This window comes from Abrus precatorius, unplaced genomic scaffold (assembly GCF_003935025.1).
Source record: "Abrus precatorius isolate BTA unplaced genomic scaffold, Abrus_2018 Scaffold8, whole genome shotgun sequence".
In the NCBI taxonomy this organism is placed as follows: domain Eukaryota; kingdom Viridiplantae; phylum Streptophyta; class Magnoliopsida; order Fabales; family Fabaceae; genus Abrus; species Abrus precatorius.
In genome coordinates this window covers 34,969,769-35,041,642 of record NW_020874428.1, presented here as the reverse complement: position 1 = coordinate 35,041,642, position 71,874 = coordinate 34,969,769, and the positions used below count along the sequence as shown (strand labels likewise).

General features: G+C 30.0%; 8 protein-coding genes across 13 annotated transcripts in view; 5 read left to right on the top strand and 3 right to left on the bottom strand.

The window, feature by feature from the left end:
- LOC113847297 (axial regulator YABBY 5-like) overlaps positions 1-2,709 on the bottom strand; it is a 4,202-nt gene extending 1,493 nt beyond the window's left edge. Inside the window, exons 1-2 of the mRNA XM_027476304.1 lie at positions 2,287-2,709; positions 1,145-1,264 (exon numbers count right to left, since the gene is read on the bottom strand). Of these exons, the coding sequence (XP_027332105.1) occupies positions 1,145-1,264; positions 2,287-2,364 (198 nt within the window). The 5' untranslated portion in view covers positions 2,365-2,709. The remainder of the gene's footprint in view (positions 1-1,144; positions 1,265-2,286) is intronic.
- Positions 2,710-19,921: 17,212 nt separating this feature from the next.
- Positions 19,922-25,810, top strand: LOC113874954 (methyl-CpG-binding domain-containing protein 11-like). Of its 2 annotated transcripts, XM_027513289.1 has the most exons (3): positions 19,922-20,053; positions 20,246-20,359; positions 23,779-25,810. In XM_027513289.1, exons 2-3 carry the CDS (start codon positions 20,252-20,254, stop codon positions 24,586-24,588), a joined length of 918 nt encoding a protein of 305 aa, XP_027369090.1. In that variant the 5' UTR covers positions 19,922-20,053; positions 20,246-20,251; the 3' UTR covers positions 24,589-25,810. The 2 variants fall into 2 exon arrangements, with proteins under 2 accessions (XP_027369090.1, XP_027369091.1); XM_027513290.1 differs by lacking the exon at positions 19,922-20,053 and having other exon boundaries at positions 20,197-20,359; positions 23,779-24,996.
- Positions 21,794-27,919, bottom strand: LOC113874955 (thylakoid lumenal 16.5 kDa protein, chloroplastic-like). Of its 2 annotated transcripts, XR_003506119.1 has the most exons (5): positions 27,502-27,919; positions 26,275-26,414; positions 25,846-25,918; positions 24,638-25,610; positions 21,794-23,986 (listed from the first exon to the last, which is right to left on the bottom strand). XR_003506119.1 is itself a non-coding variant. In XM_027513291.1 (4 exons), the coding sequence occupies exons 1-4, from the start codon at positions 27,866-27,868 to the stop codon at positions 25,501-25,503; spliced, it is 690 nt and encodes a 229-aa protein (XP_027369092.1). In that variant the 5' UTR covers positions 27,869-27,919; the 3' UTR covers positions 21,794-25,500. The 2 variants fall into 2 exon arrangements, 1 of the variants encoding a protein (XP_027369092.1); XM_027513291.1 differs by having other exon boundaries at positions 21,794-25,610.
- A 6,917-nt stretch (positions 27,920-34,836) lies between these two features.
- LOC113847291 (glucan endo-1,3-beta-glucosidase 14-like) lies at positions 34,837-39,401 on the top strand. Its single transcript, XM_027476294.1, has 3 exons — positions 34,837-35,279; positions 35,874-36,901; positions 38,609-39,401. The coding sequence occupies exons 1-3, from the start codon at positions 35,231-35,233 to the stop codon at positions 38,690-38,692; spliced, it is 1,161 nt and encodes a 386-aa protein (XP_027332095.1). The 5' UTR covers positions 34,837-35,230; the 3' UTR covers positions 38,693-39,401.
- Positions 39,402-40,488: 1,087 nt separating this feature from the next.
- On the top strand, positions 40,489-41,227 carry LOC113848343 (cucumber peeling cupredoxin-like). Its single transcript, XM_027477807.1, has 2 exons — positions 40,489-40,669; positions 40,773-41,227. Exons 1-2 carry the CDS (start codon positions 40,489-40,491, stop codon positions 41,225-41,227), a joined length of 636 nt encoding a protein of 211 aa, XP_027333608.1.
- Positions 41,228-45,741: 4,514 nt separating this feature from the next.
- On the top strand, positions 45,742-47,319 carry LOC113846867 (blue copper protein-like). The gene is made up of 3 exons (XM_027475573.1): positions 45,742-46,121; positions 46,212-46,655; positions 46,741-47,319. The coding sequence occupies exons 1-3, from the start codon at positions 45,938-45,940 to the stop codon at positions 47,172-47,174; spliced, it is 1,062 nt and encodes a 353-aa protein (XP_027331374.1). The 5' UTR covers positions 45,742-45,937; the 3' UTR covers positions 47,175-47,319.
- Positions 47,320-55,957: 8,638 nt separating this feature from the next.
- On the bottom strand, positions 55,958-60,433 carry LOC113846707. 2 transcript variants are annotated; one of them, XM_027475268.1, is made up of 5 exons: positions 59,785-60,433; positions 59,573-59,687; positions 59,355-59,469; positions 58,291-59,178; positions 55,958-56,154 (listed from the first exon to the last, which is right to left on the bottom strand). In XM_027475268.1, the coding sequence occupies exons 1-5, from the start codon at positions 59,883-59,885 to the stop codon at positions 56,057-56,059; spliced, it is 1,317 nt and encodes a 438-aa protein (XP_027331069.1). In that variant the 5' UTR covers positions 59,886-60,433; the 3' UTR covers positions 55,958-56,056. The 2 variants fall into 2 exon arrangements, with proteins under 2 accessions (XP_027331069.1, XP_027331070.1); XM_027475269.1 differs by having other exon boundaries at positions 58,300-59,178.
- A 9,341-nt stretch (positions 60,434-69,774) lies between these two features.
- LOC113846428 (WD repeat-containing protein 11) overlaps positions 69,775-71,874 on the top strand; it is a 15,483-nt gene continuing 13,383 nt past the window's right edge. For all 3 annotated transcript variants that reach the window (XM_027474678.1, XM_027474677.1, XM_027474679.1), the window contains exon 1: positions 69,775-70,915. In XM_027474678.1, the coding sequence (XP_027330479.1) occupies positions 69,924-70,915 (992 nt within the window). In that variant the 5' untranslated portion in view covers positions 69,775-69,923. The remainder of the gene's footprint in view (positions 70,916-71,874) is intronic.

Genomic DNA, 71,874 nt, shown 5'->3' with positions numbered 1-71,874 from the left:
AATGGTAAACTTTTTTATAGGAAATGTTTTATGCATTGTTTAGAGGACATCTGAAGATGTCTTCATTATTTTGGACTTATTTTTAATATACACATGTAAAAAAAGGAAAAAAAAATATTTTTGCACAATAATATACACTATTAATTTTTATAATTTAAATAATAAAATTACTTTTTGTTTGTTTCGGAGAGTAGTTGAACAAAATGGGTATCTGCAGTAGCAAAGAGTTTACTGTATTTTAGATGAAGTGGCTTATTGTATATGTAGTTTGAAATGGAGTGTACTTAATTGACAAGAAAATGAAATCATTTGATAAAAATTACATGGAACAATATTATTTTACATGGAGAAGTGTGTAAACTTGGTTTGACCAATTAATCAAACAGAGCCGAAACGATGCATTCTCATAGAGAGAAACGAAAGCGCCTTTAAAATCACTGAGCAGTTAGACAGGAATGCAACTAATCAGATAAACGAAGTACAGAAAACCCAGATAGACAGTTGTTGAAATGAAGGGCTTACATAGATTTAGGGATCTACACCAAGATACCTTTTTTTTTTCAAATAAAATAATGATAATCTAATTAAGTAGGGGTGTTTGGCATGGAGAGGACAAGATCTTGAAAAGAAATCATTAAACCTAGCCAGGAACTAACTATCTTCTTGCTTATAATATATACATGTCAATCAAATCAACCCTGAAGGTAATATCATCAAAAAGCCTTAAAGATATATATTTTTTCAGTACATGTATATATAGATATGCTTTGCCTTGATGGGTTAGGACAGGTCCTGACGCCTCTACCAAAAGTGTAAAAAAGAAAGGCCAATAGGTTTTGCTTATGGCGGCTGCAGGTTGTTGCTAGATATCTATCTAGGGCTTTCAGTACTGCTCTCAGGTAGAAATAACAGACAAGCTTGCTTTGAAACACTCGTTTCAACACACAGAGATGCTTCGATTTTCTCATCAAGAATAACTCCCAGAAACCCTACCCTATGATCCAGAAATCAAAGAGGCTAGTTTTTTTATTGCTATATATGTGGGTATGTAGTATATTGTACTTTTGTTTAGTTAGCTGTATTTATCATAATTAAACCAAAAGAGAGAAAATTAGTTGGAATAGTATACTATACTGCATCTCACCTGAACATCTTGCCATGACAGTGACTGAAACGCGGCGGCCATGTTCACGGACCATAGATTGGTGCAGTGCCCACATCGAACGGTCACGATGTCAAACAAGCTACTGCATGGAACACTCACCTGCATATATATATATATATATATATACACTTGTTACTCATTCCGTTATTCACAGAGATTTGATTAGAAACCAAAAACTAAACAAGGGTTAAAAGTAGATCATATAATGATTTTATACTTGGGATGATTTGATCTCGTGAAAAGAGAAAGGACCAAAAAAATAAATAAAAATAAATTGAGAAGTGGGATTTTGAGGAAGAGGGTGCAGCTTGGTTTTATTTGAAAAAAAAAAAAAGGTTCGTCAAATTGAAAGCTGGTACAATCCAGCCTGGATCATTCGGGTTTCTTCTTTATCTGTTATAACCGGGATTCCTCAGTAGATTTACATTTTAGTTTTCCTATTATGCTAAAGAAGCCAACTTGAAACCTAGATGCGTAGTGCAGTGCTTGAGTTTTAGCATAAGGTAGAGGTAAATTAGGTCTTAGCTTAGAGATAGAAAATCAAAGGGTGGAGAGGACTTGTCCTATCAACAGTTTTGACATATAGTGCCTTTCTTTTGGCGTTTTCAAGAGGACACCACCATATTTACCAAAACAGCTAGCTAACACAGTTGACACAAATAGCCTCATCCACTCTTGCCCTTTCTTCTCTCTAACCCTTGCTATGACAAAGAAAGGGTAAAGACCATGTGTGTGTGTGACCTTGTTGAAGATATGACTTTTTCTTTGACTGCAAAAGAAAGAAAAAAGAGAAGTCCAGAGATGGAGACATGACTGTAACAAAAACTAGGAAGCCCAGAAAGAGAGAATTAAAATAACACACCCCACTGGTTCACCAAAGGGCACACACACACACCCCGTAGCTTCCTTTTCAGGATCTGAATAATTCTATCCTTGGATGTGTACAGGAGAAAGAAAACAAACAGGCAATAGAAACAGCCAAGCATGTATGTATGTGTGTGCGCGCGCGCAGTGCATTACATAGGTTGGTATTTGAAAACAAGATATGGAATTAGCTAGCATGCAAGAGCTGAAAAGTAGATCTCCACTAAATTGTAAAAGAGCTTTCAAATCAAAGATACCGCAAGAACAATATTGCAAAAGTTGCAGGGGATGTAGCAGAGTTGCTCAGGCGCAACATCGATGCTGCAACTCGACATGTCTGATCTCAAGCTGAAAGAGGGAGGTGAAATAAGAAGGAAAATAAAAGGAGGTCGAAGGAGAAAGATAGACGAAGATAATTGAATAGCTCTTCTCTCGCAATATGTTGGACAACAAAGTAGAAGGCAAAGAAAGCCCTTTTAATTATTCTCTCTCTCTCTCTTTTTCACAAAACCTCCTTCTTGCTAAGATACCGGGTTGTGTGTGTGTATATATATAATTATAGAGAACAGTAAAACTTGAGGGAAGGGGTTGTATAAATAGAAATTTAGAATATAGAGAGAGGAAGAAAGAAGTTGATGAGGGCTTGTTTGGAATCCGAAGGAACAGTAGATAAAGGGAAGTGATGGAGGAGAGGAGAGGAGAGGAGAGTAGGGTAAGGCAATGCGATAAAAAAAAAAGTAGTTTTAGTAGTGCCCACGGCAGTCAGGGAATGCTGGGACCGGCAAAGGAAAAGAAAGTGGTTTTTAGTTCATATTGGAAAACCAGATTCAAGTGGACAATAATTCTAGCAAAAATTAATTTTTTTACACCTCTTAGAATTTATATACCTTAAAAGGAAAGATATAGCAAGTAAAATATAATATAATATAAACAAGATCATAGTGAGATGTGGTAAAAAAAAAGGGATAAATAAAAAAATTGTAAAATAAGTGTGGACTAATTAGGAGTAAAAAAACATGTATTCTTAAATTTAATTACACCACTTTTTGCAAAATAAATAAAGATTACTTCATTCATAGGGTTCAGTGATTAGGCTTAATGAGTTTCTTGTTTAGGAATTCCTATATATGTCTTCTAGAATAATATTGCAGAAGTGATGAAACAAAAAATTTATAAATATATCAAATAGCTTGTCGGTATTGGTTTACAGAAGATAAAAAAACAGCAGCATAGTGAGTTACAAATAAATAGTTGTGTATATAATATAGATTTTACTGTCTCAGATTGTGAGGAAATGAGAAGAAGTCGAATATATAGTTACAGTATAAGATGATTTTCATTTAATATGGAATTATATAGAAACCACTGCATATGAAGTGAATTGAAGTATTAAAAGTTCAAAACACAGCAAAGGTTTTGGCCGCATTACCAAATCTGTACAATTGTATATAATAAGATATATATTAGTATCTTTATGATGGAATGAGAGTGACCACTCCCATCCCATCCTCAGACAAACCTGCAACTCTACAGCGGACGAGGGGGGCGAAATTTTAATATATAGTATAGTGGCATGACTTTCTTCCATAACTCCAGCGATCCATTTTAATATTAGTTGTTTATTTCTTCAAGAAAAAAGAAACTGAACTTTCTTCAAGTATATAAAATGCAGCTTCTGAATTTTTAATAGATACGTTGGGATACAAGAAAATACACAGATGACCATAGACAGTTAGTAGTTATTATATAATTAATGTATTTTTTTTAACAAAATTATACTAAACTAAAATAAATCTATGATAATAAAAAAATATTCAAACAGTGTGATTCCTCAAATTTTTTTCGTACGTACTTCAGAAGCCGTATAATTATATAGAGACACTAAATTAAAAATTTATCAGCTCAACAAGGAAGAAGATATAAAATATGTATAATGATAAAATTTCTGTGCGTATATTCTGTATGAATTGTTGTATGCATTCGCGAATACGTTGGTATTTCTTTCATCAAATATATTATAATTAATGTACTATCTAGTAAATGTTGCTGTCATTTTGGGTGGTAAAAAGTTAGCATGGGATGTCTTTCATTTTCTCCGATCGACTTTTTCTTGCAGCTTTTGTTTCCAAGGGCTAAGCAAATCAATCATAAAACCTCGAAATAGTTACATCAAATACGACAGTTGAAACCCTAAGAGCCACTAAAATTGCTTCATATAAACATCATGCTTTTTGCTTTTATTGCTTTTGTTTTAATTTTTTATCGTTTTTATTTAAAATAAAATAAACCGTGTGTGATTTAGACTTGAGACCTAGCTAAAACCGATCGTTCTGTATTAGAATGTTTTACATTGGTGAGATAACATGGGGTTTAAATTTCTGGCCATAGGCTGATCAAACTGATTAGAACCTAAGATGAGTTAATTAGCTAGAAAATAATTACATCGGTAAAATAATTACTTTGCAGACATAATTATTGTAAAAGACAAACGAGATGCATAAAAGAAGTCTTGGTAGATATAAAGATACTCAAGAAAATGATAAAATCCACAACATTATTAGGATCTCTTCTTTGTCGATTTAGCCATTTTAATAGGCAGTACTGTTCCATTGCCCATTTAGCTCCAGTCCCTTTCCATGTCTGGTGTAATAAATTCTACATAACTCGCTTTGCTTCATCACCCTTCTTTTGGTATTATTGATAGATGCTAGCCTATATCGCTATTTTTTTAACGTCTTTTCCCATTGACTGTTGTATCATCTTGTGTTAACATGTAGTTTTCATACTTGTTGAATCTTACAATGATATCTGTCAGCAAAAGCACCTATTCTTACATATTTCGAAGTTTGATCCAAATTTGAGCGACAATTAAATCCTTACATTCATATAACTTGGTGTGATGTTAGTTTCTGCCAAAAACAGAAAAAAGTTTTAATGGTTAATTAGTCCAGGTGTTGCGTGCACTGCATATTTATCTTTTTCTGGTGTTTAGCTTCTGATAATGCCATCATAATCTTAGTCCTTTGTGCGATTCCAAGAATTATTAAATTCGATCTTTGCCTGCGTTATGATGTCTTTCTTTTCTAAAATTTTGGTCAAAAGTCAGGGTGGTTGTTATAGGGTAAACAGCTTTATTGGGTTCAAAATTAAATGATATCCAAAAGCACATATGAATTAGACGTCCTTTTACCAAATGTTTGCTCTATCTCCTTATTATTCTGATTGTAAATCAACCTTATGCAAGGACGATTAATGCTTTGTTTGGAAAAATAATTTGTTTAATTAAGTATTTTTAATAAATTTTATCTCATATATATTAATAAATGTCCCATAATTAATAAACTAGATTGAAAAAGACAAACATTCTACATGTCTCTCAAAATACACGTAAGGGTACTAGTACACTTTCAGGTTTATAATTGCATTGAACGGCATGCTAGTAAAGTGTATTGATGGGATTGTTAAAGAGTTAAACAGTTAGGAAGCAATTAAGAAACACTGTGATAATTAGTTATCTTATCCAAGTACTGTGTGTGGTATAACATATTTGTTATTATTAATTTTATAAATTAATCTTTCGTTTCTCAAGATAATTTTACACTGTGATATAATTACTATTTGATTATTTTTTGTTAATCTTAATTATATCCCGATATTGTCATTTTCCATATTAATTTTACTGTACGTATTCTGTCTTTATTGTATGATTTTCTTTTCTTTTAGAAATTAATTCAACGTTTATTAAATACATAATATCTTCCTTTCTTTTCTTTTTTTAACTTTTGACGCAATTTTACTATATTTTTTCCGTTAACTTTTTTCTTCACCGTCACTGACACAAAAATATTGTTTTCTTTTTTATTTTACTTGTCTATTTTATTCTTTTAAAAAATAATATATTTTGTTTAATATTTCATATACATTTTCACATGAAGTAATCTTCGAACCTAACTCCAAATCAAAGATTAAAATAAATAATTTTACGCCAGTTCATTCACCTACTTAGTCCTTAGGAAAAAAAAATACAAATTATTACTATTACATAATTAACCAACCATTTCATGATCACCCATGTACTGTGCAGACACATGACTGTACTCAAAGATTTACAAATTAAACTTTTGGGTTTTGTTGTGATTAAAAAGATGATAATGATAACATCTTACAATATTTACATATAGATACGTTTTTCATGGAATATTCACATTTTGACGTGATTAATGTAATGCTTAAGCTAAATTAAAATTTATATTTAAATTGTAATTGAAATTAATTAGCATACGGTATACCTTGACTTTGGTTTAAACAAATTTTTTATTCTAAAAATTTCTAGCATGAAAAATGTAAAAATATTAATAATATTTTGATATTATAGCGGTAGTGAAAATGTACTAAAACGATTCAGGAGGGAAAGGTCATTTTATACTCGGAAGAGCCCATCGATGCGTTATGACAAGATACTGATGCATACCAAAATTATTTGTAAATCTTCATATCATCTTAAAGAGTATACGGTTTGATATGCTTGCGCAAGTAAATTCTAATTGGGTACATTTTTTAAAAGATAAAATGTATATTTAATTAGGTATATATATATATATATATATAAATAAAAAATAAATATATTTTTAATATATATTTAATTTATTGATATTTTTTATTTCTTCTCGAATCTCTATATGTATATAGTTTTCTCTTTTTAATTTCCAACACTCATTTTTTAAAAATTTCACTATTCCACTTTTAACAATATATATACCTGTATTAAGTGTCCCTTCAGATGATTTTAAGATAAATTACACTTTATTTGTTTATAATTTCAGGTTTTTGTAGCTTATTTTCGTATACTTTTTTCTATCGATAAATTTCCTAACCAAAACTAAAGTGATATAAAAAATGGTATCAAAGGGAGTTAATGTCATAAAAAAAGAATAAAAGTTAAAATAAAAAACGTAAAACTACATGAAGGTAAGTATTTTTTTTACCCATAATTTTACTATATAAAATAGAGTGTAGAAAAAATTACAATTTATCATAATTATTTGACTCAGTACACTTAATCTGTTGCATAAATTTTAAAGAATTATTGGTAATTAAATTAAAAATATGAAATAATTCAAGCTCATAAATTTTAATTAAGATTAAGTTCTCTTTAATTAAATTTATTTAATGTATTTAGTATACTTAGAATTAATGTAATGAGTAATAATATATTAAAAAATAAAGTTTTAAATTTCTAATTAGCGATAACTCCTTGTTTCACCGGTGTCTTACATAATTTTTGACTTGTTTTGTATTTATTTTTTCAATAAATGCATAAAAAATAGGCACTATAAAAATTAATAAGAAGAAAACAACATCAATATATATATATATATATATATATATATATATGTATAAAATTTCTACTATGGATATTTATTTTTACAAATTTCACATAAATTACTTGTTACTGTATTATTGCATGATTTGAATTTAGTGATATATTATTCAGTAAGTTTTCTATTGTTTTTTTGTTGTTAAACTTTATCCAGCGGAGGGGTACAGTATCTAACTAGTATTACAAAGTACAAATTGAATATTCATCATTATCTTAATAATTAACATATCACTAGAGCATGCGATAAAAACAAAACGAAAGAATAAATAATAATAATAATAACAATAATATTGTTATTATTATTGTTATTTAAATCAATATATGTTATTAGGATACAATGTAAGAGTTTTATGAATTACAACCAAAAAAAAATTATAGTTGCTGATTATCTTAGAGTGAATGTTTCATATCATGTTTTAACTTACAATGTAATCTTTAAATTATTGTTATTAACAAAGTTTAAGTATTTTTACTTTTATCATAAGCAAATCTATTGACAATTTTATATATTATACATTAAATATATATGGTAATTTTTTTAAGAATAACAATATCTATTAGATTTAAAATAAAAATTTATTCAACATTTATTTTCAAGCAATTAAAAGTGTTCAAAAATGTGTATCGACTATTTTCAAACTTATACGTCAAATGTACACCGAAAAATATAAATAAATTAGGTTGAAATGATTATATTTAATTAAAATATCAAATAGATATTTTTTATTTAATAATTCTAATTATTTATGTTATTTTAAAATAAATTTCTCTCTATGTATACAGTCAACTAATTTATCTTACGATCTCACTTGATTAATTTTGATAACCTACCACTTATATACGATTAATTTAAGCAACGTATCTATAATTCATTTCATAATCTACTCAACTTGTTTATATTTTTAGTAATATGTCGTGAATACTTATTTTTAAACATTTATACTTAAGTAAATATAAGAAATTCATGAATATATAGTTTAATCAAATGTTAAATTTCATTATTTTAAAGTTTTAATTTTTTCATTTATTTTAAATATTTTTATTTTAAAATTACAATTTATATGTTAATAAAAAATAATTAATAAATTATTAATATTCTCCATGTAACCAATATTTATTTTAATTTGAAGTAAATATATTATTAATGTATTTTTAAAATTATTTAAATGTGACTTTATGGTTTATTAAAAGTATATATAATTATTAATCATTAATTATTTGAATGAATTTTTTCTAGGGACAATGATTTTCTTTTAGGCTTAATTTTTTTTAGGTGGAAAAAATTGCTCCTTCAAGTTTTTTTCAAGAAAAATATTTTTTTTATTTTAAAATCATGTAAATTTATTTTCTGGTCAATTTTTTTCTTAATATATTTACAAAATTGAACTGAAAAAATTATCTTTTATTGAAAATTAGTGAATTAAAATATTAGATTTAGCCTAAAATTTAAAATATTAATTTATCATCAAACATATTATAAAATCCTTTAAATTTTAGCAACTGTTTAATAATCCTTTTACTTTTGAAATTTTAGTATTATTTTATAATTCAATTCAAACCTTTCAAAATTTTGAAGAAAAAATAAAAGTTTGAATTTTTGGTGGAAGAAAACTAGTGAAAGACTAAATTTATGCAATTTTTTTAAAAGAGAGTTATTTAGTTCCAAAAAATTTATGAAACTAGATATTTACATAACTTATGCTAGATCAACCAAAAGTGCGATTAAACTAGTTTTTTTTTTTATTATAATAGGGAACTTCTCTGATCTACTATACCCCGTATGTTGAGTAAATTGGCCCATAAAAATACATAATAAGTATGAGCCATTTTTTTTATTTATAAGTCAAGTTACACATAAATTGAGTCAAGGCCAAATTATCTCACCAGTTGAAAACCATTTTAATATAACTTAAATGATAAAAAAAAAATTATTAGTATAAATATTATATTTTTACATTATTTGTAATTAGTTAATAGTACGATATATTATTCCATTAATATAACAAATTTATAATAAAAATTTATTTTTATTTGATAAAAGTTAAACAAACAAAAGCAAACTCAATAATTAATAATTGACATGTGACATCTTTTTTTCTTTAGTATTTACAAACCTAAATCTTGAGTGAATGTCACGGGTATTTTTTTTGTAATAAATTGGTAGTAAGAGAATAACACTTCAATATTGGAACTAAGTGAATTTTGACTATTTAAAGTATATGATTATTAAAATTCGAAGACGGGGATTTATCTCTTTAACAATATTGTTATATAAAATAATTACCAAGCTAAATAAATATATTTTCTAAATTCATAGACAAAATTTTCTTGCTTAATAGTTAAAAAAAATAAAAATAAAAGCCTACAGGTCAATTTAACATTTCGTTTTTTGGAAAAAAAAAAAAAACTGGACAAACAGTCTTTTTAAAAAGGATAATTAACAATGGATAATTTTTATATTGAAAAGGTAAACCCTTTAAAAAATACGCAATTAGTATGTATTTTAAAAAAAATTACCAAATCAGCGTGAATTATAAATGTGGATTACGACTTTTGTATTTTTATTTTTCGCATATAGTTTTGAGCATAATCTTCAGTGATTTTTGCACCGCCACAACGTTTTTTACACTAATTATATAATGTTTAAATGAATTACCCTGATTATATATTTAAAGAACCCCAAGAATGAGTTGCATGAGGAAAGAGCTAGCATCTCTCTCTATCACGGGAATACAATTGAGAGTACCAATTTAGTGAAATTACCGATGGATACATGACTAGCTCTGCCTAATCTGTATCTATTCTACACGCAGAAAAGATCACTGATTACTAGCAGCCAACCTACCTAGCATGCGTATGGAACCTCTATCTCTGTGATTTGGTAGAAAGGTAAAGTAAAACAAGGTACAAAAGATGTAAAGTACCATGTGTGCATGTATAATTTTATCACTAATATGTTAAAAATTTTAAAGATATACAATAAACACTTAATAAAAATATAGAATTAGCATATTTTTACATTTTTTAATAACACTTTTTTTATTTTTAATCAATAGTTTTTAAACAGCAGCTAGTAATAACACATTCTTAACTACTGAATAAACTTTGCTAAAAAATATAATATACTTTTTCATTTTTTAACAAATTTTAATTAATAATAAAAAATAGAAAAGGATGAAGGGTGGAGAAGTACGGAAGAAGTGAAGCATTGAGGGGGCAATGTGGGGGGTTTTGGATGATTGATTGATAGAAGGGTTGGTGACCAAATTGAGCAACAAGCATTTTCTGGCATGAAAAATAGCAGTAGAGTTGCTTCAAAAGAAAAAGAAAGGAGCTGAGGGATGTACGTGGGAAGTGTTGGGAAATGTGTAGCACTTTTAACATGGTGGTGTGTGTGTGTGTGTATAAACATGAGGGTGAAAGGCCATAGCAGTGAATGAGTTGTAGGTGAAGATGCAGAGCAGTGTGTTGAGGGCATCAGAAAGGCATTTAATAGCGCCTGCCCTGCCAGGGCTGTCTCTGACTATCTTGTTTTGGCCGTGGGTGGGACTTGCTGTCGTTCCCCTTCTTCACTGTTTCAGCTCTTAACATCCCTCAATTTCATTCATCCATTCCCACTACAATTTCTAATCACTCTCTTTAATTTTACTTAACTTTAAGAAAGAAAAAACAATCTATCCTAATTCATTCATTTAGTATATTAATATACAAAGTGATTCGTTCAATTTTTTAAAATTTCCAATCGAATATAAAACAAAAATAAAAAATAAAAAAACATTAACAACTATTTTATAATTAAAATCACAAACATATAAAGTTATAAATTACAAAACTAAAAGTTAATTCTAATTTTTAAGTCATCAAAACTTAGGATTAACAACTACATCGAACAGGGTTAAATAAGTTAGGTCATGACAACCTATGATTCTTTTGTAAACTTAATTTTTCACAACGCAACTTAATGATGAGCTAAGTTGAGCCTCTCGGGTCCAAATCTATTATGACACTTCTATTAATAATGTATGAAGAATAAATATAACAGAAGAAATAAAAAAATAACTGTGTTAGGCGATAATAATGAAAGTAAAGGACAAATGTAAATTATAAAATAAGTATAAAAATCGCAGTGTGAATAAAATCAAAATCATTAAAATACATTCTTTTCCTTCTACTGCAAATAATAATAACACGCACTCTCTCATCTTATTCTTGAAGGAATAATTGTTTGAGGGACCTCTCATCTTTCCCTTTACGGGCGTGATATCAAATAATAGTATTTTTAAACTTAAAAAGAATTTAAACATTTAAAAATAATATTTTATATTTATTTATTGTATGAACGATATAAAATATAATCAATATTTTATTTTTAATAAAAATATCATTACTTTTAAATGTTAAACCTTAAATTCAATCTTAATAATCAAAATTAACAAAAATTTTATTTTATAATAAATTATATTTTGTACCAATACACGAGTATATAAAATGAGTAATAAATTTCATATTATTGTTCATTTATGATATATAATTAATAATGTTAAATGCTTAATTTTAATATAATATTTTTACTGTTTATTTATCTTTACAAAAAAAATTGATTTATAATGTGTTTTAATTTTACATTGTTGTTCCAAAAAAATATCAAATTTAATATATTTTTTTATAATTCCGGTCTCATCGATCTAAAAAAAATTTAAAAGATTGAAGGCAATTTTTACCCTTTTTCATTTATGAAATATAATTAAATAAAATAAATTTCTTATAATGATGAATATTATGTTAATATATTTTTTATATTTAATATATATAATAATAATTCTATGCCTTTTTTTTTTTTTTCTAAAATCGTTAGATTTTTATATTTTTCTAAAAAATATTTAAAATAACTATAGAAATACAAAATTAACTTTAAAAAGGTTAGAATACGTAAGATTCACTACTAACACATAAATGAAAATTTAATAAAACATCAATAAAGTATTAAATGTATATTATAAAAATGAAAATATGAAAAAATGTGACATAATAATAAAAATAACTTCTAATTAAATTAAATACTTACAATAATTTCAAAACTAAATAGTATATTTATTTCTACTAAAACATTAACAAAATAAATAATTTTCTTACGACGTTGAATGTTACCGTAATGTTTTTTTTTCTCTATTTAATATATACAATAAAAATTGTGTACTTTTAGTAAAATATTTTCTTTTTTATATATATTTTCTCTGAAAAACATTAAAACATAAATATAAAAATATAAAAGAAAAAAAGAGAGGTTAAAATACAAAAGATAAAAAATACATGAAATATGTAGATGATGCATTGGTTGAGTAGAGAAAAACATGGTTTCGCATCAAAGTAGTCGCAGGTTATAAAAATCCCCACTCATCCAACAGTCAGTTTTCACTTCCCTAGAGTGAGATACCATTTTCTCCTCCTAAAAATCTTCGTACCATAAAAGTAACATATAAATGAAGATTTAGTAAAATATATACGAAATAATAAATTTAAAAACTTAAAAACATATAATGATACCACGTGGCACTGTGGGATATTTTAAATTTGAGTAGAGAGTATATTTATTGATTCATGTTAGTTTAATTTTATAAAATTACGGTTTTAATTTTTGGTTTGATTATATGAAATGAATGCATTACATTTGAGAAGAGAGAGCATTCATTTTTATCTTTTTATGAGGTTTAGGAAAGAGTAGGTGTCGTTTTCGAACAGCAAGGTGTACGTGTAGCAAACATCCACACCACTCTTGAATTTCTCTACCTTCTAGAGAAAGATACATAACTGGCAATAACTTCAAATTAAATGAGAGAGATCAATCATCTATGAGATTCTCATTCATTTTTCACAAACTTTTTTCTATAATTTCCCCCCTAAAATTGTACTTCTGATTGAGTTTGTATGAGTTGGACAGTTCCTCAGATTTTGCCTAGTACTTCAAAAAGTGGTTGCTTTAACTACCTGAACTAGAGATTATATTATAATTCTTATATTAATGTTAAAAGTGGGAGGGAATTTTCGATCCGTCAAAATCAATTAAGTTGATCGCGCTTGTAATTCGGTTTTTTTATAATTAATCAGCAACATGATTACATAGATTTTAACCACATTATTGGTGCGAGCCATATAACTTCTAAGTTCTCCTTGTCCGTTTCTTTTGACTTTTTTCTACACTTACACTGTTGGTTTCGCAGGCTTGAAACTTAACGTTAAATCATGAAGTCAACCGCACATGGTTTGAGTATTATAATGTGTCATTGTTCCTACAAAGGTTACGACAAAGCTCTTTAAAATAGAAGTATCAAAACGGGTTATTTGATTTGATTTAGACATTAGCTTGGTTCGAGTTTTAAGATTTATCAAACCGTACTAAAAAGTTTACTTTTATTTAAATTATAAAAATAAAAGTTAAAGTTTAATTTCAATTCATATTTTATATTATTCAATTTAAAAAAATAAATAATTTGGGTGAAAAAATGCAAAATTAATTTTAATAAATTTAATCAAACTATTTTTATCAAATAATTCACTTTGCCAATTGTACTTTATGGCTATGTTTGGGAGTTAAGTTTAGAAAGAGAGGGGAAAGGAGTGATTAAAAGGAGATTAATCTTATTTGAGAGTTACTTAATTAGGAGGGAAAGGTTTTAAAAGTTTTTCTAAATCCTCTAAAAGTTTATTTTTTGAGTTCCTCCATTTTTTGGGTTTTCTCTTCCCACTCTTTCATATTATTTTATAAATAGAATTTTTTTTAACTTTTTTTTAAATGTTAGTGTTTTAAGTGATAATTTAAAAAAATAAAATAAAATATTAATTTTAAAATTATTTATATAATTAAACTTCCTATCACCCTCTTCTCAATATTAAACATTTAAACAAGACATGAATTTAACATCTTTCTCCCTCCTCCTTTCTTCAAATCTTTTCTTTCCTCCCCTCCAAACAAAGCCTAAAAGGCTAATCTATCAAGGGCACTGGAAGGGATAAACTCAAATTTAAGCATGGCCGAATAATTGCCAACTCGAGTCCAGAAAGGTAGGAACTGGAATTTGCGAATTGGATTCTAATTCAGTTTCTTCCCCCTTAACATTTGCCCATTGGGCAAATTTTAGAAGGAAAGCTCCTGCCCATGAAATTATACGTATCAGTTTATACCGACACGATAAAAATTACTTTCATGGTTAACAATATACCTTCATGTACCCATGGATTAGAAGATGGGCCCTGTTCCAATTCCATTGGTTAGCTGTAATTGTATTTCACAGATAAATTATATTTATAAAAGGAGTAATGTGATGAAGAAAATTAATATTAAATTAATTAAATTATTTATTAATTTAATATATCACGTTGTTAATATAAACTTATAATGCCTCACTGATAATTTAATTTTCATTAAAAAATCTACTCTAATAAAAATTAATTGAATCTTAAATTGTTAATATATATATTTTTTGTAATATATGTTAGTTTCATTAAATAAAATGTAGTCTAGGTTGTTTGATGGCACTCACATATTAGTTCATCTAACAATATATAAAAAGTAAATGAGATATTTAAAAAAGTGTGATATTAATGCTACTCTCGAATTAAGTGGATTCAACTATTCTTTATTCAAATATATTTATCATTCACCGTATAATTGTGTCCCCCAGCTAGCTAGCTACTCGATAGGTTTCTTGTATATCATAATAGTATCTGAAATAAAGCATCAATATGGCAAACAAAGCTAGGCACATTATGATATATCTTGCTTTGGAATCTCTATATATGAACGCTAAGATAAATTACAAAGGGAGGAATCCACGCTAGAAGGAATAGCATTCCTGAAATTATGACCTTTCAAAAAGTGGTTTCTTTGAAAAAACGTTTGAAGTGTGGACTACTTGTGAGTTGGCTCTTGATGTTTCAAGAGCAAGCATTTGGAATTACTTCAACAGCACGATGAGCACGAATGATTCATCCAAACTTGTACAAGAGCTTAACAAACCACACGAACATAGTGTACCAAAAACAAAAATCAAACATCAATATAGTATTTTCAGAAAACCCACATCAAACACGGATTTAAGGATAGCCAACCAATGCATCCTTCTCACAGTCATCGTATGAACTGTGAAACGCGTTATCTAATCACGGACCTCGTTTTCTCTTGCATGCTTTCGGACATACATAATGCATGTTCATCTTCTAGATACCTAGTATAGTGTGTCAATAGTGCATGCAATTTAAAACCGTGTGTGACTACTATAGAGTATAGAGTAGAGAGAGAGAGAGAGAGAGAGAGACGCGCGCGTATGTGGAGACTTTTGTCAGTGAAGGATGCTTCGAGTTGATGTATCTTGCCTGGGTACAACTATAGCTGGGTTCTTAAGTTGGTGTCTCGAAGGAAACAATACTTCATTTTGAGAATGACATGCTTTAATGTTCAAACCTGTGGCAACCACAACTTGAGAATCTGTATAAACTTTGTCAAACTTTCCTACACACCACCACCTCATGTGTTATGCCTAGATGCGGATGCTTTAAAGTATATATTTGTAGTCTTTTTGAAAATAAAATAAAGCACACTTACGTTTACGGGACAAAACTTATGTACAAAATCTTAGCTGTTTGTAGCATTGTCCTTTTATTTACATTAAAATTTTATATCAATAGTTTGTATAATAAACATTGCTAGGGTTTAGTTATTGAAGTAAACTTTTAATTTTGTTGAAGAAGGCTACAAGAAATTAAAACCAGTAAAGTTGATTGGTCTGATTGAATAAGCGCACTAAAATACAAGATTTAAACTTGAATTAATTTTTACATTTGATAATATTTTTAAAATTATACCATTTTATTTATTTTTTGTTTATTTTAATAATTATTTTGTATAACAACTAAATGAGAGCTGTGTTTAAGTGTAAAAATTACTTATATTTTATTTGTTGCATTAATAAAAAAATTTATAAGCCTACTTTTGTGCTATAAATAGAAATAAAAAAGATATCATATTTAAAAGTTGAGGTACATCAGTAATTATGATTTGTTTATATAAGTTATTACTAAAGCATACAAATTATAGTTGACAGGTAATTATTAAATTTTATTATGAATGTTGATAATTAAAAATAATAATCATTTTAAATATAAATTATCTAAATTTTTAATTTAATACTTGATGTTGTCTTATTATGTCCTTACACACAAGAGCACGTGCAAAATAAGAGAAATGTAAGGTGAAATTACTCTTTTAAATAAAAGTAAAAGATATTTTTTACAATAATGATCAAATTTAAAATTTTTAATTTTAATTATTTGTGCACGACTATATAATAATTTTTTTCTGTTACATTACTAATTAGAATAAGAATATAATATATGCACAATTTCAAGTGTTTTGAATGATTAATTTTGTGATTAATAATATAACAGTAGTCGTAGTCATAGACAGAATAATTCTTGTTGTTACGTTTTTTTCTTTACTAAAAAATTTTACATCTAATTTTTTATAGGGATATTTTGAACATTTTAATATCGTTAAAAAATAGCAAGCACAGTTTTTTAAAGTATATAATTAATTCATAAAATGATACTCAATAATAAAAACTAAACGTGTATTTTAATATAGTATAAATATACATATTGTATATATTCATAAACACTAATTTTATATATACTAATAATACTAACTAGATAAAGAGATAAATCATGAGATTACGAGGGAACCAAAAATATATTTTAAAATGGTCTTAGATATTATTTGATATATATATATATATATATAATCTTTAAAAAATATTCTAAAATATAAAAATATTATTTGATATCTTTTATTTTAACAATCGACAAATATGCTTAATGGACTAATTTTTGGTTATACTTGCTCTTCTGTACTTCTTTCTTCTATACATTCATTAATCTTGTATTACCAAGAAAAAACTTCAAAACTTGGGAAATTTGGTCTATGTTTTAAAAATTAACTTTTAAAAATTAAAATAAATCATAAAATAATAAAAGTCAATTTTTTTAAGAATAATGAAACTAAACACACACCTACTCACTGAATGACTGTTTTTTATGGACAAGTCTCCCTCTATAACTCCAACTTCAGTTATCCGGCTGACTATGCATCACTGCATTGGGCCCGGCCCATTCTATCTGCCATTCATAAGGTCATTAATATTTTCACCTATTGTTGACAAAAAAAAAAAACATTTACCCCTGATTCTCATTATTAGATATTTTACTTTATAACTAAACCACTATAGATAACTCTTTCACCGGATTTTATAGGATTTAACACCATAATTTCAAATCTACCTATTTTGCATGTGAAAAGTACATAAAGAGTTTATAAAAATATTTTCATAACTTTTTTAGTTTATTTTATTAAGTTTTAACATTAAAATTGTACAACAAACCTTCATATAAAAATATTAAATAATTATTTAATTAAATTTTTTATTTAAACGTATGTCTAGACTATTATAGTTGGTCTAGATTTTTTTTCCAATTTGTTTTAGCAACCCATCTTAACGACACTTGCACATTTTTTTAAGGTATAGAAAAGACAAATCATTGTAATCGAATACAATCTATTTTGAAGAAGTATTTTTATGCGTATAAAAAATATTTAAAAATTAACATGTTACTGTGTTATTAATATTTTAAAAGTTATAATAAGTTATATCCTTAATTACGATCCACGCGAACCGCGCGGACCCGCAACGTTTACTACGTGATGTAACTTATGCATTTCCCGCGATTATTATATGCATGAAATGTTAGAAAAATCCAGATATTTAATGTAGTAGTCTTAATCTAATTTTTTTTATTCCCTCTAAAAATTTTATGCAATCTGAACCATAAAAAAGCTTCAGTTCATAATTAAAAAATTATGGACATAAATTATCAAATACAAGCTTTGGATTGGACTGAACGTCATGTGATTTGTTTCCAAACTAGAAACAATCAAGTTTTGAAAGTAGAAAATATGCTATTTGTTTGCCTGTAGTTCGAATTGATGATACCATATTTAACGATAGAATGAGATTTGTACGTAAAGGTACTAGGTTGTCGTAAATAACTTTACCAAAATTTAAGATTAGTTTGAATTAGTTAATCTAGTTCAACAGATATTTGTCAAACATTTCTTAAATTTCTGCTGCTAGCAACAGCATGTATAACAGGGAAAATAGGACCACGTCCTTCCGTTTTATTGGTAACATAAATGAAAGAAATGTTACGCAGAGTTAGCAGCCGCTAGATATCAAGAAAGCACACAAAAAAACATAATAACTTTCCTTTTTATAAATTAAGCTATTGAACACTTGAAATAAATTATGGAATTTTAAACTATCCATTATCCAATGAAAACCTGAAATTCTCAAAAATAAATCAAAATCCACACACTTTCACTTGAAATGGTATCCCAAGTATCAGTAGTGAATGTAGTTTAGACGATAAATACTTAGCGGCCTAGCCGTATATAACATTAGCGGAAATTTCAAAATAAACTATGTGAAAATACTCTTTTTTTAATTCTATCAAACTTTCATTGCAAATCAAATTCTAATAGCATGTTTAGATTAGTATCAAATCAACTAACACATGGATTTATTTTAAAGCTTCAAATTGAAACTTTCGTATTAAATTTTTTACCATAATTTTATACATTTTTCAAACATCTATGTAATTAAGGTCTATTTATACATAGCAAATAATCGATTCCATTTAAAATAATATAATATTTTGTTTAAAAATCCTTTACATAAATGCCATCGTAAAGCTAAACAAGCTCAACCATTCTTTCACCCAAGGACAGTTTGGTAATTTAAAGCTTAGTATGTAATTTAATAACTTGATAACTTTAAAAGTTATTCAGGGTCCTCCTTATAATATTTAAAATTAAAAAGTTTAAGTATTTAAAATTATTATTTTTTAACTATATTAAAAATATAAAATTATTTTCTATAAAATTATATAGTTAAAAAATAACGTAGCTTCAGCTGTAGTAGTATACAAATAACGTTGTCTGCCTCGTGAAAGTCAGCGTATGTGATGCTATTTTTATTTTTTTTTGAAAGCTGTCAATGCTATTCATCAAATGGATAATTTGAATAACAACATTTTGTAACCAAAAAAAAAATCCAAATCAATAATTTCACAATTTTTTTCCTTCGGTTATTACTGTTTTTTACAAGAACATTTATAAAATTTTTAAATATTTTCCTATTAATCAAATAAAAATTTTAAATATTTTTATTTTTATTTAATACTTTCTTAAAACAAAAATCATGAACAATTAAATTGGGGAACGCAATTGAAAGATAATTGAACAATGACAAAGAAATCTTAAAAGGAGGATTTGCGGGACAGGTGGCAAAAGAAGAGAGTGGCTGTGACGCTTGGAAGTACCCAACACAAAAATCATGTTAGAAGCTTTCTCGAACCTTTTTGTGAGAGGCGCATATTTTTGTGCTATTCCACAACGTGTCTCTTCTGTGTTTAATTTATTTAATTAAATAATACATTTAATTGCTTCTCTCTACCTTACTCTGTTACATTACACCCACACACAAAAATACCCAATTTCTCTCCAACGAAAGCAAAAATCAAAACAAAACAAATTCCAAGTATTTTTCTCTGTTCCCTCTCTTGCTTCATCATTTTTTCTTCAATATTTTATAAATTTTCTCTAATATAAAAAAGATTAAAATATTATTATTGTTGTTGTTGTTATTTTAAGTTTCTGGTATAGTCGTTGTCTCTTCAGTTCTGTGAAATTATTCTTTTCCTCTTTTTTTTTTTGTTTGGGAAATTTGAAGGTGAAAATGGCGAGCTCGGTGGAGAAGGAGGTTGGTGCTGCGGGAGCAGGTGCGGGTGCAGGGGAAGAAGCTGTGTCTTTGGAACTTCCAGCTCCACCTGGTTGGAAGAAGAAGGTTCCACTTCTGATTCTTTGTTCTTCCTCCTCCTTTGACTATTCGATTTTAGGGGAATTTCCATGCCATGCTGTTCTAATTGCTTTTTTTCTCTCCAATTTTATGTGAATTTCGTTTATTTTTGTGATTTGCATTGTTTTCGTGCTTTGCTTGGTAGTATACCCCCACCTAGGGATTTGATTATCTTTCTTCGCACTTGCTGAATACTTATGCTTTGAAATTCGCATAAATGCTTTGGGCTTTTTGTCTTCTGAATTAAGAAAATTGTCTAGCTGCTGAGTGTTAAGTTGCCTGTTAGGGTTTTCTAGAGGTGTCTTACATTTCCGTTTAGGGAAATGATGGATACTTACCGTATGTCATGTAATATTTCCTTTGAAAGGTTTATCATTTCTTGTCTGAAATTTTGGTAGTTTTTGTGAGACTGTTGCTTACAACTCTACATCTGTTTGGAAGGGTTGAATTCATATCTGCTGCAGGCCTGCTCTAAGGATTATGTTTATTTATTTATTTCATGGTTATAAGAAATTATACTTCTTTCTAACTAATATTTGTGTCTAGAGAAGGTTGTTGCCCATGTAGCACAAGAATTTTGTGTGGGGAAATTTATTACTTTGGATATTGATTTTTTTTTTCTCTTTTAATTTGCCAATATGGATAGTATGTGTTTGGACTTGATTATGTGTTTGTATTATTGAGCTTATTTTGCATTTGGACATGGAAACTCCAGGATGTCTGGCATTTTATCATATTGGCAACTCTAGGTGCTTTACCACATGATAACGGGTTCTAGTGTTGTTGCCTTGTTGGTTGTGTTTGTCTGTTTGTTCTGGGGATAATCCTAATATGTGAGCAATTGCCTAACAACTTCCTTTTTCCCAATGATAGAGGAACTTCTAGTATTGCTTTTCAAAATGACAGGCAAACATGGGTTTGCTTGAATTACTTGTGAGTAAAGACATCATTCTACGTTTTCCAAGATATCTTTTACACATCCGTTCTTGGGTGATCATGATAGTTTTATTCTTGTGTCAGAATCAACTCCCACTGCTTAACAACCCCCCTTCCTCAAAAGAGGTGAGAAAAGAGAAGTTGCAGGAATCAGAAAACTATCTTCAGTCATTTCATGTTTGAGTCCAACACAATTTATCATTCTCAGGATTTTCTCTAAATATTTTTATGAAGTTCAGCTAGCCCTGTGATTATGAGCTTATTATCTGATTTTCCTTTTTCACACACAAAAATTACAGGTATCAAATAATTCAACAAATAAATTCTTGTATTTTAAATACATTTCATATTTCATTAGAATGAAAATGTATGGTTTTCTGTTATACAGTAGATGAGGTTGAATTCCAGGATTGTAAGTACAGTTATCCTTCTACATTTGCCAAAATATCTGTCACAAGTAGCTATTCTTGGGGAAACATGAATTAGTTTTTTTTTTTTTTTTCATATATCAGAATCACCCCCCACGAGCTTAACAACACCCCTTTCCCTAGAAAAAGGTGAGTAGTAAAAGTTGCTGAAGTTACAACATATCTTGAATAATTTGATGTTTGAGATTCAACACAGTTTCTTGTTCAGTTGTTCTCAACCCCCCTCTTTTTCTGTTTAGTTTTTAAGGTGTTCAGCTAACTCTGTCCTAGGCTTAAGTTGTAACCTAGTACTTATTTGAATTAGTGTTTAGCTGTACTCTGGACTTCCAACACTCATGATAAGATATTGAGCCATGTAGCTTTATGCAAACTGTACAGCTTTTGTGACACTATTGTTTACAATGAAATCAGCTTAATCTGCAGTTGTTTGAGCTTTTATGCCTCCTAGTGACTTTTTGTGCTGCTTAGTTCTTTAGTTAAATCTTATGGTGTACGATGAATACCTTTTCTTACACATAAGATGCTACAATCATGTCTGGCATTTGACATAAACATTTTATGCTACTATTTCTGGCTAACTTTCAATGAGCTTGAAGAAATCCCCGTTAAATAGTGTATGGTTTGTGATCATGAGGAAAAATTGTTATAGTTACGTTCTTTCTAGTTTTTACATTCATTTTTTATTACTTTCTTCTTGTGAGTTGTTACCTTTCCTTAAGTAAACTGTTAAAATAGCTCGTGTACACACAACAATAATTAAGATGTAATAACTTCTCTCCACAAATCACCAAAAAAAAAAAGAAGATGTTATTAACTTCATAATTATTAACTGCAAACAAAAACAATCTTGTTTCTTTAGGTCTTTCATAATATTACCGATTTCATTTACATCCATTTATTCTATTGCCCCATATTTTACAAGAAAAATGTTTGCAATACATTCTTTTGAATACACCCATCAATGTCTTTGTGATTGGTTCATTTTTTTAAAAAGTTAAAACACTTCATAAATTAATCAGTTTTTAACAATTGTGTTGACCTTTTAAAATATGAACAAATCACAGAAATGTATGAAGTAGTGTGTTCAAAAGGGTACATTGATAGCATTCTTTCTTCTGAAAATTGACCTTAGGTCTTTCATTTCTTTTTTAACCTCATATTGTACACAGGAGAAACCCACCATGTAACAGCCTTTATCATGTTTCTTAAAGTAAATTACATTAATGTCCCTTGAGTTATTTAGATCATCCTAAAGATATGTGCATATATCATGTATGATTTTATATAATAATTTATTGCATGTCTCTTAAGGTGATCTAATGAACACAAGGTCGGAATCCTTAGAGCCCAAGCTCCCCATAGACTTGCTCTTTTTCCTATTTTTCCTAGGACATACACCTTCTGAAAATTAAACTACAAGAGAGGTTTTTGTCCTATTACTGCATGACGTTGTCTATTTACTTTCTATTATTGCATTTTAGATTGGTAAATGGTTCATATACAGTCTATATGTGTGCAATTTTGTTTTTTTTGGTCACAGTAAGAGCATCGGGTCACATTTTCATCTCTTCCACACCATTCCGTGGATTTTCACCTTTCCCAGGTATAGCCTGAATGGAAGAATTAAAGAGGGAAAGAAAAGCCTTCTGACTGAACAAGGTTAATTTAGTGCCATGCTACTTTCTTCCTGAAGTTTAACAGTAAAAGTGCTAGCTTATAACAGCCTATGATGTTTAATTAGGCAGACATATGCTTAAAACTTTGTACAACAATTTGAAAAAAAGAGAGCATGAAACATCAATTTTAATCACGTTTTCTTAGGCATTTAATTTGCTATTCAAATCATGAATGCCTTTTAACTTTAAACTGCATGAGCACGAAAGAGTACTGGAATGTAATTGTGATATGAAAGAAGTGAAGAAAGAGCCTCATTTTTCACATTAGGGATTACTTGCCTTAAACCAAAATCCTGTATGTATTAAATTTGTTAATTTGTTGCATGTTTCTGCACATCAGATTATTCATATATCATTTCCCTTGCAGTTCTTTCCAAAAAAGTCTGGAACCCCAAAGAAAAATGAGATTGTGTTCACCGCACCAACTGGAGAGGAGATCAACAATAGAAAGCAGCTGGAGCAGTATTTGAAATCAAACCCTGGTGGCCCAGCTATATCTGAATTTGACTGGGGCACTGGTGAGACCCCGAGAAGATCAGCAAGAATCAGTGAGAAGGCCAAAGCGGCTCCTCCACCTGAAAGTGAGCCCCCAAAGAAACGTGGCAAAAAATCATCAGCTTCAAAAAAAGATACTTCCCAGGAAGAAAAAGAGGAGACAAAAGAAGTGCAAATGCAAGATGCTGATGAAACTAAGGATGATAAAGATTTAGTGCAGGAAAAGAATGTTGTGAAGGAAAATCAAGATGAGAAGAGAGTAGAGGATACGGATGTCAAAGAATCCCCTCAGCCTGGGGAAAATACCAATATATCTAATGATGAGGAAAAATTCAAGACTGCTGATGGAGAGTTACATGCCTCAGTTGAGAAATTTGACGACAAAAGAATTGAAGGTTCTGAAGTGGTTCAGAATAAATATGAAGAAAAGATTGGACAACCACTGGAGGAGACAAAGAAAGATGGTGGATCTGCAGAGGCAGAGAAATCTGAAACAGCCCCTGCTGCTGAGAAAAAGGTTGAAGTGGAAGGAGAGAATAAAGAGGAACACAACAGAGGCATTGGCGAGTCTGAAGGAGAAACCAAGGAAAAAGAAGGAACAAAAGTCAATGATGAAGAACATTACAAAGTTCATGACATAAACAAGAAGGCTGAATCGGATTTGACCGAGAATGGAAGTTAAACTGGTTATAAGTCAAATCTGTCTAATAAGGAATATAATAAACTCTTGCCTTCTCTTCTCTCATTCTGACCCTTTTAGATCTGTCCGAGGATGACTGTAGTTCTTGTTGTCATGTTAGTTATCTGATTGTTTATTGAAATGACTATAGACAATTATAGAGTAGCCCTATATGTACCATCCTTCTATGTATTGGAGAGACGTGTAGCTTCTAGTTCCCCCTTCGTAACATTGTGTTGTAAGATACTTGTACTGTGTTGTGGACCTGTAAGCATGTAAGGACGTGATAAACTATTATCGGGTTTTATCAGGTTCGTGGATGTTGTTTACTACCATTTGTCTGGGCCGAAGACCGGTCCAATCAAAGTTTCTTTCCAATCTTATTGGAATAAAGGCTCTGACCGTTTTAATTCATTACAACGGGGGTATTTATTTATGTTTTCATTCTACTGTTAAACAACCACCAACAACAACAATAATCATAATCACTATCAGCCTTGAGTATTGATATTGCACGAGTCATGGCCCTCCCCTGCTTGTTTTCTGTTTCTTCTGCGTGGCAAAGGCCAAATAAAGGCGTGGGAGCAGTGGAACCGCAAATAACAAAAGCTGGTTCTCTCTTTGACCAAAACCACAATTTAATCACCCTACAACAACTTGAAAGACCTTCCATTTGCGCTGTTCGTTGAACGAAAAAATAAATCTTGTTAAATTCTCGACGACGTCAAAATTGCAGTTTTGTGTGAGCAACGAACGATGAGTATTGGTCTTTTTCTAGCGGTAATAGATAATCTGAGACGGGATTCCCCCCAAGACATGAATTATGTGACCCAGAAAGGAAATTTAATGGAATTCTCTATTTTTATGAGTGAGTTGTAAGATGAGATAAAATGTCTTGTAGCTTCCCTCAAAGGCTCAAAGCCCTTTAAGTTGAACAACCAACCCTGTCAAGGAGGTCCACTTCTCAAATGCACTGGCCGAAGACACAAAGGCAAGTTTGGAGGACTCAATGTCATTCCGAGCAACTGCCAGAAAAATAAAAGCCAGAACTAAGTTCTTAGCACAAGGAATCTTGGAGCCCCCTGACTCTTAATTACGTTAGCAAATTACTTGCACAAATATATGTGCCAAAGACAGAAACCATTTATATATGAAGGCTTCTTAAAAGAGTCTATTAACAAGGTTGCATACAGGCGATATTTTTCCCGGTGTGTTTTTCTGTTTTGTGTGAATCTTGATTCTTAGTTACATGCAACTCACCTGATGAAATCAATGAGGCTAGTGAGGAATTGAATGTGTCCACCTCAGTCTTTTCTTCAGGACTGGAACTCATCTGTTAAAAGGTTACCCGCAAACTGTGAGGTATCCAGTTATGAAGAAGTTTAAATAAATAATAGATAAATATAAACTTTCTCCAAAAAATCCACCAACCAAAATGATTAATCTTTTAAAATTGATAATGAAGGCACCAGTTTTCTTCGATTCTGAAAATTCAGTCTAATACAACTATAAGAGAATTTAACTATGAAGAGGAAAATCTACTGTAAATTAAATGATTGAGAGGGTAATTAGATGATTGATGTTAGCATAGTATTTAATTAATGATACATTTTTGTCTAATTTTTTTATTAAAGATTGCATAACAAAAATGTTCATAATGAAGGAAACCGTTCAAGATATCAGACTTACCTTATTCAAAGCTATATTAGCTTTTTGGACCCAATCTGTATCAGTGCCACTCCCAAAGACAGAACCAGCTCTAGGTAGATCATCCTTTTCAATTGCTTGACCAACTTCACTCAGTTTATACACTAGGTCCTGAAGATACCCTGCAAATATTGTTTAATTTTGAGATGCTTAGTCACTCGGGAAGATTGTCCTGGCTGAATTTGAGAATTTAGAGAAGAAGGAATCAGCCTGAAAATTTTCTCTTATTCTACCCAAAAAAAAATTTATGTGTTTGGTTTCATGAAAAAAATTTGAACAAAAGATTACATGAAAAAGGGATAGGAGTTCACCATGAAAGAGAAACACTAGTTCTATCTCTCGTTCTTAATCTATTACTTTATTCCCTAAGCTAGGACTGTGTACAACTTACAATCTTTAAAGAAGCGGAGAAGAAATAACTTTCTTTTGAAATTTGTAGTTTTGTTCAATTGCTGATGGTAAAAAATAACCTTTCACAATACAACCTAATCAGGGACAGCTTCAAATATCAGTCACATGGAACTATTGTTCACTTGAGATCCTTAAGAAATGGACTATTTCACATTTATTAATCCGATAGAAAATTTATTTGCATTACCAGGGAATAAGCGATTCAATTAATATTTGTGAATTCGTGACAGAAACGGGTAACAAAATAAAATATGAATTTCAATTTTATACAAAGTTAGTGTAAAAAAGCTTTACACCAATGAAGTGCTAGCACATCATATAACGACTTTTCGACACCTATTGTAACTGCTAACACATTTACACTCATTAAATGAGATATCAATAAAAAAACTTAGATGATACTGTAAAAATGTTTTACACTAAGATTACATTAAAACTAAATTTAATACAATATTTGACAAAACATACAATAGAACAGGAATCCAAGTTTTTCACTTTATAAGACATTTTTGTTCGTTTGAGATCCTCAGGAATTGGGTTCAATTACGTTACTGCTAGCCCCAGCAGACTCTAATTTACGAATGTAACTTAAATTTATTTGCATTCCAGTGTGAACAAAGTCAATCAATTCAAGGAAAGGAACATGAAAATGAAATTCATATTTCAGGAAACACATAATAGGACAAACCAATAATGTACATTATTGGTCATCTTTAGGTAAAGATGTTAAGATTGCATCATTCCATATTCACCAGATAATGTAGGGAAAAGCAATATGTAATTTTTGCAGGATGAGACCTGTTTCTTTGGTGGATGAATTGATCAAACCTTGTCTCTCAAGTCTCTTCTTTCTGTCCCTCTTTACTTTCTCCAAGAGCTCTTCATCATCATCTGCCTCAAGTATTGCAGCATTAGCATCCTCACCAACCAATGAAAGCACAAAGCTGGTGAAAAAACTGACGGATAGGCCTCTTTTGGTAAGAATTGGAGGATGTAATGCTGGCTGATTAATTGCTTTGCAATTAGTTAGTTGCCTTTTGACACTGCATTTGATAGGGTGGTAAACATACATTGGTGTTGCTAATGATAAATAGTATGATGATGATGATGATGATGAAGATGGTACACAAAAGGGGTTTGCAGTTGAGAGGAAATTTGTTGCCATTTTTTTCTTTTTCTTTTTTGCCTCTCCTTTTTCCACTTTTAAAATTTCCTTATTTTCCTGTACTTTGGGCCTGAAAATTCTTAAGGCATGACCCTTCGGAATCCTTTAAGGATAAGGTTGTTGGATTCTGTAATCTGATCTAGTCAATTTTTAGATCCTGAAGGGTATTATGGTCATTGAAAAGTACCACCATCCTTGGTGGCACAACCTCTTCCAAGTTTCAATTGAGTGAGAGGATGCTAATTGACCAGGGAAAGTTGACTTGTATGCCATCCAACAAAGATTTTTTACCTTCAACTATTAAATTATGGAAAATATTAAGAGTAGAGTTTAGGTAACTAAAAGTAAAATTTTATATGGAAAAAAGTATTTATTATATTTTTATGTCTTTAATATAATAAATATATTTTTTTAATTAAAAATTATTACTTTTATATGTATAAACTCATTCTGGTTAAAAAAATCTTTAATTTACTATCCGGTCATATGTGATCATTCAGATCCCTACCAACCGAACCATTGTAAAAGGGATGAAACTTAAAGCTTCACTAAAATCAAGTATAACCAATGAGCCGTGAAATACTCAAATAGCTGGAACATTTTCTGGAAAAGGACTTTATCTACGCTTGGCATTCTCAAACATGTATAATAACTAGTAATTTCCAGGTGAGATGCTGATTCATGGTATTTTGGGTTCTTATAATTTGATTTACATGGGTCTTCAAGCCCTTAAGATAAAGCACTGCCCCACTCACTCACACACACGCACACGCGCACACACAAAAGTGTGCTTCGCTCATGGTTACCTTTTTTTGAAATCAACAATGGGAAGACGTAAAAAGCAGATTCTCTTACGTGGGCTGAGAACAATTGATGAGGCTAAAAGCTACTTTCTTTACAATTTGAGTTATTAAACCAAACACTGGACTCTCAAGCCAGCTCTAAAGGAAGTCATTGTTGATGAGATTATGATCATACTACTTTTTCACAGTCCTATGACACTGTCCTTACTGATTAAGTGTTTAGGAAAGGAAAAGGGAGGCATAACAGTGTAGCATACTGTTAAAGCTCTTTCTCTAGTTCGTTTTAGAACTTAGCTTTTATATTCATTATTGGGTGCATTCTAGTGTTTTAATTAAAGCGCTTCCACCTTCTCAAGTAGTCTTAATTTTTTCTATTGGTCGTGCTTAATTACAGTATATATCTGCTTTGGCTTCGGGGTCTTAATGGTTTTTAAGCTTTAATCTAAATTGCTTCAGTTAAACCAAAGTAATTGCTCTGGATTATTTTTATAAGAAAAAAAAAATAAATCATTACTAGCAAAAAGATTAAATCATTAAGACTAAAGAAACTAATTATTTTTTTATAAATATAAATTTTATTTTAAAAATAATTATAATATTAAATAGTATAATTAGTGTAGTCATTACTTCTAAACATACATTTAACAATAAAAAATAGTATAAATTAATTTTATGATTAATATATCTTAAAATTATCATATATTTCTTATACTTAAGATATAAAAAAATGTTTCATTTTATTTTTTATAAAAAATACTGAAAGAAATATATATTATTTTTTATATTTTTTTCATTAACTGGATATAACAGTTTATCTTGTAAAGTTATATTACCTTATTATCATAATTTAAATTTTTATTCTAAAAAGAGTGATTGGTTAAGAATTATCAAAATATGAAAATTTTTTCTATTATAATTCAAATATTTATTCTATAAAGAGTGATGGACTAAGAATTATTAAGATAGAATAATTTTTATTACATTTTTATTCATATTTTATATTATTTTTCAATATTTTCTATAACAAAATTATATGAACATTTTTAATATATATATATATATATATATATATATTTAAAAAGTATACATATTTTTTAAAGGAAAGTACATTTTAAAAAATTGTAACAAAATTCTAATCAATGTATAAAATACATTTTAAATTTTTTATTCTAATTATAATTTTTTCTAAAAATAAATTTAATTATAAAAAATTTTCATATATATATATTCAAAATAAAAATAAATAAATTATTTATTTTTAAAAAAATATTTTACTTTTGATAAAAGAGTGATTTTTTATTTAAATATAATTTATATTTTTATTCATCTCAAACATTAAAAAATAATATAATATTATATGTTTTAAATATAATTTATACTTTTTTATATACATCAAATATATAAAATAGAATAAAAGCTTATCATTTTCTTATTAAATTTTATATTTATCTATTTTATTATTTCCTTATTATATTATGTACCAACACACCTAAATGTACTTGATCAACTCCACAGTCAAATTTTTTTCAATAAATTGTGTAGAGAAAATATGCAAAGATATGATCGCATATTGAATAGAAATTTAAGCCTTTTAAGTCAACTTTTCCCCCAAAAGCGAAAAGAGCTATACAACAAACTTATAGAACAAAGTATTGGTTGTGTTAAGGGTTAAGTAAGTACTCTCCCGCAGGCTGCTGCTATTTTAAGTTACCGCTGTTTTCTTTCCCATATAGTGTGTAAGCTTATTTTCGAATAACCAAAATTGGAAAAACTTTGACTCAAGTTTTGGAAGCTTTTAGAGCTATGTTCATACACTATTTCCCAAGTTGACTCAAAGAAGAAAGAAGGCATTATTATATAGATGTTATTCGTGACTCAATGACACCAAAAATGCAATATTATAATTTATTTTATCATTTTTCTTTCTATTTTAATTAGTTGGACCATTAATGTGTCCATCTTTACCACTAGAAGTTTTCATATCTAATGATATCATAATTGGAGAGAAACTTATAAAAGATGCCCGAGTGCTTTTAGCTACTGAACATTGTTGGTTCTTCAAACTTTGTTTGGATGTGGAGTCAAGTAGAAAGAAAAATACGAAACAAAGTATAAATAAAATGAAAAAAATTGGACGTTAAAATAGAAAATAAAAAAAATTCACTTATTTAGATGAATAAAAAAGTAATAAATAATTATCATATATTTTTAATAAAATAAAAAAATTAGTCACTTGTTATTACCTTTTTCTCTCTACTTTCTCCAACTAAATAAAGAATGTTATTTGTCCTTTTCTTATTTGTTTTTTCTCATTTTTATTTTAATTCCGTCGAAACATAGTGTGAAAAGTGCACATAAGCTTGAGTTTACTCGTTATGCAAACACACAATTTCCAACCTTTTTAACCGGCAACTCAAGTCAACCAAGTACACGTGGCTATTTGCTTTTCTCTGAAGTTGCCTTGCTGGCTAAGTTACCCATAATTTAATTCACTCATCAATGTCTTTAGTTCATCTACTACTTTTTCAACAAATGTTACACACAACTTAATTTAATAAACTCATCTTGATGAGTTAAACTTTTAAAATGACTCAAAACTAAGAGTTTATAGAAGGTAAGCCATTTAACTTAAAGCGTTTATATGATAAGATAAAACATAAATTATATTCAAAACTTTCAAACACCTCCTGAAAATGTTTTCAGAATAGAATTGTGGGTATTTTAGCACATTGAAAATATCTAAGAATTGAAAATAACTGAATGACGGTAATTTTTTGCGCTACAATAAAACGGTTCTCTTTTACTGCATCTAAAGGGAAAAGAACGTTCTCTTATGATTTCGTGATTACGAAATTTAATTATTGAAAAAAAAATCTCTTAATTTTGACAGTAACGAAAGCATAAGCTATATGCGATTGGTGGGAGTTGGGACGTCTTATTCTGGAAACAATAATAATACCTATTAATTATACTAATTAGTCTACTTTAGTTTTTGTTTCTACGCAACAATTTTTTCTCATTATCATTAAACTTAATCATCATTTTATTTTTCCTCTTTTTCTTTTCTTTACCAAACCTGGATGAAGTTGAGGTATCCCGCATCGGAATTCAGAAGACTATGTTTCCTTTTGAACGTTGGTGAGGAGGGATCAGATTCATTCAATTGGTTGGTCACGTGATTTATTCTTTGAGAATTGTGGTCACATGACTGTCTCTGACAGACACAGAATGGAGTTTATCTTTGACTCGGACTGACTCGGGAATGAGTGAGTGAGTTACCACTTCGACTCGGATTCCCACTCGCCGACGTCATGACGCGTATGTTTTGGTATTACCCCACTTTCCACCCGCTTTCCTCCGGTGAATAACACGCGCTTTTCGAATAACCATTTCCGATAACTTATATGTTAAAATGCAAATGAAAGGAAAGAAACTTAAAAAGCAGAATGATATACAAAAAATAATAAGAAATATTATACATTTTAAATTGAGAGAAATATAATTATTTTAAATTATAAAATAATATTAAATCATTTAAATATAATGATAGAAGAGAATAAATAGCGATTGTAAGATAATAAATAAATAAAACTAGCAAAGTTTACATAATAATTCACAATTCTTTGTACTTTCGTTCTAAATAATAGAATTTCATAATTCTTTCTTCGTTTCAAAATTTCCTATTTTTCCATAGTTCATTGAGTCTTTGTAATTCCTTAAATTATCTTATCATATAATCATTGATCTATTTTATTCAATCATTTAATAAGAATGTTCAGCAGGGATGCTTACAGGATAGAAGGGATCGACTTTAATTAGTGAATATTATATATTAATTTTAATATTATATATATATTTAAATCATGTAACCATAAATGTAAAAAATAGGAGTAAGATAAATTTTATATCATATATTTTAAAATAAAATATTATTTTTGAGTAAAATATTCATTAAATGTACATTTAAATAAATAATTAAATTAAAAATTTTAATAAGTTCTTATAATAAGAATTTATGGTATCAAATATCTTTCTAAAATTATTTTTAAAAACTTAACATAATCTCTTTCAAATATCTTTCTAAAATTAAAAAGTCTTATAATTAATTTATATTTTTTAAAAAGCAGAAAGTTGTAGAACATTAAGTTGGGTCAACATAATTCAAAATATAACAATTATAAGTTTGAAATTTTAAATATGTCAAAAACTATGAATCAAGCTTAATTCTAAGTTCATTTGTTCGCTCACATTTTTCATGGCACACAAAAAGTAAGGAGTTATATGTTAAATTCACAAATATTATTTTCTTTCTTTTTATTGAAATGATACCTTCTATTATTTACAATATTACCCGATTGATAAAATAATTTGGCAAAGTTTTACAGAAACTGGGATATATTCTAATAAATTGGCAAAGTTGTGGTACCTGATCGTTTCAGGTATTAAAAGATATTATGTTCTTTTCTCTTTTTATCAAAACGATACCTTTTTAATGTTATGCTGTCACCCTGTTCATATTATCACATACAAAAGTGGTACACCATACAAGTTAGAAAGCGATGTAAAACAAGTACTTCACAACACTATCAAGTTATACACCGTTAAATTGATAATTATATTTTTATTTTTTTTATGATAAATAGAGTTAAAAAAAACTCAAACAATAAGAACAAACTCAAAGTATCCATTCTAATAAAAAGTCACAAAAAAGGAGAGCTTTATATAAAAAATAAAAATAAATAGATTTTTAAACCAACTTTAGTTAATTTATCTGTTAGCTTATTTAGTAGAGAAACTAATCCTAATACAATTGATACTCTTTAGCAATGAAAATAAGAAATGATTATAATCTTATACATTCAAAATCAGAGACACAACTTATTTACAATCATTTTATATCTAAATTAGTTCAAAATCTTACTGAAGAACAAATTTGATCTCTAAAAAAAAACTCCATAACTTAACAACTATGAGAGAACAAGATTTTAAATTGCTTTGAAAACTAGCCACAAAATCTCCTTTAACATATGTGATTAAGCCTCCACATTTAGCAGCAAGTCTAAATTTTGAGACAAATTCATCCACATCCAGCTTAAATTTTCATTAAATTGATATTTTTTTATAGTTATTTTAAATTTTTATCTTATTTAAAAAAATAATAATAATTATTTAACTTTTTTTAATTATAAATTTTTTTGCCACTTCTATTTTAGCATTTAATAAAATTTTATCACGTGATAAAAACACCCATGATTATGCCTTTATTGACATTTAAATATTTTATTTGCTAAATATTTATAGTTTAGTTTAAATGACAAATGAATCGAGAAAAATAAATAAAAACCTAATTATTTAGATATATATATAAATAATTTAGATAAAACATATTTTTTACACCACCCAATTCTTAACATGTTTTTTCAAAAGTATTTTATATTATTTAATATTAAAACATAACAAATTGAAAAATAGCCAACATCCATCCTCCAAAATAATTGTAATAAGCGTAAGAACAAAATTATAGAATTCACTTTCTCTTCTTTTTTTTCGTTTTTAGTAAAAGATAAGATATTAAAAAAATTACATGACAATTATTTTTTTTATTTTTTTACAAGACTTTCATCCAAAAAGAATTATAAATATAAAGAAACAAAATATACATTAATTATTTAGAGCTCTCATTTCCTCCACTCACTTCCAATCAAAATCAAAATTCACTTATATTTTTTGAAACAAAATCAATCATATATATATATATATATATATATATATATATGCACATATAAACTAATATTTTTCTAAATTTAGGAATATTATTAATTTTTATGATAAATATATGTATTTCTATACAATATTTATAGTTTTTTATATTTTAAATTAAAAAATATATAAGTTACCAATCTAATAATTCAAATGAAACTAATCTATTATTTATATAATTGATTTATTTAAAATTTATAAAAAAAATTACAAATCTAAACAAAATAAAGTCAATTAAGTTTTTTATTGATTCAATATATTTTTCTAAAATATCGCTTGAATACATAATGGCCTGATTTGGAAAGGGGCGCGCGTGCAAAGGCGATGACCAACGGAAGGTTGTGGGATTGAACACGTAAAAAATTTTTAAAAAAAATAAAAAGAAAAAAGAAAGTGACAGACATAGCTTACACAAAACCGCAGGATGAGGAAGAAGTGCACTGGGAGTGACCAATGAAGACAAGTTCGGTTAGCATTGTTCTGCTGACACCAACACTTACACTGTTATAAAACCCCCCAATTCCCTCTTTTTTCTTCCCTTTTTCCTTCCCTTCCTTCTTCCCTTCCCTTCCTTGATCCGCTTCTTTAAGCCCCCAAAGATTTTTTCTTTCACTTTGCCAGAACTACCCCACTAATGAAATGGGAGCGTGAAGGTGTAGTTCAACGCAGCTAACACAGGGAGCGCTTCTTCGTCTTATGGCATGCCTGCGGAAGAACGACCACTGCGTCCATTTTGACCCTCTTTCAATTTCCCATTTTGACCCTCTTTCCCTCCTTTATCATCCTCGCCAATCGCATCATGATTCTCAGCTTCTTTATACCCTTCTTCCTCTTCTTCACTCCAATTGGTACTTTCTTTATCTTCTTTCAAAGCTTTTACTTAATTGACTTAGTTTATGATGTGGGCTTTTCCCTACTTTTTGTCGATTTTGTATCATCATGGATCGGTGTTTATGCCCTTGTGTGTTTCGTGAAGGTTGAATTTAGATTAACTTTTTATTGTTTTCTGTTTGTTGTATTATTGGGTTCTACTGGTTGCTTTCTTTATAAGCTCATAATATCAAGTTTTCTTTCTTTCTTGAGGGAGATGTTTTAAATTCCCTTTTTAAAAAATATACATATTGATTTCATTTTAAGGTATCATTGTGATTACATTGATCAGCGTCTTCTCTTCCTGATTTCGCTTGGAATCCCTGTTCCTTTGATATATGATGATTATTCCAATTCTATCTATTCCTAGTTCTGAATTATGGATGGTCTTTTGCATTGGCTTTTCTAAAGATTATTCTTTTATCCTTTCATGTGAATCTGCTTAGAACCAATTTAAATTCATCTCACTGTGATTGGCCAAATGATGTTGGGGCTATAGAAGTTACTAGCATGTATTTTATGTTGCCTGCATAATGTTAATGGAGCTCTAATCTACCCTGTTTGGTTTCCAGCTTCCGTGCAAGCATTCACTGGAACCTATGGTATAAATTATGGGAGGATTGCAAATAACATCCCCTCGCCTGATGAAGTTGTTACTCTTCTCAGAGCAGCAAAAATAAGGAACGTTAGAATCTACGACGCTGATCACAGTGTTCTCAAGGCCTTTAGTGGAACTGGGCTTGAACTTGTAGTTGGAGTCACCAATGGACAGCTGCAAGACTTTAGTTCGAATGCAGACCATGCTTTGAACTGGGTAAAAGACAACGTGCAGTCATTTCTTCCTGACACACGCATTCGTGGAATTGCTGTGGGCAACGAAGTTTTGGGTGGGGAGGACTATTCTCTGTGGGGAATTCTTCTAGGTGCTGTAAAAAATATTTATAATGCTACGAAGAAACTTCATCTGGATGAACTAATTCAGATTTCTACTGCAAATTCATTTGCCGTTTTTGCGAATTCCTACCCTCCCTCCTCTTGTAAATTTAATGATAATGTGAATCAGTTTATGAAGCCACTACTTGACTTCTTCCAACAGATTGGGTCTCCTTTCTGTTTGAATGCTTACCCTTTTCTAGCTTACGTGAGTGATCCTGAACATATTGATATAAATTATGCACTTTTTCAACCAACAAAGGGAATTTATGATCCAACGTATGATCTGCACTATGATAACATGCTTGATGCTCAGATTGATGCAGCTTATGCTGCTTTGGAGAATGCTGGATTTGACAAAATGGAAGTCATAGTTACTGAGACTGGGTGGGCCTCGAATGGAGATCAAAGTGAAGCTGGAGCAAATTCAACTAATGCAAGGACTTATAATTATAACTTGCGTAAAAGGCTTGCAAAGAGGAAAGGAACCCCACATAGGCCTAAAAATGTTGTGAAGGCATACGTTTTTGCCATGTTCAATGAGAACCAGAAGGGTGGGCATTCCTCTGAGAGGAACTATGGACTGTTCAAAGCTGATGGGAGTATATCATATGATGTCGGATTTCATGGACTTAATGCTGGAGATTCATCTCATTTGTCTCTTAAGGTACCTTAAATTTCATTTGGTGCTATATTGTTTGTTTAATCTCATTTTGAAATTTTCATGCACCAAACAAACAGAGGGGTAAAATCAAACAAGTTTTTTTTTTTTCCCACTTATTGCGGAATGTTCTCTTTTTATTTATTTCTTATGGTTTTGGCAAGTGGAATGGCTTATTGGGAGATAGGCTTACTGGAAACTAGTGTATCCTAGATCCTACATTATTGAGAAATTGACCCACAAGTTGACCTTAACAAAAGATAACTTACCACGTCAAGAATTTGAAATATTTTACTAGACGCATTGCTTTATTCTTTCGTATTGGCTTTATAATGTCATAAGAAGAATATAAATTGTGGAATAGATTTACGCCATTTGTTTTAATATGATGACTGTAGTTTCACTGAATGTATTGTTGTGATCTCTGTCCTAATCCCACATTGCTATACGGTAGACAACCATGCAAGGACACTGCATATTTCTCGCTTATTTAACTTTGAAAATATCTCTTTTCATAATCCTATGGCCTGTGAACCTAGAAGAGCCATGAAAATTATGCTTTCTTACTCTTATATTTTGGAATCAATTTGGTTAGATATGTGTGTAGGTTATGCATCTACATTCATGATGTTTTCGTATGTTTTTTGAATAACAAATAAGGAAAAAAAAATGGGAAAATGTTTTTTCCTTGATACTACTTTTCCACCTCTTTAGCTATAGACTAGCTGCAGAGCCAGAACCCATGTCCCATGTTTTGGGATTTATGAACAAACAAGATATTTGTGTTCTCATGTGAAACAATCAAGGTATATCAAGTCCGTCTTAAGTCTTAACTTCATGATGATGGTGACTGATTGTTGGGTGTACTTGTGCTGTGCAACCATGGGTCAAATCTTTTTTTTAAATGTTTTTGGCTGGTTTGGAAGCTGCCATGCTCATTTTAATAATATCCTAACTTCAATTTTTTTGTAGAAAAAATTCCTTAACCTATTTTTTTATCTCTCTTTAGTCTCCTTCCTCTTAATTTTATGTCTGGAATCTTTCATCTCATGGAAGTGATCAATCTAAATTAATGAAACCGCATGAGAACCGATGGTTATGGGTGATATGTCAAGTGTCAACATTGCTTTAAAAGCCTGGACCGCAAGAAATTAGGAACTTATTAAATTAGAAATGTATTATACCTTTCAAGATTATCTTCAGAGCCTGTGAAGTTCAGTATATTAATTGGTATGTATTGCTTTAAGGGGAAAAGGGAAAAGGTCGACTATTGATTTCATTGATAGGTGATTTAATCACAGACGGTCTCTTTCCTTATAGTCATTTTAAACTGACTGCTTGTATTAAAGTTTATAATTTGGATAAACTTCTATTAAAAAAATATATAAAACAAGAAATAAAAAGGTAAAATAAATCAAACTTCTTCTATAAATTAAAATCAAGTTTTGTTCCTCAACTTTTCGAAGTTAGATGAGAGTTTTTAAAATGGTTGAAGCATAAAGTCAATTTTAACTTGTCATAAAAGTTTAATTAAGTTAACGTTATTGTTTTGTTTCCTTACAAGTGTTTGTTGAGAAGTTTGTCTAAATTGAGCCTACCACTTTGAGAATTTAATTTAGATTGAATTAAGCCTATTATGTAATCTGATTATGCAATTTGTTTACTATCCTCCATTTTGGCGTTCATTGGTTAATATTGGATTTCACTTGGCAGAATATCAAATCTCAAGGTTTGTCCCGATCCTACACAATGGTATTCTCTCTATCTGCTTTGATGCTACTGATTTGCTGGAGTTAGTGATCTGATGATATGAACCTCCATACTAAACCAGTTCCTAGCAATGAAGAAGGGGTTTGGCTTTGCTGCACTTCATGTCCCCCCCTGTAGATCAAAATTATACCATTGATTGTCATATTGTCATAAAGCAATATCTAGAAATTATGATGTTTTTTGCCCCATATTCAGCAAATGCGTAATTATTTAACCTCATAAAGCATTTTCCCTTCGATGAGATCTGGAATTTTCACTTCGAACACCGTCATATGCCTCTTTTTCTTTGGTACAAAACATGGCCATATCCCTAAAGCATATATCTCTTTTTCTTTGTTGGTCATCCCCAAAGCATATAACTCCTTTTTCCTAAGGATGGAAGCCCATCAGACAAGGCCTGGCGAGCCAGTTGAGAAAGAAAAGTTTTTTTTTTTTTTAAATATATTTAAATTTGAAGAATGACAAATGCATGTATAATAATAAATGTAAGAAATAAAACCTAAAGATTAGGGCCAAACAAAAAATGGGCTCTGACTGGTTTTTAATTGACGTAAGACTCAGTCGATCTCTACGTCCAATCTGCTAGGAAGAGTGAAACGGTAAGGGTGCTGACTTGGCTCGAGTTTGAAGACATCAATGTTGTTTTGTACTGAGTAAAAGAGACAATTACATTAATACCTCTTCACCATTATTAGCTTATGAATTAATTAAGCAATAACAATTATTTTGTTGACTCAACCATACCAGGTTATATTGTTCAAATGGTGAGAATACAATCTACGAAATAATGACTTCCAGTTATGACCTTTTGGAAGCTAGCTGGGTGCTAGCTCATGTCAACTAATTACTATAAAAATACGGCCATACAGAGCAACGATGTAATTTTAAAATAAGGGAATGATCAATAATTGTGATATAGCCAGTAAATTTAATTTAGAACCGAGAGCTTCGATATATTTTTGCATAAATTTTAGTGTATTAAATCGCCAACGTATTGACAGATTATTAATATTAATACATTAGAAAAGATGAATTTTTTTTGAAAAAAATTCAAGGATAGTATATTTATAATAATAATTTCTGGTGAGAATTTAATGAGTCTCTTCTTTTCCTACTGTTTCTTTCTTTTTGATACATAACGTTTCGAGTTAGCCGATGGTCTACATTGTATATTCTTAAGTAGAATGTGTTTCATGGCATAGTTGAGTTGGCAAATGGCCAACATGCTTCTAGCAATTTTAATTAGTTAATGGTGGCATTGAAGGAGTAAAGTACTAAACTCTTTTAAGCTAGCTGTTCAACACATCTCAAGTGTCTACGCCAAACTATATACTATTTTAAAGCGGTAAAGTACTATTGCAAAATCTCATTTCACCCAAACCAAATCTTAATAATAAAGATATGATGAGAATTAAAAGTATCCTCAATTTCTACATCTTCTTATAAACGGGAGATAATTATTCTCCTACATGTTAAATAGATATTAAATCAAATATTTTATCACTATTTAGTTTCAGAATTATTTAAAAGAGGGGGTTATGGACACAAGGGTTAGAGACATGCTCAGAACCATATTTATCTGTTGACTTGCTCCCCAGGTATTTAGTCAATTTTTTATGATCCAACAACTTTGTATATTGTATAAAAAAAAGTATCAATCAAACCGTGACCAAGTGAGATGACAACACAACGATCGAAGGTTTCTTCTATAGACAATGCTTACTGCCTTCTATATATTCAATAATCAACACACACACAGAATGCACTTCCAAGTTCCAAGTCTTTCTCTTCTCAGACACATAGGAGCACAGAAAGAGCAATACATGATGGCTCAGTTAAGGAATGTGACAATTCTTATGATAGTCTTTGTGGCTGCAGTGAGCACAGAAGCTAAAGATTACACTGTGGGAGGTACCACAGGTTGGACTAGTTTTCCTCCTGGTGGTGCCTCTTTCTATTCCAAATGGGCTTCAAATTTTACATTCAAAGTAAACGACACTCTAGGTGAATATCTACACTGCATACAACATTTCTCATAAGCCATTATTCTAACAACATTTATTTATTAATATGTTTATTTGTAATGGAACTAAATTTGCTTTTGCAGTTTTCAACTTCGAATCTGGAAGCCATGCTGTGGCTGAAGTTACCAAGGCAAACCATGACAAATGTGAAGTGAAGAACAACATCAAAGTGTTGAATACGGGACCAGCTAAAATCACCCTTGATCACACAGGGGAATTCTACTTTACCTGCACCTTTTCAGGCCATTGTAGCAGTGGCCAAAAGCTAAGCATTAAAGTCAGTGGTACTTCTTTTCCTGTACCAGCACCAGCACCAGCACCAACACCAAAACCAAAGAGAACTCCAGCTGAAGCTCCTTCAGCTTCTGCTCCTGCATCCGGATCAGTTCCAAGCTCACCTTCCAATGAAGGATCTCCATCGTCCCCAACTCAACCAGGTGCTATAGCTCCTCCACCACAAGGCTCAGCAACACCTCTTTCTGCTACCTTCTCTCTTCTCCTAGTCACCATTGCCATCAATTTTTTGTCTCAATTTTAGGACACTTTCTGTTATTATGATTATCCATACCAATTTGTGGTGAAGGGTTCTTTCAATTTCAATGTTGGGTTGTCAACTTCATTCGTGGTGTGTTGGTGGTAATTTTTGTATGGAACTTGGAAAAATTTGTTTCAATTTCAAGTTTACGGATGAATAAACAGCTATGAGGTATCCTATTGTAGGATATACCAGTTCGGTTAATTTTATATGTAAATTATTATTCCACCGATGTCTTACTTTTCTGCCAAAAGAAATTTTAAATCGAAGTTGGATTTTAAAAATTGGGTTTAAGGTAGTGGAACATCTGAACACGTTACGCATAAACTAAAAATAAAACATGTATTGCGATATTTTGACTGAGTTTGTTCCATCTTATAAAAAGAAGATTAGGGTACAGGGCATGCATGACAGCACACACAAGATTTTATGTGATTTGGTGTGGTTGGATGTAAGTTGCAGTGTTTTAACTTTAACTTAAATATAAATATAAATATGAGTAGGTTATTTAGTTTATTTTAAGAAAATTTTTATTTACATTTTATAATATATTATAAAAAAATATAAGTGATTATTTTTTTTAAAAAAAAATCTCTGCAGAACATACGTGATAAAATTCTATTTTGACAATTTATGTAGGAAAATTTTAATCAAATTTGTGTTGTTCTAACAAAGAATTTGCTCCTAAAATAAATCAAGTTAATTGTATAGAATTTTACAAAAACTCTAAAAAAGTTGAGGTAGTCGTTAAAAATATTAATGAAAAAAGCTTTCAGATAAGCTCATTTAAGGAACTTTTTTAATTTCAAAAAATTCAATTAAAAACATTATAAAATTACTAAATAGTTAAAATTTAATTGTAAAACCCTTTTTATTTTAACTTAAAAAATGCAAAAAGCTACCTTCAATCTATTGTAATTCACACAAGTCTATGGTGAATCGGCACTTCCTAAATATAGTGTTCCACAATATGAACTCACCCGACCTATAATGCAATTCAAAATATAACAAAAGATGCAGCACCATTGACCAAGCAAAATATAAGATTTGTTATATGAATTAAAATTTATTAATCTTCCTTGGGATGTTCCGAAATGTTCAACTAGGGCTTCCTAACATAATTACAAATTTACAAGCTCATCAGACAATCTGTGGAATCAGTAAAATTGGGCTGCTCTTTCGGCCTTTTGGGCTTGTATTAAAAGTTACCAAGTATGTTCAACGGGTCAATATATTTTGTTTAAAATTATTTTTGATAAAAAAATATTTTAAATCATTAAATGCAATTAAGATACATGCATAAATTAATCTGAATTTATGTATTTATCATTAGAAAAATATATAAAATTAGTCTTTCAATATAAAAAAAATATTTTAAAAACATCAGGGGAGGGTTGTAACTGGTCATATGTAGTAATAAAACAATGCCAACATATACAATTAAATACATTTTGCTTAGTACATGAAAAGCATGGAGATTGTGATTGAAGAATGACCCGTTAATGAAACGAGAGAAAGGATATAATTAGCACTGTGTAGTAAGAGGTACCTTTGCAAGTGGCTTCCAAGCTACCAAAATTCCAAATCCTCGTACTTAAACGTGCTAGCCACACTCCCTAACAAAAATTGTTTTGGACATTTTTTTACCTCATCAAAACCTATCACTCTTTTACTTTATTTCTTTTTATTAACGAAAATATAAATTAAAACCTATCTCATAACATAAACGGTGTCCTGTTAACAAAAGGAAAGACCTTGTCAATAACGCAAATATAAAAATTAGTTATGATTGAAACATGAGGAGAAAATTAACAAAAATATTTATTTAAATGAGTAAAAATAAAAAATACTTAAAATTATTTTTATAATAATCATAAAATTTTAAAATTAATTTAAATTTTATTATTATAATGTTTTTAATAAAAAAAATATAAAATTTTTAATTATTTATATTTTTATATTACATCAATGTTTTTTAATAATTTAATGAATAGATATGTAGTCCCAGTCTCGTCCTCTCTACTTCTCTCGAGGGAGAAGGGGAAAAGGGAAAAGAGAGGTCGTTAAACACGGGTATAACATCTACAGTGTAACATTTCATTCTAATCTCTCTTGTGAAAGATTTGATATTTTTTTTTATGTAAAATATAATATTAATAACTATTTTTATAAAATAAAATAAATAGTATGTGTGTTTAAAAATATACTAAAAGATCTATGAATATAAATCTAATAAATATTATAATTAATAATGTTAAAGTAAATATGAATCTCCAATAATTTGAATAATAATTTAAATATATTCAACAAAAAATATCTTTATTGTGAGTGACAAAATTATTTTTTAAAATTAATTTTGAGATCACAAATTAAGATAGAATAATATATTTATTGATTTTAGAAATTATTTTTTAATTTATATATATAACAAAATAAAAATAACTATATACAATATAACCATTTTTATATGTTTAAATACAAAAATTAGATTTTTATGAAATATTTTATTATTACTTTATAATATTTATTTTCATTTTTATTGAAGTATATTTTATTTTAAAAATATTTTTAATTAAATTAGTAGTTAGAATATTATTTTTTTTATATATATAATAGTTTGTACAACGTTGCATATGATATTTTTTTATTAAAAATTGTAACATTTAATAATATCAATTTATTGAAGTTTAAAGTTTTTCAATATAATTTTTTATATAGAAATTAGTATTCTATACAATATTGTATAAGTTGAAAAAATTGTGTTTGCCTGTGTATTACTAACCTTCTTTCTTTTATTTTTTATTTAAAATTTTTTAAACTCTTTAACTAAAAAAGCGACTTAAAAATTCTTTTAGCGTCACATGAATTTTTTTATATTTTAAATTTATTTAATTCACTACTTTATTTTATTTGTATGTTTTTAACCTTTATTGTTTTTATTTTATTATTACATATTTTATATTTATTTTAATAATTAAATTGATAGTTTAGGTACTAAATAAATATTTTAAAATTACTAAGTGAATAGCAATATTTTTATTAAATGTAATCCTAACATAAATAAAAATTTAAAAATAAATATTTATAAACATATCATACATGTATAAAATATAATTTTAAAATTAAAGTGACAATAAATATACAAAAATATTCATAACCGTGTTTTATTATGAAGTGTTATCTAATATTCACATAAAAAATTAAGAAAGAAAAATTAAATTTAAAACATGTGCTTTAACTGAAGAAAAACGGACGAAACGTGAGGAAAATTTTTTATTTTAAATCTTTTTTCTTATGAAAATGTAAAGTTAAGAAGTGAAATAACATTATAAAATTTATAAAATTCTCTCTTTATTACATGAATAACAAGTTGACATCTTTTAAATATGTGTTTAAATTAAACTATTTTATATCTAGAAGAAATTAAATTAGATCAATATAAATAATTATACTGTCAAAAATTTTATGCAAAAAGTGATTTTTATTAATTTAATTATTAAATTATAACTATATATTGTCTCGATTATCCATACAAGTCTTTAGTTTATATATATTATATTAAATAATTTAGAATTGATTTAAATTTTTACAAACATAAGATAAACAACTTATTTTGGATTAAAACTTTTCAAAAAAATTATTAAACAATATTCGCAACGTATGTTTGAAAATTATTAAACATGATTTATTGATTCTCTTAAATAATTGAAAGAGTAATTTGAGGAAGAAAAAGTCTAGATAGAATGACTGTCTCTGTCCTTGTAGACATCAAAGCATGACGTTTGGAATGTTTGAAAGTGTGTGCAGTGTCTTTCAAAGATGGTTAGAATACTGTGGTTTGAAGGGTTCCCATGTTCTAATTTCTCAAATCTCACCTTCATCTCCATGGAAAGTGGAATTCAATTCCCATCTTGGAATTTTCTGCCAAACTTGTCTGTATTCTTTCTCACAACTTACTGCATTTTGTTGTTATCAATTTATTAATAAAATTAATTTCACGATTTCAATTTTCATGGCAATTAAAAAAAAGGCATACAAACAATGTTGATATAGAATCAATAATTGACTCCGTGCCCATTGGCTCGTGTAAAAACAAAGGAAGCGGAGACAAGTCAAATTGATTTGGTGAGTTCTTAGTCTCACGCGGCTCTCAACACTTCTCGAAGTCTCAAATCTCGGCAGCCTGCAACTAAGCTTTGCCACACTAATTTTGTTGACCTAACAAATTATACACACTTCAACTTTTTACACCACATTTTTCATTAGTCCAAGTTCAATTAGGCTTTTTGTAAACGCCACTTAGTTAACTCCCTTCATCATTAATATATTAATTATTATTTTAACGACTTTTATGGTAGTTAAGATAAAATCAAATAATATCAATTATATGTAATTGATAAACATAAGTGAACGAGATATTGCTAATTTATCAATTCATTAAGTAGAAGATAAACATAAGATACGATAAGGGATTTTAACCCATCATTAAAAGTAAAAACAGTCTGAATCTACGGATTATTCAAATTCTAACAGAACAATTCTACCCCGTATCACGCGTCTTATCCCTTCTTTTTCTCTATAAAAACAAGCCAAAAGGATTGGCCTTCTACTTCACAGTTCTTTCATTGGAAAGGAGAAAAAAGAAAGAAGAGAGAGAAATAATAGAAGAAATTAAGAGGGGGCGACCTGACCTCAAAGAACACATAGGTAGTGATGGCAAGGAACTTCAATGCTCTCGTTCTTGTGCTATTTGCCGTGGCCACCCTTCTCCACGGCTCATCAGCACAGACCAGACACGTGGTTGGCGAAGCAACGGGCTGGACCATCCCTGCTGGTGGAGCTGCACTCTACACCAATTGGGCTGCCAATAAAACCTTCGCCGTAGGCGACATTCTCGGTAATTCAAAAAACATCTTTAAATATTTGCAGTTGTTGGGTTTTGAATGTGCTTAAACATAGTGATTTGATGAATAATAACAATATGCAGTGTTCAATTTCGCTACTGGGCAACACGACGTTGCTGGAGTGACAAAATCAGCGTTTGACGCATGCAACGGTGGGAGCACCCTTTTCACCACTACCACGGGTCCAGCAACCGTGACGCTGAACCAGACAGGACAACATTATTACATTTGTACCTTCGGAACACACTGTTCCCTCGGTCAGAAACTAGCCATCAACGTTAGCAAAGCTTCCTCTGCCCCTGCCCCTCAACCCAGTGGAAGCGCCCCTGTCCCAACACCAACACCAACACCAACACCAACCCCAACCCCTACCAAAACACCCACACCAGCACCCGCTCCTGCTCCATCCACTGGACCAGTTACTTACACTGTTGGAGACACCTTGGGCTGGACTGTTCCTACTAACGGTGCTGCTGCTTACCGAACCTGGGCTCTTGGCAAAACCTTCAAGATTGGAGACATCCTAGGTAACTTTCCAAAAAACCAAACAACAATATTATTATTATTTTAAAAACACAAACTAATTAAAATTCATTGCTTTGTGTTATGCAGTGTTCAATTTTCCATTGAATGCACACAACGTGGAGGAAGTGACAAAGGGGAAATTCGATTCTTGCAACTCATCCTCTCCTATTGCTACTTATAGCAGTCCACCTGTGAGGGTAACTCTTAATAAGACTGGTTCACATTACTTCATATGTGGAATTCCTGGACACTGCTCTGCGGGTCAAAAGCTGGCCATCAACGTCACTTCCAGCGCCGCCGCCACTCCCCCCTCCTCCGGCGCTACCCCACCTTCTTCCGCCGCCACTCCGCCTTCCTCCTCTGCCACGCCACCTTCCTCCACAAATTCTCCCACCAATCCTGCTTCCCCTTCTCCGGCAAGTGCTGTCACCCCCCCACCACAGAACTCTAACGCTGTGTCTCTTGGAGCTTTCGGATTATTTGCCACCATTTTCTCAATTGCTGCCGCATTTTTCTGTTAGACACATGAGATTGAGACTGAGATTGTAGTTAGAATTGTTTTGAACTCGTCATTCATTTTCTTTCTATGGTGTTTCATGGATTCAGTATTTTTATTTTTATTTTATTTTTATTTTTGAGACATTTGACAATAAAGTTAGCTTTTCCTTCGTCGGCTTCTACAGTTTTTTATTTTTATTTCCTACCTGATGTGTCAAATTTGTAGGGTGGCTGTGTGAATAATATATTATGCTTATACATACTGTATTTCTTTGACAATTAACACCGTGGTGTTGTAGTTAAGTGCTTAGCTCGGGTAAAATTAAAAAGTACGATTTTTCAATTATTTTTTTTAAGCACTGTATGTTTGGAATTGGGGATAAGTATTAGTGCAGAGAACAAATTCGTAACGCCTCTCGCAGTCACAGTTGGTTTGATTGTGGAGAAATTGTGACGTTGTGGTTTGAAATAAGGATGAGGTTGATGACTTACTCTCTTTGAAAAATAATTTATTGATTTGAAAAGTAAGTGTTGGCAAAAGAATAGAAGGGGTGACTTTGGTGAGTCATGCATCTACCTTCTTCTTGGGGTTGTGGAGATCAACGATTTGCTAGTCTTGCCACTTGCAAATAAATAATTAGTCAACGTGAGTAAATGACATGGAAAGATCATTTTGTGGCCCTATCATCACATTACAATTTTGTTTATTGCCTCTTTATGCGTGTCTTCCTTGGGATGTTGTTGAGCTGAACTCCCAACATCTTCTTTTCATGGATGAGCATAAATTAGACTTAAATCGCCAATTTAATTAAGTTTTCGATATCTGCGTTTCGATTTGGGTATCCTATGCAGGACCAGTTTAACCAAAAGGCATGGCCATAATTATTTTCTTCACATATATTATGTAAAGATGCAGGTTTTTATAATAAAAAGAACAACTCTTTGAATCTTGTGTCACACCTAGTACAATGTATGTGTCAAAAGTTGGCTTAGTTGTAAATGTAAACTATAAGTATGATTTGTGCGAGTCTTAATTTATATAGTTTGTTGACATGTTGAGTCCCATACTATTAGGTTAACAAAAGATACTTAAGGTAAACATGTTTACTTTCTTATTTATTATTGAATCTTGCCTTCATTATTTGATGGGATTTACATAGCATAAATTATTGATAAATTCTACAGTACTATTAAAAATGAGAAAATATTCTATGCTATTATGTATATAGAATAATTATAACTGTTAATTTTCATAATAAAGTTAATGATATATTTTAAAAAAATATAAATATTTTTTAATATTTTAATATATTCTAAAAAAAGTATTTAACACACACTCAAATTTAGGAACACCGTGTCAAACATCTAAATTATTTCAATTATTAATTGTATAAGAAAAGAGACAGCAAAAATTATGAGAAAAAAGGAATGCATAAATAAGGTGTGAATATTTTTCTTTGAAACAGAGAAAAAAGAAGTTTGATTGTAAAGATCCCAGCAATCCTCCTGGAATTAATGCCTGGTAATTGATTCAATTGAAGAAGGAAGAATCTCCCTGTTTTCATTATGTTCGATTTTGATAATTAGTTGTAATTAGCGATATTTTACTCTCTAAATTTTATTATATACTTTTTAAGAAATATATATTTTTCGGAAAAATACTAATAATATATTGTTTATAGTATATTTTTCATTATAAAGTAAAATTAATTAAGACTTACAAAATATGGTAAGATTCATTAAAAAAAAAGGACTTCTATTATTTTGTAAATGTTAATAACTTTTATTCAATAACAAAAAAAATTGTTTAAATAATTTGTTAAAGAATGTATTATCAATATTATTCACTTACTTTAATGCTGGTGTTCATGATGAATACGATTAAGAACTCAGAACAAAAAGCATCAAATGAGAAGCTTCTATGTTCATACACAAGAACGAGGATACTTCTAGAGATGGTTCTGTTTACCATTTTTGTCAACGCGTTGTTGGTTTTGTATCTTTTTTGTAGTCAAAATGAAGCAGCTGTAAGTGGAATTAGGGCGAGTGTTTTTTCTTCTTTTTTTTTTCTAGAAAAGAAAATGTTTCTCTTATTTTATAAAAAAATAAATTCCAGAATATCTAAAATTAAAAATATAAAAAATACAGGATCATTTAAAAAGTGAAAAACTCCCTAGACAAAAGGGTCAAATTCTCTAAAACTAAAAGTTTATATCTTTTTTATAAAATTAATTTTTAAGAATATTTAAAATTTTAAGAGTGATTCAAAATATTTTTTTTATAGTTTTTTAATTTATAAATATTTTATTTGTCTTATATTAAATATGTAAATATAAATATAATTTAAATAATGTCTCTAATTTAATGTTAAATTTATCACCCTGCAATAATAAAATTTAAAGATTTTAAAAAAAGTTATCAATAAAAAATAATTATAAAAAATTAATAAATTAAAAATATCATATTTCTAATATTTAGTAGAAATATAATAATATGAATTATTAAAGATTTAATAAAAAATTTAAATATTAAAATATAATTATAAATATAAAAGATATACAAGAATGACTCTAACCTAATCTTGTCTTATGAGTATTCTCTTTTATGTTATGCAATCTAATGATTCTCATCTCTATTTGTAATGAAATTGATAAACTTTGTACCAAGTTCATTTAATAATCTTTAGTGGGAAGGAAATGTCATCTTATAGCTAAGAAGGACATTTGTAAACCTAAATCTTAAAGAAGTCTCGATTTAAAAAATTCGTATATTCTAAATTGATTTTATATTATGAAATTATATTAGAGAATAATTATTTTTTTCTCTAATTTATGAGCCCAAGTTGTTAGACAAAAATATAATTTTTTTCTTAAGAAACCTCCCTATATTAGGAATACTCATAAAAGTTCTTATTTATGGAATAGTATAACTTTTGTCTGGCCTAATTTCTCCTAGGCTTAGGATGGATAATTAGGGACAGGATGGCAACTAAATTCTAGCATCATGCTTAGATTCCTTAGGTTCCTATGTTGTCTAATTCTGCCTTATTCCATGTACCTTCCATAAAATTACACTTTCCTATTACTTTATTTGTTCATAAGGATGGTTGGGACTTTGATAAAATTATGTTTGAGCTTCCTCCCCATATTTGCCACTATATTTCTTAGATTAATCCCCCTGCTTAGTCTAGTGGAATAAATATATTCAATTTTTTTGACTTTAACTGTTAATGATATTTTCTCTATCAAGTCAGCCTACCATTTTTGCTCTAAACCTGCTTAAAGCCCTAAGAATAGCTAAAATAGTTTTCATTATGTTTACAAGTAACAAAGCCCTCCTAAAATTGCCTTTTTTTTTTTTGGAAACTGGCCCATGGTCAAGTTGTTTATCAATGAGGAAAGGTACATTTGAAATATGACTAACTTCTCCTTATGTTCTAAGTGTGGAGAGGCTCCTAAAACTATTATGCATATGCTTAGAGATTGTTTCTATACTAAGTAAGTCTAGGAGAATTTTGTTCTTCCTGATCATTAGGTCCAATTTTATAGCATGAGGCTTACAAACTAGTTGTTTTGAACTATGCTAATAATGAGTTTAGTAAATTTACTTATTGATATAACTTGTTTGGTATAATTACTTGGCATATGTGAAATGATGAAAATTCTTTTATTTTTTAAGCTTATTCTCTCCTCCATAACAACTTATTCATAAAATCTTATATGATTTTGATTTTTGGTTTAGCTGTTGCAAGAATAAAATCATACCTCTACCCAAAATTGCTAAGGATCCAACTAAAACCAAATGGCTTTTATCTTCCTCCTAACCAACTGAAGTTAAATGTTAATGGTGTTATGTCATACGATGAAGCTACCTGTGAAAGGTTAATTCGGGATAGTAATAGCAAATTCATTTATGGATTTTGCATTAATCTCTATGGTTGTCCCCCTCTTACTGCTAAGCTATGAGGCTTATATTGAGGTTTACATCTAGTTTCTATAAAAAATATTTATACATTTAGGTAGAAAGTGACTCTAATGAAGCTCTCGTTCTAATTCTCAATATTCAGCAACCTACTCACTTTCTGTTTGATCTGATTAATAACATTATAAATTTAATTAAATCCATTATATTATCTCACATCTTTAGAAAAGTCAACTCATGTGCCAATAGACTAACTAAGTTAAGCCTTGAAAGTTCTTCAACATTCTTTTATTTTGATATTGCTCCTATTGATTTGCTTCCTTTCCTTTGCCTTATGCTAGTGGAAGCTTGTTTAGTAGAGCTATTTTCTGGTTATTTTTTGGACTTCTAGTCCCATTGTATAGCAATATATATATAATTAACAAAAAATAATATAGTTATTTATTTTTTTGGTCAAAAAGATAGAGTAAGAGAATTGAAAATACTCACTTTGGAAAAAAAATATTATTAAACATGTCTTGCTAATAAATGTTGTGTTTGGATACATTGTGGGTTTGAAGAAAGGGAAGAAGAGGAAAAAAAATTGCACAAAAAATCTAATGTGATTTTATTTTGAGTAAAAGAAACATACTTACATGTTTTAAATAAAATTTAAATATTAATTCAAAGTATATTTAAGTAAAATTTTAAAATATCTTAATTTATTATAAATTTTCTTTTAAAATAAATATTTTAAACATGAATTATTTCAATTCAAATCACTTTTAAAAAATATATTCAGAAAATAAAAGTTATTGAAAGACAAATCAACTAATATTTAACCTAACATTAATCATGTGTTTTGTTTTTAGTTTAGAATCACAGAGTCACGATTTTGTCAAAAGTTTTAAAAAAATATATATTTGTTTTACTCAAATTAAAACTTTAATTTTTTCAACCAAAACTTAAACATAGTATATTTCCTTATTATGAATAAAAGAAATAACCTTTTGTTTATAGCACATCTTAATTTTAAATATAAACTTTTTCTTGATATGTGATTTATGATATATTTTTGTGTTATAAATTTGAAATTTTATTCCTAAAAGGTGAAATAATTTTGAGTAAATTATTTCTTGTATAGTCATACATGTTTTTCATTTTACAACACATCTCAAAACACATTTTTATCCTCTTCAATGTTTTTTTAATAAAAATATCCATTTTATTTAATTTATAAGCTAATATTTAATTTTTAATCAATATTCTAAATAATATTTACAAATTATCGATATTATTTTAATTAGCATTTCAAAATACTTATTATGTTTTTTTAGCATTTTAATTATAATTTTATTTTTTTCTTTGATATTTTACCTTTTTGGGTTTTGTTTTGATTTGCTCCTTTTAATCAAATTATTGATTTTAGTAACAATTTATAAAAAAAAATGTAACAAAATAAATTTAAAAAGTAAGAGTTTATAAATATAAAAATATGTCAAAATGACAAAAATAAAAATAAAAAAAGCTAAAATAAAACACGAAGAACTAAAAGATAAAATCAAAGTAAAAAACGAAGTTAGAGTATCAAAATATCAATTCTATCCATACATTTTAATAAACGGGAGCACTGTAGCAACGTGCTGCGATTCCTTTTATTATTATTATTATTATTCCCATCATGCTCTTCCTTTTTTAAGTTAATCCCACTATACTGTTTTGATTTTAATTATTTTGGTCCATTAGGGTCTTTGAATAACTCACATGCACTTTGGAGACGCGACTAATTAAATTAAATCATAATAAAAGCTCATTATTTTGTTAAAGAAAAACGAAGCAGAATAATTGGAATAGTATAATGCACAGAAGCAAGGCATGTGAAGCCAAAATTTTGTGCTAGATTTTATCGGTGTGAACCCTAAACGTGTTTTATTCTTCCCTTAAACGTAATTATTAATTTATAATTTTTAGTGTATGCGTTCGTCAACGGCGACTCGGTGACCCAAATTCTGAGCTTTTGGGGCGGTGGGGGGCACACGGCACCGAGGCCCATTTCAGAGATTAATTTAAGAATAATCATATGTTTGACAAAATAAAATTAATCACGTGTTGACACTCTGAACAAGAAAAAAAAAACTATTAACACTATTTTTTTTATGTTAAATGGATGAAGAAATAAAAAATAATAATATAATGAATAAAGTGATAAGAATATATATATATATATATAATTTTATTATTTTTCAGATGAAAGTTTACAACGAGGGAAATACATTAATCAAAGTCTAGAAAAAGTAAAAGGTGATAATGCATATGTAACCCCTCCATATAATAATAATCTTATAATCTGACAAAAGTCGTGTTGCCATTTGACTAACTTTAGGAGACTCCAAATCCTCCATTACTATTTTTTATTAATATAATTTATTATGTAAAGAAAGTTTTGAATGTTTTATTCACAATATTGAATGTATTTAGTTTTTTATTTCATGTATTTTTTAAGAAAAAAATATAAAGATTTTATACGAAAACAAAGCAATATTCTTCAAAAAAATAAATAAATAATTGCACTATTTAATTTAATATATAATCACAAAATCTTTACCTGGCTGAACCTCCATGTCTTAAAATGTAGATATTTATACCAACTAATCGGCATGAAGTAAAATAGAAGAGATTACTGTGTGTGTTTTTTAACCAGCAGGAATCATTTCAGGGTTAAGTATAACGAGTCTTGCTCGACCTTGACATAACAAACACTGAGAAAATCAAAATTTAAGAGCCCCAAAAAATGATAATTAGGATAAACTATATTTACACTCCTTCAGATTTCATAAATTTCACTTAATTTTTAAAATTTTATAATTCATATAATTATATAATAAATCAAATGGATTGGCCCATTCAAGTGGGTCTGTATGGGGTGGCAGATTTTAGCAAAAATAAATAAATTTAATTCAAATTCTCAAAAACCTGAACTTAATTTGCCGTAATATCAAACAGGTTCAAATTAATCCGGTTGAATAGGCCATTTTGCAAACTTTATCAAAGAAAGGAGAAGGATTATCGCATATATTTTCATATAAAAAAATACTATGCTAGTCATCCCTCCCCATAGTAACATTTTAAATGCAGGAGGTACATTATATATTCTGTTTTTACTTTATATTAATGTTATTGTGAAACTTTGTGAAATAATATACGATTAATATTAATTTTAATTAATTCTCTAGAATCTCTAGAAAATTTAGTCTAGATCCCGCCAATGAACTCAACCTTTAGTCTAAGAATAATTTTATAAATAAATTAAACTCAAATTGTATACGCTTAACACTATATAAATATATAGTAATATAAAAAAAAAGTTGAATTTACACACACACACAAACTTAACTAAATGTAATTTTATGTTAAAAAAAATATTATAATGTTTTTTTTTTCAAATGTTCTTCTATTTCATTTCTCATCTCTTATATCTCATCCTATAATATAAACAAACAAAGTTATAAATGAACTATTAGCCAAAAAAAAAGTTATTAATGAACTAAATAAGTTAAATTCATTTTTATATAATATAAAATTATAAAATAGTTTACTTTTTTTACAAAATTTAATATTTTATAATTATTATGAAAGATTTTTTTACTCATTTAAACATATAAAAATAATTGGTTTTGTTAATTTTTTTTCTATTTATTCAAATAATGCATATTTTTTTCTCTTCTAATTCTTTTCCAATATATTTCACCTTTTATCCCAACATTGTTAATGTGCATGACTTTGTTTTTCGGTCTAGAACGTGCATGACTAGAATTAGGTGTATGCGCCTTAAGGTTGCAGGCAGGCCCATAAATAGCTCGAATGGGTTCGTATAATGTAACTTCTTTTAATTTGTTTAAATTGTGTGTTAAACAAGATGTCTGCAAACCAATATATATATATATATATATATATTTGTTAAATGAATTGTTCTACTAACCTGCGGGTCAAAGTAGATAGTATATTAGTATATACTAATAAAAATTATTCAAATAATAAACAATTCGATATCGTTTAAACATAAATTTAAATTTAAATTTTTGTATATGTAAAAAAATTTTAGTGATAAATTCACTCATCACATCCAATTCAAAGCATAACTGAATTGAATCTGAATTAAATTAGATGAAAAATAATAATAATAAAGTAGGTGGTATACAACAATTTCATGGGTTTGTTTATTTGGAGAGCCAATCCAATTCAACCTATTTTATGGTCAATCTATCCATGGACCAGTTTTTATAGATGGAATCAGTGCATATACCCACCTAAAGGCATGACAAGTAAAACCATAAAACTATTGAAGTGCTCATTATACCAATAAAAGCGTACACCTTTAGATATATTTTTATATTTAGAAGGTGCCCTAAACTCAGTCAAAAACATTTTTTTTTTAAAAAATTATTAATTAATAGATATTTTTAATATCTAACTGTGAAGTTCTTAGGCTTCCTCTTTTAACAGCACTACAAAACAAATTAAACAATTGAGTTATATTAGTTATAAACAAAATAGATAGTTTTACTTCCCTTCTATCTATCCCTATCTCATTAATCTATTTATCTTGATGATTAAGAAAAGTATTTATTTAATTAAAAATTTGATTACAGTTCATCTTGATAAAGTTAAATTTAAATCATTACACATAATTATAATTATAATACTTATAAATTCATATGAAATTACATATTTGTATAAAAACGATATCTTTTATTTAAAAGTATGAAAAATATTCAATTGTAAAATAATCAAGTCCTGAGTCTCCTGATAAATTTCAGTGAAGAAATCGGTGCAGAGAAGACTAAGCGGAAGATGGATGTGTCCCGATCTATTATGAAGGTGGCAGGTTACATCGACGCTCAGGGAACAAGATCCATCGATATTACTTTGGTTGATGTAAATTGTCGTATATGCTCGGTTTTGAGGGTGACTAATGATGACAAGCTCATTAAGCAGCATATAGCAATCAATGCCAGCGCCAGAACAGGTAATACCAGTTCGCACAACAATTCATACACTCATGCTGCATGATGTTGACAATACCAAATGCCCTGTTACCACCCTCTGCAATTAAAACCTAACTGCAGAGAGATCTCAATAATCATAAAAATAAATTGTTGGATTTAAACAGCATGTTCCTTCAATTAAAAATTCCAAATCTAGAATTTCTTGTTCCACCAAATGCTTATGGTTAAAGTTCCACCAGAGGATAAATGATTGCATTATTTATCACGTAATGGATTATAATTATATAGATGGAAGAACACTAATTTTATAATATAAAGACCAACACAATAAATTATACTTTATTAATTATATTTGATAAAAAAAAATTATCTTTTCCTTTAATATGAAAAGTTACAGATTTTTCTTCAACTTCTATATCTCTTTAGTCTTCTCTCTAGTCAATCAAATTCACAACCATACATTACAACTGATTCGGAGCAATTGATCAATCTGTTCTATAATTGATCAATTTTAGGGAAATTTGTCACGCTATTGGACACGTGCGAAAACACAACTATCACTAGTGCATTTTAGTGATCCCACATGTCAAATAATGATTTGAATGAATACCTATGATAAATTACAACACCTAATGTTCATACCTAATATTCATCCCATAGACAACTCAAGCACTCGTAATAACTAGCAAGAGTGATATTTTTTTAGTTTTGAGGTAGACTACTGGGGACTTAGATGCCCAATTCCCAAGTGTTAGGAGGAACGGCCCTGTCTTAACTCTTAAATCAGCCCCGGGCATGGCAGAAAATATTTGTTGTTCATCCTAAAAGAGACATCTCAAAGCTCGTTATGCTTTGAACAATGCCGTGAAACTACAATGAACTTGAACAGATAGACTTGAAACTGATTTCCTGTCCACGTCCAAGTATGGTGGCTGCTAATGTGGTCCACGGATCAGACAAATTTTCAAGATCCTGATAAATCTTTAGGCAAGTAATTGCATTTCAAAAATGATCCTCACAGCAGTAAAAAACACTTTATGTTGAAGCGTATTGTCTACTGTGGGCAACAACATCCACCTGGGAATTTCTCATTTGATCTCTCCACAAGTAGTTAAAGCTTATTTTGAGACTGGTTAAACCCTAATCCCTTCATTTGCTGCTAATGTCCTAGGGTCCAAGCGGATAATCGGAACAATCATCCCTCCACATTTTGAGGAGGCCTAGAAAATCATAAATTTAACCCCTGCACAACATTCTCCTGTCTTCCCAGATGAGGGGTGTGTACACGGGGGGATAGGTTCTGAGGTATCTCTGTCAATCTGACCCAAAATTTTGATACGATCATTTCTATGTTATATCAATCTTAATATTATGTATGACTAAATCAAAATTAATAAAGTACAAAATTAAAATATATTTTACGGTATATATTTTAACGTGAACAATGATATCATGATACGGAGAATATTATAGTATCAAATTTTCAAATCTCATAACCAATACATAAAATCTTGAAAAAATAGCACAAGTTCTAAAAGAAAAAGGATGTCAGGTCATGTTGGGACAACCCGAACCCGTGAAAGTTATCATCGGACCAGAATAGATTGGTGGGACGAGTTGGATCAAGCAAAACCATATTCTCGCATCTAACTTGTTTAATTTCTTCTGCTTCATACTTGATTAGTAATTTTGATGAGGAAAGTTTGTTCTGTAGTTATTTGCACTACAGGCTAATAAAAAAAAGCACCCTGTGGGCTCGATAATTTGCAAATTTTAATACTGCTGAAAGACAGAAGCCAATAGACCAAGGTTTAGGAAGCTAATCATGTCTGAGAAAACAGATTCCAGTTAGCAGATTAAAGTCTTAGCCACAATGAATCAGGCTAGGCTCAGATAGTAAGTTATACATCTGTCATATTTTGATCATGCATCAATTTTAAATTAGACCACTATTTAAATTTTTACTAAGGATATGACCCCTTTTAAGACACTCCATTTCTAAAGTTTACACTTCATTCAGAGCCAAGCAGAGATTAAACAAAAACGAGCTAAGATTTTATATACAGTTCACATTTGCAGCAATGCAGTTAGTAACTCAATGCCGGCTTCTAAAATTTTTCACAAGCAGAGCTACACATAAAGAGAGAGTCTACATAAAAGGATTAAACAACATTTTCGATCATCTTGAATTGCAAGTGCACATATGATACAACAGGAAAGACTATCTACGAACCTGGCCTACCAGTAAAACGATTGGATGGGACCCCTAGATGCCGGCAAAATTGCCCATCCTCCTTGTGGCTACCTAAAGGTGCTTTGCGCTTCCTCCGAAGTGATGCCTCCAAGTTCTGATCTTCACCCTCTACATTACATTTAATAGAAGCGGTGTCAATGGTACCATAACCTGTCTCCCTGGGGTAAAAACAGAACCCTTTATTTTTCTGCAAAGAAAGATGACTAGACTTGCTGCCCTCCTGAGAGACCCTTAAACCAAAATCATCAATTTCATATGCTGAACCACTTTTACTGCTGGAACACGGATGCAAACATTGGCCCAACCTCAAAATTAAATCACATTCCCCATCTGGTGACTCTTCCTGAGTGCTCATGGCAGCTTCTTTGGCAATTCTGTTTGCAACATGATGGAATCTACCACAGGAGAAATTTTCCAATAGACCAGTTCCAGATGGCTCTGGGACTGGAATGACTGGTCTGCCAACAAAGATTGTATCAGAACACGTGTTATCTAGTGCAGTGGTCCTTGGTCGAGGTTCTCTGGTTTCATTACCGTAGTACAAGGGGTAAACTGTACCCATGTTCAATGAGGGTCTAGCTTCCATTTTCAAAGGCTGGTGATGACCAGAAGGAAAACTTTCGGAAAAGGGGTAGTTAGAGGAACCCATCAGCTTGCTATTATGGTGCATATGCTGGTTAGCATCCGATACATGTATTTGTGAAACAGCAGAAGTTGTGACTTTGGCATAGTTTAAAGAACTCCCACCAACAGGTTTAGGAGGCACAGAAGGAGATTGTTGGGTTCTAGGGGCAAGGTAAGTCCTGGGGTTAGTGTGCCGATCACTTCTGGAAGTTCTCAGAGGTTTGCAGCCCAAGTTAAGTGCAGCTGATCAGCATAAATGAATGAACCCAGTAAACCAAAAGCAAGAACAAATCACTGGGAGCTCAAAATTACTAAGCTTTACCTTACACTCTACACTAATATTCCAAAATGACAAATCAAAATTGAATTTTGACAGAAGCTCTAGAAAATGGATCCATAGAAGATGAAAAATATAGTACCTTCAACACATGGGGGCAAGAGGACTCCTGTCTCGGTTGTCTCGTCTCTCCGAATGATTGTATTAACGGCATCATTGAGGCGGTCCCAGAGTGTATCAGGATTCAAGTACTCTGCCTAAGCAACCAAATCACAAAAAATTTAGTAAAAGGGGTTTTAAGCAATAAAGTGAAAGATCTAAGAATCCACATTCCACAAGCATTTGTAAAACAAGAAACACCTCGGAATTTGCCTTGGAGTACATGATTTCTTCGGCCCTGAGAACAACAACGGGAAGCTTCTCTTGCCATTCCTTGTTCTTCTTAGTTGCCGGACTATGAGTGTCATTGACGAGCCTAATCAAACAGATGGCGTGCAACAAAGTCAACAGAATGCAAAAGCACGAGAAACGACGACAGAAAAGAAAAAGGTAGAAGGAGATGAACCCAGAACCTGAAAATTCGTTGAATGATGGAACCTCTCACAGGTTGGTGACGCTCGCTGTGCCAAGCTCTCTTCACACACTCGTAAGGCCTTGGCCCTGGGCGTGGCATCTTGGAGTTGGAAGTGTTAAACCGCCCAAGACACACTCTCTCTCTCTCTCTCTCTCTCTTACTCACACACGCAAAAACACTGACACACAACACACGAGAACAATATGGGAAGAAGAAATGGACAGAAATAATTGAGTGGTGTGTCTGTCTGTTGGGAGGAGTTCACATACTATATACACAGTGGCAGTGCTCACACTCTACATGAGTTTGGGTTATGTTTGTTTGATGGGTCAATTGCCTCACTTGTCTCGCTGTTGCCATTCTTCTCATCCCACAATTTGTAATGGGACGGTTTTGTTTGGGGTAGTAGTAGCGAAAGAAGGGGTAGCTTTCTTTCTCATTCTTTTATCTTCCCCAATAATTTAGAGAGTTTACCATTACCATGGTCTTTTGGTCGTTTGATGTTAGTGTTCAATCTTTTCCTTTCTCTAGGGTGGGGTCTGGTCACACCTCTTGAGAAAAGGAGAGTGGGAGAGTTAGGTTACTATCAAAAAGTACCTGTATAATAAAGTCCATTAATATTCTTCTCTTCCCTTCTTCACCCTTATTTAATATTGGGTTGTTACGTGCATTATCTATCCCGTATCTATTTTACATAATTTACATCCATCGCCAATGCAAGCATATTCGTACACATAACCTTCAACCAGCATGAACACTGCAAGGAAAATGACTTAAGCATAACTAATATCAACTTCGTTATAAAGTAACACAAGAGAATCCGGTTTCATCAGTTTCCCCCCTCCCCTTGCTATTATTCTTCCTTAATAAAGCTACTCAGATTCTCTTTTGTTAAAAATAAATAATTTAATCCTTTCTCGAATTCTTTTCAGTTTTCACCCTATGGTTAAATTTTGTTTCATAGTGATGCTTTTATTCTGCGGACAACATTGTTGTTTCAATCGTGCTAGACTCTTGTGCCACCTAAAATGTGCACATGGGGTCCTGTGAAATTGTCATTGGTAGGTCAAGTTTGAAGAAATTAATGTCTATGACTGTGTCTATGGGCTATTTGACGATGAAGTGGTGTCACTGAATAATGAGGATGACCCGTGTCTACTGTCTAGAAGAGCATTTAGGAAATTTATTTATTTATTGTGATATTTATGAAGATACGCATTGAATGTGCAGTGAACACATTGATGGGTAAACGGGTACATTCTGCACCCTCAGCGCTGTAAATAACCCCTTTATGTGCTGAAAACAGCCTTTGGCATAACACTGACGCTGTATGGGCCTTCCCCACTCCCTCATGTCACGTCCACTCTTGACAACGCCTGTACAAAGCCAAACTCCTTTTTCAGTTTTTATGTAAGCCTCGAGCATCCCACTTCCAACTTCTATCTTTTCTCTATGGGTACAGTACTTGAAAATAAAGCTTAATGTATCAACACCCGTGTAATCCCCTCGCCTCACAATTCCTGTTTCTACTTGGTACTTCATCTTATTATTAAATCTTCGAAGTACACATTTCAATTTATATTACTCCATAAAGATTATCAAATAAAATACATGGGAAAGATCTCGATGGGGATGAGGATCGTCCACCCACAACAATCATAAGTCGGTTTCCCTCAAGTGTTAGGAAATTATTTCATTGCTTAATGTGTGTGCCACGTTTTCTAAGCCATTGTGTGTCAAGATTTTGCTCGCTATGCGTTTGTTTCAGCTTTAAGCTATTAATAAATGCTGATTTTTACCGCAAGAGTGATCAGGACCACAACATTCAAGCTAGCATTCTGAGCATATACACATAAATTATATATTCTTTTATTTTACCATATTATCAGCCACCCACTACCACTACTATATTAGCAATAAATAATTGAGAGGTACCAATTGAAAGGGATACGATAGTCTCTGGCTAATCAGTATCCACACAGCTTTACTTCAGCCCAATTCTACACAACGATGTATGATATTTTCCTTGTATTTATTAATTAATTAATATGTTGGGTGATTTTATTTGGGCACGATGAGAGCAGATGTAACAGATGCATCATGCATGTCATATCAGTCATGGTGTGGGTAGTAGGGATTGTACCAACTTTTGTTGCCTTTCAATTCATTTTGAGGCATTTATGGCTGGGGTATAAGCAAAATACTACCAAGGCTAAAGACAAATGTGGCTAGGAAAGCAACTTCCCACACTCTCTGCACCATCACTTGACTCCATGCGGAGTAAGGGCAAGATTCTCAACCCAACTTCGGCTAATCAGCTTTTTTATTTCGTGAATGGACTGGAATTTTTATTTCTATTTTCGTGAAAAATAAATTTGGGAAACGATGTTATCAATTAAGGTATACGAGATTCTCTCAAAAATAAACCCATCAAAATCATGCTACTTGCAAATTGCAACACACACCAAGTATGTTGAAAGCATTATATATCACATATTATGGTGGCTTCTCGTTGTAAATGTTTAAAATTGTGAAAAGATTGTGTTGATGATATAAGGGTAAGTGATAGTGAGCAGTAAAATAACCTTTTTCTTGTCAATATTACGTTAACCTCGATTTCGGTACTGCGTTTCACTCCAAAGATTTATTATGGTGTTTGGGTTCTCGTTTGTGGTCTAAAAATTTTGATTTCTACAAAAAAAAAAAAATTATAAGAGAATATTTTTTGCCTAAATTATGGTTTAATAATTTTCAAATGAGAATGTTAAAGGCACATTTTCTTGCCCTTTGTGTAACTGTCAATAATTTTGTCCACGTCTTATTCTACAAGTATTCCCTATTATTATTTGTCAATTGTGTGCACAATCCGCCTACAAGCATCAACAGCTTCATTCTCCTTCTGAGTCCCACTACCAAGGCTATTCGTTTTCTTGTGTCCCACTATCGACACTTTCGTTTACATTAGGTCCCAAATTTATTAATAAAAATTTACTATTTTTATTCATTTAAATTTTTAAAAATGAAATTAATATTATTTTTACCACGAGCGTGATGTTTAGTTACGGTCTTGTTCCAAAACTTGCAGTCTCATCTCCGACGTACGGAGTTTGGGGCGGTAACTCGTTGCGTTCCAATGCCCCGCGTGTGGTAGCTATTCACGTGCAGCACTGTGCACTGCTTCTACATCATTCTCATTTTAGAACCATTATTCATCCACATGGTTCTCTACGTCAAGTGCCATCTCAAGTCGATTTTATTTAGCATAGGTGCCCATTTCCAACACATCATGAGTCGTGACTATCCCAAACAGCTCATACTTTAACACATTACCGGCAAATTTTATGATTGAGGCCGCATGATACACGCATTAAATGAGTGTGTGTAATATTTCGTTTTCAATTACAGCTTCGCATCAATTTTGTACCACGGTCCTTAATGAATCTGTAAAGCTTGATTTCAAGTATATTCACAAGCTGTTGTAGATAGTGTACCATAAATTAAGTGTGTAACTTGTTTTTATTGGAGTGATATGAGTAATAAAATCAATGATGGAGTGGTAGAGCACACGACATAGGTAAAGCAGAAATCCTAAACCCCACATTTGGTCCGTACCATCCACAAAACAGGAAACACACGCGACGTTACACGGAGAATGGACAAAGATAACTGTTAATCCGAATGCCTCCACTGCCACCTCATTGCAGATAGACGTGGATAGCCACCTCACATGCACACAGTTATAATCTTACACGATTTGAAGTTTGAGTGAGTGGTAATAAGTTTCAATTTCAACTGTCCTTATTTTGTATAATTAATTTTACTTGAACCTTGATTTAAAGTTATGTAAGTTTGTAATTAAATTAAGTATAAATTTTTCAATTTGATGAAAAAAATAATTTATCACATTGTTTTAAACATAAATTTAAAAGGTTAAATTGATTACCTTCAAGAGTAACCAAACGTTCTTTATATATATATATATATAGAATCTGAGTTAAAACAAACTAAGATTGCGTCAGAAGTTGATGTTAAACCAAACATACCCATGTATAATCTAATCTTTGAAAGTAGCACGATTGTTTGCCTTAGTCCTTGAAATGTAATTATGTATGATTTAATCTCCAGATGTGGAAAGTTGCTTACAATTAGTCCTTCTATCAAAAGTTGTTACGAAGAATGGACTTTGTTAATGACACGTCTCGACAACTACACTTGGTTTTGTTCAAAAAAATGTTAAAGTTCTGTTGATTTACGATAAATGGTTGAAAAGTGAATTTCTTACTGTATTTAAAACTAAAACCATTCTTTTAATATTTTACCATGACTTCTTAGAGTTGGAGTATGTTTATTTTTCATTTTCAAAACAGTTTTTTGTTTTTTAAATGAAAAACAAACGTGATCATAGTCTTTCCTGTTTTGTTTCATTAGGTGAAAATAATAATCTTTTTATACTTTTTATATAAAAACATTTGTCTGTTCTCAAATCACCATGGTTCCAACTAGTAAAAAACAAGATACTTGTGTATATTTTTTTTAAGTTGGCATGTATTAAGATGTGAATGGCTAGGACTATTCAAAATTTTCTCCTAAATTAGCTCTTCAATGTGAGTTATTTCTCCAAAATTTACACCTTCACAAAAAAAAATATATGGTGATCCTATTGTGCTTTTATTATCATTAAATTAATTAATGGTCCCTTACTTTGTTCTCTATACAATAAATGAACAATTAATGAATAATTGTTTAATATTTTTTCTTATAATATATATAATTTATATATTGTTGTAAGATTATAGTGTGGTCTCAATACACTGTTTCACAAATCCCAAAATTACAAGAGTGAGTTTGTAAATTTTATAAAGTACACAAAAAATACAGATGTTAAACTTGCAAGATGAACTAAATGAAAGTAAAAAGTATTTTTATGGAGCAATGAATATGTTTATATCTTTCAACATGTCTGTGACTGATTCAATCTTCAAGATGCAAGTTACACCTGAAGACAATAGTTGTTTCCTTTAAAAAACATATAACACTCATAATAAAGTAAGACATGCTTGAAAACTTTTCAAGCTAAATATTGATAGTAAGTTTCTGTTTGTTATAATGTTTTTTCAATTTCACTTAGATGTTATTCATTTGCTTAGACATACAAAAAAAAAAATCTATTTGAGTATGTTTTCACTTTTCTATGCATTGTAATATTTGTAAAGTAGAAAGTTGTGTGTTTTGTCCTTAATATTTATTTTAAGCTCTAGATTTGTAAACTTGTAAAAAAATCTCTTCAGAAAGTGTATTATTTGTATTCCCTCTTCTTCTTTTCTACTCTTTAAAAAATGCCATGAACTTAGTGAAGTGCAAAACTTGAAAATGGAGGATTCAACTTTCTAAGTTCCTCCCCTATATATATATATATACTTCATTGTAGCACAACAATCATTAATTGCGACTAGAGTTCACATTATTCTATTTTTCATCATTTAATGGTGCAGAACAACGTATATTTATTGACAAAAAATGCAACAATATTTTTATCTTATCACAAATTTAGCTTCTATCATCAATTGACAAAATAATACTTCATGGTTTAATTTTGTCATCAATTGACAAATTTTCCGCTCCATGTTCTTAGCTTTCTAAAAGATTTAAGTCGTCCAAGCTATACAACATTACCACTTTCAACACTTTTATTTTTATGAGTCTTTTTTTTTTCCTTTTCATAAAGTGTTTTAACTCTCTGTCATAATTCACTAATTTTTTTTTTACTTTTAATTATTTATTGTGTATCTAAAAAGTAAAAAGTATGAGTGAAAATTTTATTTAAAGCTTACGTTAAAATAACTATTTTTGTGCATGTATTTTGGACCCATTATGTACAATTGTTTTAAATGGTATATTTTGTGAATTTATATATGTATTGCAATGCTATTATGCTATTGTTTATATAACAAAAGTGACATATGACAGTGGAGAAGGAAGTATTTTTATGCAAGATCAGAAGATTAACATATTGAAGGTAAAACAAACTATTGCGCAATACGTCATATTTAGTTCCAATAACGACAATAATAATTACTGTCTCAAAATAACAATTGAGTGTTGATAGTTTTGATGACAAGAAAGAGACGTTTAAAAATGTTAATCTTTTCTAATTCAATGAGAAGGCACTATTTTATGATGTTTGTTTGAAGTTACCTTTAATATTTCTTAAATTTAAAATTTTTAAGGTTACTGCGAAGAATTAAAATATGAACTTCGTTATAGAAAACACATTTTTAATAATTTGATTTCACATACAAGTTTGCAAAATATGAAGAAAAACACATGCTAAAATTACAAATCGGGAAGAAAATTACAACTTTATTTATATAAGAATATAACTTTAAGTTCATGTAAAACAAATTGTGACCCTGTGCATAGTTGACAAGCGCCCGTAGGTAATTTCATCCATCATCTGCTATAGTCATAATAAAAAAAGGCCAAATTGTGAGCAACTTTACAGTTCAAAAACCAAATTATATACAATAATACTTTTAGGGACCAAGCTATATATTTTTTTCTCGTTGAATTATGTAACTTCTTCTTCATTAACTGTGCTTTTTTTTCAAACTATTCTCTATTTAGCTTAAATATTTTATATTCAAATCAACAAAACTATATCCAACATAATCGTCTTGAATAAGAAACGCTAATTAGTAGTCAAGATTGACACATTTTCCTATAAAATAATCATTAGACCATAGTATGTATACACCTCTAGCAAACCAAGTCAAATTCTCAAGACAATAATATTTAACGAGAAGAGTTCACCAATGGAATACCCAGAATCATCTGTTCAACCCCATACCTCTAACAGAGTGATTTCACGTGGTTATAAGAATAACACAGCCATTACAGGGTCTGCACTGCGAGCAACTGAACATGAAGGTGGTTCACTGCATGACGTTGGTAGAATGGACCATTGCCCACCCATAACTAGCTAACACCTATAAATGGTAGAGGGCAAACATTTTTCACGTATTGTACTCAACTTCTTGGTATATGTACTAAAAGTTACGTTGACTTAAGCATTTTATTTACAATAACATCCTTTTTCATTGACACCAACATAAAAAACTCCTATAAAAACCACATTCAATAAATGAACCACCATGCATCTCAAAACAATATAGTAACTTAATTGATTCAAAAGCTCAACCCAAAGAAAATACAACTTTAAAGTTGATTAATATCTTTAAATTTAAACATACCTGTCAAACTAACAAACATTCAAATGATTTATTTGTATATTTTAATCATATCTTATAAAATAGAATATTAATTGTCATTATTTAATAACGATGATATATATTGTTTTGTACATTTTTTTAAAAAATTTATAAGATATGCGTGCAACGTGCTAAAGACTAAAAGCTATTGCTATTTTATAATGCTAAAAGTTGAGTTCATTGTTTATTTGTTTTTAGTTATAAATGTTAAATAGCTAAACCACCTCTATTTCAGATTTAATTTTCATTTGATTTCTGTATCAAAAATAGTTTTCTGTCTTTTGACAAGGTTTAGAAAAAAAACAACTTCCAACCGTTTCACCCTTTTCTTTCACTTTCTTATTTTTTATGAGTCTTTCAAGTTTTATTGTTTTATATGTAAAATTTAAAAATTACATATACTAAACTATGATATATTTTAAAAACTTATAAATATGTGAAGTTCAAAATTATTAATGACAAATTCTTGTGTAAGTGCTGGTAAAACAGTAAGAAATTACATATTCAAAAAATTGTCAATAGAATTTAAAAAAAAAATATTCAAAAGTCAAAACTCGTCACAAATTTTTTTTAAGAAATTATAAATAAAAAATTGACGGTAACAACTTTTAAAAAAATTAAAGTGCCAAAAAATCACCATTAAAAATTTTGAAAAAATTTAATATTTTTTGTGGCCACAGTTGGGAGCACTACTAAATTTTGACCATTTATTAAAAGAATAAAATTTAAGTGCAAATATTCAAATATAATTTTGTTGTTTTTTTAAAACCAATGTTTTATTTTATTAATTTACAGTAATATTAAACATTGACTTCTTATAAAGACAATCTCAATCTTAATTTAAAATTATCATAAAAATATTTTAAAAAAATGCATATAAATTTTATCCTTATTACATTTGGATAAAAGCTAGTTGTAACAAATTTCCCATTCGACGGTTTTGTACTGTTTCAAAATTTTTTAGTCGCCTAACTTCGGGTATAGAAGGAATCGATCAAGAAACATGTTAGATATCTCCTTCATTCCCATGTATATGTACTCGGGTATGGCTTAAAAAATTATGCTTTTTATTTGTTCTTTTCACTCAAAAGTAGAAAAAACAATAAACAATTATAAGTCGGTGTCTTTCTCCTTATAGGATGAAGCCTAGCGTAAATGCTTTAATTCGTTAGCATAATAGAAAAGTTGCATGTAGTGGTTTGTTATATAGTTAATTCATTAACTTGTTATTATATAACTTGTTCATTCTTCTCACTAGACGACTCACTTTGACAAGTGGTTTGTTATATCTATTGGCTATTATTAATAGTTTGCTAAAATCTTTCATGGATATTAACTTTTGAGTAAAAACTAATTAAATTTAAATTATCAACTTCAAGAGTATTTTTCTTACTCTCTTTTTTCTTTCAAGGATATGTTTAAAATGTGTCAAATTTACCATTTTGATTTAGCCTTATGCATTTCACAAAGAGTAAGCACTTGTCATAACATAATTTTTTTTTCTTTGTGGGTGAAAATGACGTCTTAACTTGGAAAGAAGTGTAAAATTTCATTATTTAAAATTTCATTATTTAATTATTTTTAAATATTATTAACCTGTAAAAATTTCAAAATATAAAATAAAATTGTTTTAAAATACTACAATAAAAATAAAAATTAGATTAATTTTAATTTTATAATTAACTTTAATATAATTCCATTAATTTTAGATTCATCTGAAAAACTAAAATAATTTTTTATTTTTATTTTAACTCGTTCAGTTATTATTATTTTTAGTTTTCTTTCATTCTTTCTCCCTGTCTTACTTGGCATTGTCTGAACCTAAAGCTCGGCGGGCCAACAGTCAAGAAGACTGCGTGAGCATGCACCCCTCCTCAAAACGTAAGTATGAACTTTGAAATTTTCAGAAGCCTAATCAGCAAATTTTGAAAGTTTGATGATACTTTACTCCTCTCATTTAAAAAAGATTATTAATTTTTTAAATTTCCACAGCCACGCCATGGAAAATCAAATTGAGGCAACTTTACTTAATAATAAAACTATCATTTAATAATAAAAATAAGTTATTTATATTTTTAAATCTTATACTTTAACTTAAGTATGATTTTGGTACACTTAATTTAGTGGTTGATTTTTTTTCATTTATTTAAATTATTTTTTATTTCAAAATTCCGTTTAATACGTATAGAAACTAAAAAAATATAATTTATTGTTAATTTACACAGACTTGCAATATGTACATACTTTAAATAAAAGACATATAAAATAAATGTCACATTTTAATTTTCATTTAGTTATTTTATATATTATTAATATGTTATTATTATATTTTTACTAAACATCAAATAAAAATTAAGGTGAAAATTTTAATTTTGATAATTAAAAAATTCAGTAAAAGCAATTAAACTAAAAAAATAGCTTTTAAAAAAGGATATTTGTGAATTAAAATAAATTTAAAAATAATTTATATACAGATTAAATACAATAATTATGTAATCAATCTAAAAGCTGTACAGTTTAATCTAAATTGTATCATTAAGAGAAATGTTTTATTTTTTATCATTTGGAAGAGATATGTTAGGTATTTTATTTTTATATATAAGATAAAGCAATTATATATAATATTAATAAAATTGAGTTGTTTAATCAACGAAAAATAATAACGTATTAGAAGAAATGTAATGTGATGGAAGGAAATGCATAGACTCAAAAACATATTCATTTGCAGGAGCCAACCCAACGGACGTCAAAGGCAAAGCGCTTGTCCGAGCTACACTGGAGACTAGTAGGTAAGGTGCGTAATCCTCACCCCCATTCCCCAGGATCGAAATCGGAGTGAAGTGAAGTGAACTGAACCGAACGGTGGACGATGCTGGCAAGTCCGAGAGCACAAACACCGACATCACAACAACCACAGGAGTCATGGGAATCAATGCTCCCAGGCCCACCCAGTCGCAACAACTTTGGATCCGCAGATCTGAGCCCTCACGGCCTCATGGCATTCCCTTCAGGCAGTTCCATCTCCATCGTCGACACGCGCTCCATGCAATTACTCACCTCATTCCCCATCCCTCCGCCACCGTCCTCCGCCGCACCCTTCGTCACCACCCTCCGTTGGTCCCCTCTTCCCCTCAGCCGCCACCTCCTTTCCTCCGAACCCTCCTCCTCTCACCTCCTCCTCGCCGCCGGCGATCGCCAAGGCCGCATTGCGCTCCTCGATTTCCGCCTCAAGAACGCGCTCCTCTGGTTCGATACCGACTCCAAACAAGGCATTCAGGACCTCTGTTGGGTCCAGGCCCGGCCCGATTCATATCTTCTCGCCGCTATTAACGGACCTTCCACTCTTTCCCTCTACAACGCTTCCACCGGACGCTGCGTTTGGAAGTACGACGCTTCACCTGAATACTTCTCCTGCATTCGCCGCGATCCCTTCGATTCGCGCCGCATCTGCGCCATCGGCCTCAAGGGATTTCTCTTGTCAATCGTGCTTCTCGGCGATTCTGAGGACAGCGTCGTCATCAAAGAGCATCAGATTCGGACCGATTCTAGCGAGTTGCTTAAGCTCGAGAGAGATGCTGCTAGTGCATCGTCGACGGCGACTTCGGCGGCTCCGTCGCCTGCGTCCGCGACGTTTCCTCTTTATGCCGCGAGGTTCGCCTTTTCCCAGCAGTGGCGGCACATTTTGTTCGTCACGTTTCCGAGGGAATTGATTGTGTTTGACTTGCAGTATGAGACGGTGGTTTTTTCTTCAGCGTTGCCTCGTGGTTGCGGCAAGTTTCTTGACGTGTTGCCTGATCCGAATAACGAGTGGATCTACTGTGCTCATCTTGATGGCAAACTCAGTGCCTGGAGGAGGAAACCGTAAGCTTTTATCATATTTGATTATATGTATATATATTCGGATAGTCGGATACTTTTCCTCTCAAGTTAGATGAGTATATATGCAAGTACACGCAAATATAGTGTATAGCATAGTTTTAGATGGGTATACATTGGTCATATACTTAGATATAAAATAGCGGAAGCTTTCGTTATATATTGAGCTTGTTATTGCAGTATTTATTGGTCAAATTTTAATTGTTGCAAGTGTCAAACATGCTTCAATGCCATGTATTTGAGAAACGATGAAGACGTTGGCATTTGGTGAGTCTGTGAGACTTTCCTTGTTTGAAGCTGTTCCCCCTGTAGGCTTGAACTGAATCACTTTTAAGTGAGGTGGTCAAATGATTAAGGGATAAGATGGTGATGATGGCTTCCTTTATTGTCATAGGAAATGAATAAGAAAATATAGTTCTATATTTTTCTGCTTGTAATTTGCTGTCTATAAGTTTTCCTTTAGGTATTAGTCATCAATGCTTGCAACCGTTTATAATCAAATTTGATTTATCATTTAAATGTGTATTTTCCTTTTGAGACGTTTCTGTAACCATATTGGGTTTGTTCACATTTTATCTGAAGAAGTCTGTGCTCTACAACTTTATAGTCACTAGAGTTTAAAACAATTATTTTATAACACAACTTTTATTTTCTTCGAAGCTATTTTAGTTTCTGAGATTTGCACAAAAACATTTTTTTTTTTGCCTTTTTTAAGAAAAAACTTACATACTTACCTCATTTTTTTTAAACATATGTTTTAATTTTAAAAGTGCTTTTCTTAAAAAAAAAAAGCACAAACAAATAGGCTCTTAATGTCATTTGATTTTACATTTCAAGTACACTTTTGAACCATTGGTGTGTGTAAAATATTCAAATCCCCAAAATATCTTTGCATTCATTTCAGTAGATGCTACTTACATTTGTCGTCTCTTGCTCTTTTCCTC

Bases quoted from the DNA above. Each gene is read 5' to 3' on its own strand.
- LOC113874954 (XM_027513289.1), top strand. From the start codon at position 20,252: ATGGCGAGCTCGGTGGAGAAGGAGGTTGGTGCTGCGGGAGCAGGTGCG. The intron at 20,360-23,778 runs GTTCCACTTCTG...TTTCCCTTGCAG, and splicing joins CACCTGGTTGGAAGAAGAAG to TTCTTTCCAAAAAAGTCTGG.
- LOC113874955 (XM_027513291.1), bottom strand. From the start codon at position 27,868: ATGGCAACAAATTTCCTCTCAACTGCAAACCCCTTTTGTGTACCATCT. The intron at 25,919-26,274 runs GTAAGTCTGATA...ACCTTTTAACAG, and splicing joins CTAATATAGCTTTGAATAAG to ATGAGTTCCAGTCCTGAAGA. The intron at 25,611-25,845 runs GTGAGTTGCATG...TTTTTCTGGCAG, and splicing joins AGCCTCATTGATTTCATCAG to TTGCTCGGAATGACATTGAG.
- LOC113847291 (XM_027476294.1), top strand. From the start codon at position 35,231: ATGATTCTCAGCTTCTTTATACCCTTCTTCCTCTTCTTCACTCCAATT. The intron at 35,280-35,873 runs GTACTTTCTTTA...TTTGGTTTCCAG, and splicing joins CCTCTTCTTCACTCCAATTG to CTTCCGTGCAAGCATTCACT. The intron at 36,902-38,608 runs GTACCTTAAATT...TTCACTTGGCAG, and splicing joins CATCTCATTTGTCTCTTAAG to AATATCAAATCTCAAGGTTT.
- LOC113848343 (XM_027477807.1), top strand. From the start codon at position 40,489: ATGATGGCTCAGTTAAGGAATGTGACAATTCTTATGATAGTCTTTGTG. The intron at 40,670-40,772 runs GTGAATATCTAC...TTGCTTTTGCAG, and splicing joins CAAAGTAAACGACACTCTAG to TTTTCAACTTCGAATCTGGA.
- LOC113846867 (XM_027475573.1), top strand. From the start codon at position 45,938: ATGGCAAGGAACTTCAATGCTCTCGTTCTTGTGCTATTTGCCGTGGCC. The intron at 46,122-46,211 runs GTAATTCAAAAA...AACAATATGCAG, and splicing joins CGCCGTAGGCGACATTCTCG to TGTTCAATTTCGCTACTGGG. The intron at 46,656-46,740 runs GTAACTTTCCAA...TGTGTTATGCAG, and splicing joins CAAGATTGGAGACATCCTAG to TGTTCAATTTTCCATTGAAT.
- LOC113846707 (XM_027475268.1), bottom strand. From the start codon at position 59,885: ATGCCACGCCCAGGGCCAAGGCCTTACGAGTGTGTGAAGAGAGCTTGG. The intron at 59,688-59,784 runs GTTCTGGGTTCA...CTGTTTGATTAG, and splicing joins ATCATTCAACGAATTTTCAG to GCTCGTCAATGACACTCATA. The intron at 59,470-59,572 runs GTGTTTCTTGTT...TTGGTTGCTTAG, and splicing joins ACTCCAAGGCAAATTCCGAG to GCAGAGTACTTGAATCCTGA.